We start from the raw sequence: 72089 nt of genomic DNA, 5'->3' as shown, positions 1-72089 counted from the left end.
CAGAACCCCTATCGCGTCTGATTGTCTCTCGCTCGCCGAGGGGCTGGGTTGGCGGACAACAGGCTCATTTTTCCTTGGGACCCCTTGGCTCTGCTGAGGGAAGTTCCACTGCCTCTCTCTTTCTGCAGAGTGCCCCCCGCAGAGCTTCTTGATAAAAGTGAAAGAAGAGCGTGAAAAAGCTGCTTTAAAACTCAACATTTAAAGAACGAAGATCATGGCATCCAGTCCCATCACTTCATGGCAAATAGATGGGGAAATAATGGAAACTGTGACAGACTTTATTTTCCTGAGCTCTAAAATCACTGCAGATGGTGACTGCAGACATGAAATTAAAAAATGCTTACTCCTTGGAAAAAAAGTTATGACTAACCTAGACAGCATATCAAAAAGCAGAGACATCACTTTGTGGACAAAGGTCCATATAGTCAAAACTGTGATTCTTTGAATCACATGTGTGAATCATTCATACATGATTCAGTAGTCATGTATGGATGTGAGAGCTGGACCATAAAGAAGGCTGAGCAATGAAGAATTGATGCTTTTGAATTGTGGTGATGGATAAGACTCTTGAGAGTCCTTTGTCAGCAAGGAGATCAAACCAGTCAATCCTAAAGGAAATCAACCCTGAATATCCATTGGAAGCACTGATGCTGAAGCTCTAGTACTTTGGCCATCTGAGGCAAAGAGCCAACTCATTGGAAAAGACCCTGATGCTGGGAAAGATTGAGGGTAGGAGGAGAAGGGGATGACAGAGAGATGGTTGGATGGCATCACTGACCCAATGGACATGAATCTGAGCAAACTCCAGGAGATAGTCAGGGACAGGGAAGCCTGGTGTCCTGTAGTCCATGGGGTCGCAAAGAGTTGGACATGACTTAGCAACTGAACAACAACAATATCAACAAACATTCAGTCTCTAGCAACTAGAGACCACCATGGCCCTCTAGTTAGCATTCAGCAGGAAGCAAAAGTAGAAAAGAGATGATGTATATAGTAGCATCATCTGAACAACTAGTGGTTTGGACCCACAGTCAGATCCCTAACAGAGAAATACGTTTTTGATCTTTTCTATGTCCAGGCCCTCACTCCTCACTATAACATTCTCACAGTGCATCCAGCTCGCTGGCTACTCACTGGAGAAAAGATAAAGGTTAAGTGATTTTACTATTAAATAAAAATGAAAAAAAAAAAAAGAGCAATTAACTAAAACAACTAAGATAAAAACTAATAAATCTAAAGACAGTAGAAGGAAAGAATGAAAGATAAAAGCAGACATAAGCAAATTGGAAAAAAGAAAAACAATAGGATTGGTAAGATAAATCAAAGAACTAACTCTTTTAAGAGACCAATAAAAGAGACAATCCTCTGGCAGGGTTACATAAGAAAAAAAAAAATCTAGTAAATAGTCCTAGAATTACAAAAAGAATGAGAAACAAAGACATGAAAGAAGATGAAAGTTAAAAGCATGTTTTATTTAAATTTATGCTAATAAAATACTAACCAGAATAAGACAATAAAATCCACTCAAGATGAGGTCAAAAAATTCAAGGAGGCAAAAAGCTGAATAAAGAAGAAGCTGATAAAGAACTCTCCACAACTTTGCTGAGATGTGAACTCAGATGATTTGGATGGGGTTGGGAGTGGCAGAATCCCCTGGGCAGAGAAGCCTGGTAGGCTATAGTCTGTGGGGGTCACAAAGAGTCGGACACAACTGAGCAACTAACATTTTCACTATTTCTAACACTTTTTAAAGGAAGAATTTCTATAGGATCGAGTTGTTTCCAGAACATAGAAAACTTTATTAAATGTCTTAAATAATTTTACAAACCAACCTAACCCTGGTAACCTAACCTGGTAATAGAAAGGGAGTATATAGAAATACTACATGCTAAAGTGTTTAAGAGCTGTAAGTTAAGCTAACTGTGCTTAAAAACTATTACACTTCTACTTTGATAGATATAATATTTTTGGCTGTGCTGGGTCTTTGTTCCAGGGTGCAGGCTTTCTCTAGTTGCGGCAAGCCGGCTTCTCTTGTTGTGGTGCATGGGCTTAGTGGCATGTGGAATCTTAGTGCCCTGACCAGGAACCAAACCCTAGAAGTAATACCTCTCCCTTCCTGGTAAGTAGTGGCAAATGATTTACCCAAGAAAACAAGTAGGGGACAGAGGTGGAGGTGGATAAAGGCAATAGGTGAGTTTTGCTGCAAAAACAAAACAGAACAAAACTCTTCCCTTCCTATCTTGTAACCTTTAAATAAGACAGAAAGTGGAATACCACTGTATAATAAAAGAATAATATGACTAAATGTAGCTTAGTTCCACAAATCACAAATGCAAGGGTGGCTCAATATTAGAAAACGTATGGATTCATCACATTCATCCATCAAAGAAGAAAAATGAATCAACTAACAGAATTCAAATTTCTTTCTTCCTACAATAATCCTGTTAAATTGGAGACAGATAGAGGCTTCATGTGAAAAATAATAAATTAGGAGTCTACAATGGTCAAATGATGAATACATTTTTACTAAAGTAGGATGACACAAGAATGCCTGGTGTTCCAACTCAATATATTCTTAAATTCTGGAAGTTCTAGCTGAAGTGTGTCATACTCTGAGCCTGGGTTGAACCTGACCATCAGATATTCTATATTTGACTTGGTTGTTGTTTAAAACATTTGATTTCATTTTCAACATTTAAAAGGCTTATAGATTTCACCTTTTTTAAAACACCTGATCTTTGGTATATCTTTAAAAACATCTGACCATCTGTCAATATGATGCCTATTTCTCAAATGGCAGAGAATGGCTGAAACTGAGTAAGAACTTCTCCCTTTAGACAAGACTTGGGCTCTGCCATTTGCCAGAGGCCTCACTGGGCCCAATTCGCTCATTTATGTTATTTCCCTGAGTCCCATGGACATATGAATTCCTGAATCCTTGCAGAAGGCAAAAAATAGAAAAAAGGGTATAAACACTGAAAAGGAGACAAACCTATCATTTTAGGGGAATGAAGTGATGAGCTACCTGCAATAGCCAAAAGGATCAATGAAAAACCCTGAAAATGAATGACAGTTCAATAAGATGGCCAGTTACCAAGTTAATAAAAATTTATATGGCAGGAACTTCCCTGATGGTCCAGTAGTTAAGACTGTGTGCCCAATTCAGGGGGTCCGGGTTTGACCCCTGTGGCGGAGCCTGGTGGGCTGCAGTCCTTGGGTCGCTAAGAACTGGACATGGCTGAGCGACTTCACTTTCACTTTTCACTTTGATGCACTGGAGAAAGAAATGGCAGCCCACTCCAGTACTCTTGCTTGGAGAATCCCAGGGATGGGGGTGCCTGGTTGGCTTCCATCTATGGGATCTCACAGAGTTGGACACAACTGAAGCGACGCAGCAGCAGCAGCAGCAGCAGCAGCAGGAAACTAGATCCCACATGCCACAACTAAGAGCCCACTTGCAGCAAAAAAAAAAAAGATTCTGTGTGCCACAACTAAAGATCCTGCACTCAGTAATAAAGATCCCACGTGCCACAACTAAGACCTGGAGCAGGAAAAAAGAAAACTCATCTAGGGGCTGGGGGTGGAAAGAGAGTTTAGTTACCATTTGCAATAACAACAAATACCTTTGAGCTCGCTTGGCAAGAGATGTGCAGCATTTATATGAATCAAACTATGAGATGCTACTGAAGAACATAAAAAATGACTTCAACACAAGAGAAGTAAAGCACAACATTTTCCTAAAATTGTTGTAAGGATGTCGAGTATTACCAAAAGAACATGAGTGTAATACAACTCCAATGAAAAATCTAAACATAACTCTTTCGGGGAAACTTGACCAAGAGAGTCTTAAATGTTCATCTGGAAGAATAAATGTTTGAGGATAGCCAGCTAGCCAATAAAAATGTCAAAGAGTCTAATAATAGGGAAGCATCTGTTCAACAAATAATTAAAATTTATTATAAAATGATTAAACTTATATGATTATAGGAACAATCAACAGAAAGAGAATTAAAAGCATAGAAACATACCCAAATGTACACATAAACACAGTATAAGTAAGTCCTACTTCACATCAGCAGGTAAAGAAAACATCTTTTGTAGAGCTGGCATATGACCCAGCACCGCCAATCCTGGGCATATACCCAGACAAAACTATAATTTGAAAAGATACATGCATCTTATGTTCATAGCAGCACTATTCACAACAGTCCAGATATGAAAACAATGTCGACAGATGAATGGATAAAGAAGATGAGGCACATATACACTCAACGGAATATTACTCAGCCATAAAAAGAATGAAATAACGCCATCTGCAGCCACATGGATGGGCCCAGAGATTATCATACTAAATGAAGGCAGAAAGAGAAAGACTAATACCATATGATACCACTTATATGTGAAATCTAAAATACGACACAAATGTGCTTATTTACAAAACAGAAACAGACTCACAGATTAGAGAACAAACTTATGGTTACTGGGTGGAAGGATGGGAGGAAGGGATAGTTCGGGAGTTTGGAATGGACGTGTACACACTGCTTTATTTAAAACGAATAATGTAATTCTTACAAGTATATAAGAGAAAGAAAATTGGGTCAGAAAAGGGGAGATGACACCAATAGGCAATTCATACAAAGTGCTGGGTGGAGTGGGGCGAGAGAGAGAAAAACAAATGGCCAAGAAAAACAGATGAAAAAATTTACTCTCAATAGTAATTGAAGAAATACAAATTAAAATAGTGACATGACATTGAACTTGGTATACTGTTAATAAAAGTCACAACAATGCTATTCTTAGAGAGCCTGTGGGAGGCTGGGTTCTCATATCCTGCTGATACGAATATAAATTGACAAAACCTTTTTGGAGAGCTGGATATGTCAAAAAGTAAAAACACGTTCTTACCCTTTGATTAGGAATTCCCATGTGTCAGAATTTATCCTGAGAACATTATCATGGATGTGCACAAAAGCTTAGTGTAAAAGAGAGGACAATTGGAAACGGAAGGGTCAACAATACAGAACTGGTTTGAAAAAGGCCAGGCCTGATATGAGTGTGTGAGAGCAACTCGGATTGGTCAGCATCTCTCATGCACATTTGATGACTATTTTAGATTCCACCCACACAAGGAAATACTCTGTAGCACTGAAATAATGTAGAAGAACATTCATCATATAGAAAAACTGTATACAATAGCATCTATGGGAAGATTCCACTTTAAATGAAATATATAGGTAAATAGAGACAGGAAACAACCTAGGATACAGGTCAAAATGCCAGAAAAGATATCTCTGGCTAGTAAAATTAGATATAGTTTTTTTTGCCTACTCTTATTATTATATTTTCTGGGCTTCCCTGGTGGCTCAGAGAGTAAAGAATCTGCCTGTAATGCCAGAGACCATCAAAGTACTGTTTACAATATCAAGAATCTTTGACCAACTCAAATGACTGGTAATGAGAGGGTGGCTGGATAAACTATGGGGTGCTCATATAATAAAATTATTATAGAGGAGCCAAAACAAATGAAAGAACAGCAACATGCAGCAATAAGTGAATCTTTTTTTTTTAATAAGTGAATCTTAACAGCATAGTTCCTAAAAAATTACATATAGCATAATTCTTTTCTATAAAATTAGGAACATATATACACATAAATAACACATACACTTTTCTGAATACATATAACATATGTATAAAACAGTGAGACTAGATGCAAAAGAAGGGCATACTGAACACACACATCAGGACGAGGGTCCACTTTGGCTTGGGAGAAGCAGGTAAACAAAGTAGGGGTAGATCTACGTGGTTAGATGCAGGTTATAATCTTATTGTCAAGGTTCTAGCTTTTTTGGTTAAAAAAAAAAAAGTTTTGTTTTGTTTTTAAAAACCCAGCTCTCCCACTGCAGGAGGCACAGTTTCGATCCTTGGTCCAGGAACTAAAATCCCACATGCCACATGGTGTGGCCAAAAAAATCAAATCAAATCAAATGATGGAGCATTTACGAAAGAAAGTAATTAAAGCAGGTCGTGCATGGATCGATAGTGATGCATTTTATGAACCGAGGATTATTAATAAATTATGCACTTCTGTGTATCAGGCATCCAATAAGAAAGAAAAACCTATGTTAAATGAAAGTTAGAATATGATAAAGGAAACACAATTATTAACTAGAGGAAACATAGGGAGCTGGAGTCTGGGCAACGGATTGAAGATTCAGTCTGAAGGCATACATCAAAAGTTTGAAGTGCCTACTACAAACGATATGCAAAGGTATCATCTAAAACTGCACTAAGAAGTAAGTTAAACAGACCTACCTGGGGCTTGTCTTTGTTTTTATAAAAGTTCTCTTCCATTTCAAAAGCATCCTCTGATACCACTCAGTGAAACCCGGGAATAGCCTGAAGACCCTCAGCAACTGAAGACATTGCTTCCTTGGCTTTTTTCAAGACAGCTAAGCTCTCATGTCAGCTGGAAAGACTCGTCTCATGCTATCTTATTCCTACAAGGCATTAAATGTGAAATAAGGCCTTGCTGGGCAGTTTGCCACAAAGTCTACTGTTACAGCCCTGGTAACCTAGGCTCATGGCATCTCAGAACTCTGCAATGCATGTCACAGTGCTTGGAAGGTTTGGCCATTTCCAGCAATGAGTATGTGTGTGTATATGTACGTGTGTGTTTAATCTAAGTAATACTCTACTGTCATTCCATTATTACAAATACAAAAGCTGGCTCTGCTTTTAAGATTCTTTTAAGATCTGAAAAAAAAAAAACACACACACACAAAAAATCTCCAACAACCTGTAACTCCAGCCTCTGGGCCATATTCTTCTTACTGTCTGTCACGTAGTAGGGGCTTCCTGAGTGTTTTATTGATTTCACTGGCACTGTTTTCCAAATAATGATGTTGAAGACCCTGGCTTTCAAGAGTAAACACTTGTTCAGTGAGTCATCCTTTCTACAGATCTGTTTATACAGGCACACCTTGTTTTACTGTGCTTCACAGATACTGCATTTTTTTTTTTTACATATTCAAAGTCTGTGGCAACCCTGTGTCAATCATGTCTATTGGCAAATTTCCAACAGCATCTGCTCACTTCATGCCTTGGTGTCACATTTTGGTAATTCTGGCAATATTTCTAGATCTTTCATTATAATATTTGTTATGGTGATCTGTGATCCACGATCTTTGATGTTACTGCCATGACTTACAGAAGGCTCAGGTGATGGTGAGCATATTTCAGCAATAAAGCATTCTTTAATTAAAGTACATATATCATTTTTTAGACATTATGCTATTGCACACTTAACAGACCACAGTACAGTATAAACATAACCTTTATATGTGCTAGGAAACCCCCAAATTCATGTGACTTGCTTTATTATGACACTTGCTTTATTGAGGTGGTCTGGAACCAAACCTATGGTATTTTGAAGGCATGTCTATATAGCAAGAAGCAATCTAAAAAGGATGAATATATTTATGGGGGAGGTATGTCAGAAGGATAGTTGAAATTTGGGACTGTCTTTGGATGTTAAGGACACATTGCTGTTGTATGTAAGATCAGCCACCCTGACAAGGACACACCTTCAGAGTATGTTCAGAAGCCAGGGAGTCAGAAAATAACACACACACACACACACACACACACAGTGACAGAGAGATGAAGAGATTAAGACAAAGCCCTCCTACATTAATGACCCTCTTGTACAGATGACAGTCAAATTTTCCAAATCATTTTGTTCTGTCCGTCGAATTTGGTTACCAAAAGACAGCAGCAGACAGATGGAACAATGAAAGAAATAATTAAAACCTTACCCGAAAGGTTATCAGCCAGAAGCAGGAATTATCGAGAGAATCTCTCTAGAAGGATGGAAAAGTCACTTTTCCTGTCCACCATGGGTGTGTTATCTGAAAGGAGAAAAATATCACATACTTTTTAGAAGAAGCTCATGGGCCAGCCCACGCAGAAACTCATATTCATATTTTCCCAATTGAGGTCCATCACATCCAAAAACATCTGGACCGCCCCTCCCTTCACTGTGGGCTCTTTCTTGATTAGCCCCACCTGCCAAGCCACTTGATTCTTTTTTGCCATCTAAGCACATATGTGTTCATTTTCCCCTAAATTAACTTGCTCGTGGGTTTGCTGGGGTCTAAGTGCTAAGTCATTTCACGTGTGCGGCACCGCCCATCAGTGTAGCACAACTGGGTGCAGTTATGCTGTTGGCTTGACCTGACTTGTATTTGCTGAAATGGAAAGGCACCCGGGGCATAAACAGATGTCTCTAGTCTCAAGGCTGCTAGGGAGCGGGCGGAGGCAGGCACAGGGAAGGGCCTTCTTTTTGTCTTTGCTCCCCAGCATCTACCCCTCTCCAAATTTGTTGCCAGTCTGTGCTTTACCTATTCCTGCAGTCATGTGTCAGTAAAAAAAAAAAAAAGAAAAGAAAGGAAAAAGCTCACCTACCAAACACACTCTAGGAGTGTGGGGTCAGCACCCCAGTGTTAGGTGTGAACACTTCATCTGAGTTTGCACCCAAATACAAAGCAACAGGGGCTTCCCTCGTGGCTCAGATGGCAAAGAATCTGCAGTGCTGGAGACCTGGGTTTGATCCCTGGGTGGGAAGATCCCCAGGAGAAGGGAATGGCAACCCACTCTAGTACTCTTGCCTGGAGACATTCATTCCATGGACAGAGGAGCCTGGTGAGCTATAGTCCATGGAGTCACAAAGAGTCGGACACGACTGAGCGACTAACACTTTCACTTTTCACAAAGCCACAGATGGGTATGGATGAGACAGTGAGGGCGGATACCAAGAACTTCAGGATAAATCACCATAAAAATGGGTTGGCCAGTTTTTTTTTTTTTTTTTTAAATTCCACCAAAGTGTTAACTGTGTTTATTTCTTAAAAAATATTTGTGGTATAATTTACATACAATAAACAGCACATACTTAAACTGTATTTCCTGAATGATAACTGGCAACGTGTATGTTGTGACATCATCACTGTAAGAGTTTGGATATTTCCATCAACTCCAAATGAGTTTCCATGTGTGTATGGCCAGTTTTTCAGTTGGGTAGCCTTTTTGGTTTTGAGGGAATTGGAGCTCACCTAGGAGTCCAGGGGTCACTGATGACGTTGAAGAAATCAACAGCAACCTCACCTCGTTCCCGACACCCCTACCCCCGCTCCCGCCTCCGCCCCAAATCCACTGCTTCCGCAGGAAAAACAATCCCTCTGACCAACAAAAGACTTGGGACTTCCAGAATGACTCACCCTCAGTCCTGGGGCGCATACTCGGTTTCTGATAAGAGGCAGTCAATCTGTCCTCCGTTTGTTTATAATGAGTCATGCTGGAAATCAGGCAGCTCCTTTTTTTTTTCCCCCTCCCATGTCAGGGTTGGGCAAGAATTAGAGGCAGATACACCACCATTCAACTGCAGTCATCCTTAAAGTGTCCGGTGACTCAATGGGGCCCCCTACCGGTGGAGACACGGAGGACCACGTCATGGAGCGAAGGTCTGCCTTTCTCACACTTGAAGGCCAGATCTTACCGACTTGCAGGTTGATAAGAGAAGTGGGAAAACGCAACCGAGTTTTCTGTGCATCCTGCCCACTACCCCTAACTATCAGTGGCAGAGTGGAGCGTGAGTCACAACTTGCAGCCGGTGTATACACTGGCGCGATTAGCCACATAATTGCTACAGTGATGAACCTTCCCCCAGCTGCAACCCGCCTCCCCCTCGGAGAACTCTGCCAACAGTCTCAGGGGCAGGAATACTGAAGGCCGAGGTTTACAAAGCGGGAGCTGTGATTCTTTTAGCTAGTGCCCTCTTGGCCCCGATTTAAAATTCCTGCACATGAATCTGAGGGGAGCAGGGGAGAGGTTTCAACTAGAATTGATGTCATGATCAAGCCAACGTAAAATAGATTGATCTGCTGCTTCAAGGTATTGAGGCAAAGCGTTCTGTTTGGAGAACAAATCACCATAGCAACTCAGCCGCCCCAGTTACAGTAGGCGCGCAGGACGACCAAAATAAAAATCCTTACCAAGTCTCAGGATTGGCTCATGAGAGCTGCTCAACAGACTTTCAGTTTCCAGACAGCATGAGCCAGCATGTATTTTGGTTTCCTAAATTGCTGAAAAGGACGCTTTAAATAATAATAGAGCTATCCAGCCAGGTTACAAATAGAGGGGTTCTGGGCTGTCCCCCCTTTCAGCTTAAAACACAAGCAGACCTCAGTGCCAAGCAGCAGCATTTGTCGTTGAAACAGACTTTGGAAAAGGGCTCATTGTTACTTACTGTGGCTTGCTAGTTTCGTTCCAAGTAGGGGGTACATGGTACTCTAAACGCTGATTTTTAAGAAGAGCCAAATCTGTATGAAAACAGGTTTTCTGTAGGTGTGAAAGGAAGAAAAGCAAAACCACTCTTTCTTTCCTCCACCCGCAGGATCCCAAGCACTGGGCTTGGATTCCATTATCTGCCCTCTCTCCAGCATCTGCCTGCTCTCACTTGGCTTTGTTCCTTCTGATCACCAACAGACAAAATTGCCTTGGCCATGGTACTTGCCCATTCTCCTCTTCATCCACACTGTCCAGGCTTCCTTTGGCCTCTCAGTCTGGTGTGCGTCCGGAGCTCCCTGCAACCACCATCCGGGATGCCCAGTGTTCTCTGCCTGCTGCACACCCAGGCAATAAGCATTCCTACTGCTCCACTCCTAATTCTGTAGGCCATTCCCTTGAAATTCTCTTCTACCTTTGATTCTGGTTGCTGCATGATTCAGAATCTTCTTTTTATAGTCTGTCTCCTCTATTGTCTCACCTCCTAAATTTAGGCACTTTTTAAGTCCTGTTTCATACTTGCTTTAACCATTTATCTGATGTCTTCAATTCTCATTTCTAAGCAGATATCTACTACATTTTCAGCTGAGACTGTTTGCCTATAGATTATATCAAAGCCAACCCTATCAAAACTGAATTTAATCTTCCCAACACAATCGGATCCTTCTCCAGGCTCTGTTAACAGCGTCATCAATTCCTAAGGCTTAAAGGTTAGGTGTTATTTAGACTCTTCCTAGGCAGATATTTTCTTTGCCACACTCCATTGGCTGTCCATTGGTGCTTCTTCCATTTGCGTCCTTCTTCCATTTCCAAAGCTATTGTCGGAGTTCTGGTCATCATCACCAGAACTGTTGCTGAAATTGCTACAACTTCTGAAATGGTGTTTTCACATCCAGCCCTTCTTCAAGACAGCAAATTATGGTAGAAAAAAAGTAGGCTTTGGAGTTGGACTTCCATCTCTGCCATTTACTTTCATAATCCCTGACCTTAAGTCTCTTTACCTGTAAAACAGGTATAAATCCATAATTTGAGGTGTGAGGATTTAATACGGGTAACATATGTGAAGGACAGAGAAGCCTGGTGTGCTGCAGCGCATGGAGTTACAAAGTCAGACACGACTCAGTGGCTGAACAACATATGTAAAATGTCTGGCGCACTTAAAACGCTCAATTGATGTTAGTTCCTTTCCATTTCAAACTTACTACCAGACCTAAGCCTTAAAGCAGGCTTCCTAGTCACGCCCTTCTCTTGCTCAAACATACGTTTTTCTACCAAAATAAGGACAAACTCCTTGAGCCCAGCACTTGAGAGACTTGCATATGGCCCCGTGTCTTGCTCCAACTCTGCTGTTCACGACTCTTTCTTTGAACACCGTCTGCTCCTTTGCTGGTGCCCTGGACTTGGACTGAAGTGCATTGTCTTCATCTCTGACAAAATTCTAGCTGTTCTTTATGACTCATCTCAAATTCTATCTTCTATCTGAGGCCATCCGTGCTCCCTACCATCGGATATGACATCTTTCTCTGGCCCCTGGAACAGTTATCCCTCTCTGGTGGCATTTTTATTATTCTGCTTGGCTCATGTTCTTTGTTTGAATTCTCTTTACTGCACGACTGAATGTCCTTGATGGCACAGACTGTTACTGCACCGAGCCCAGAGAGTCCTCTGCCTTATGCAATAAACGCCTTATGCCAAAAACAAACCTGCCTGGTCACGCTTCCCTTTGTCTACTGAGCTTTCTTCTTCCTGAAGTTTCTGTTGGGTGTCACCCTTCCCAGAAACAAAGTTGCACAGGGAAGCAAATCGCTAACTCAGTGAAAGGCATTCTCACGGACACCAAAGTTCTGGAGCTCATCACTACGGGAAAAGTGTCCCTGAATATCCTCTCAAATAATCCACGTCACCATTTCATCAGACTCAGTTTATTTACTGTTTTCATAAATCCCAGGGAATTCCCTTGTTTGAAATCACAACTTGGTTTTGTTTACTTGTCTCTCAGGCCCTCAGGGAGCACTGTTCTTTCGAAGTAGAAAAAAGTTCTTCATGCAAGTGGATCCTTGGGAATGTCTGAAATTTTTTTCCTCATTCATTAATCAGCCTTTTTAACAATGATAATACAACACAGAAAAGGAACTCAGATTAAAGGTTCAGTTGAGTGTTTGTAAACAATGAAAAACATAGGTCTACTGAGCTAGCATCTTTAAATGTATCTATGGTTCTTAAATATTTAATTGATTTGTAGTTTTAATATTAATGTTCTAGTTCTAAAGTTCAGTTCTTAAATATATGTACATATATTATGCATGTGTGTGCACGTGTTCGTGCTGCCGATTCAGTTGTGTCTCTTTGCAATTCCATGGACCTTAGGCCGCCAGGCTCCTTTGTCCATGGGATTTCTCAGGCAAGAATACTAGAGTGGCTTGCCATTTCCTCCTCCAGGGGATCTTCCCCATCCAGACAGAGCCTGTATCTCCTGCACTGAACATGGATTCTTTACTACTGAGCCACCAGGGAAGCCATATTGTATGTGTATGTGTATATATATATATCCTTTTTCCTCATTCATTAATCAGTCTCTTTAACACTGATAACACAACATAGAAAAGGAACTCAGATTAAAGATTCAGTCAAGCTTTCATAAAATGAGAAACAGAGGTTCACTAGAAGGTTTAATTTATACTTGTTTCATTTTAGGATGAATGAGGCTGGAAATATGGTTTCATCATTATATGCGAGCTCCTGTTGGCAACATCATTTGCAAAGTACAATTTTCAAAAGGTTAAATACATGGGCTCTCATACAAACAGAAAAATAACAGAAGTCAAAGTTTTTTTTTTAATTCAATCCCATTAATGAGGAAACCAGTTAGGTATTGACTGAGTTAAGAGAAAATTGAAGGACCTGGAGATTTGTAGCTGGTCAAAGGAACGTAGAAATAAATTTACTAACAAATGCAAAATTGGTTAATGTCCCACCAGACAATAACCTTTGTGATGTTACTGGACAAGACTTATCTGTAGAGCTATCAGCTTTCTGCAAGTTAACCTCTATTCTTTATAAGCACGCAAAATAGTTTTCCTAAGCAGTCAGCAAAAGGTTCACAACTCTAGAAAATCAGATAATCCCTGGGTAGCAGAGGTCACTAGACAATACCCAGATCTGCAGAGAAGAGGTGCTCAGTATTCTCGTTGACCTGTTTCCAAGTTTCACGTATTTGCTCTGCACTCTCTTCTCTGAGAGGCATGGAAACAAACCAATCTGCTTTCTCTATATTTGTTATTAGATTCAGGAAAGGAGACACAAAACATAGTTTCCCACTCTCCACTGGGCCCTCCTTTGCCCTCAAGTTTTTCATTATGAACTCTGGAGTCCAAGTGCTTGAGTTGAAATCATGGTCCCACCATTTATCGGATGACTTTGGGAAAAATTACCTAATCTCTCTGTGCCTCAGTTCCGCCACTGTAAAAGAAAAATTTAAGTATCTGTAACTTTACGGCTTTGCCATGAGTTAAAAGAGATAAAGCACAACTGCTAATAAATTTGAGCTAAATTACTACTGACTGGGTTGGGTTACAGTGCATGGGGTCGCAAAGATTGGACGTGACTGAGCAATTTAACACTTTCACTTTACCAGGGCTCATTATTCTACCAAAGTATTGATTGGGACATAAACATTTTGAGAAATAAATTGACACTAAAACATTAAAAGAGGGTTTAGGTTCTACATTTTAAAGCAGAAGCAAAATAACTGTTAGTCTCTCAGTTGTGTTCAACTCTTTGCAACCCTATGGACTGAAGCCCACCAGGCTCCTCTCTCCATGGAATCTTTCCAGGCAAGAATACTGGAGTGGGTGGCCATTCCCTTCTCTAGGGGATCTTTTCCCAGGGATCAAACCTGGGTCTCCTCCATTGGCAGGTGGATTATTTACCATCTGAGCCACCATGGAAGCTCAAAATAACTAAATCATCCAAATGAGCAAATTAGTAATGAATGAATCAATGAAGCTGCTCAGTCGTGTCCGACTCTTTGCAACCCCGTGGACTGTAGCCTATCAGGCTCCTCTGCCCATGGGATTTTCCAGCCAATAGTACTGGAATGGATTGCCATTTCCTTCTCCAACGGATCTTCCCAACCCAGGGATCAAACCTGGGTCTCTTGCATTGTAGACAGATGCTTTACCATCTACAATAAATTCCTGTTTCAAAATAATTTACTTCTTTCAATTTTGATGTTAAAGGGACAAAAATGTATGAGTCACGGGTGGCAAGAATTAACCTTTGTTGAGTTGAGGTGTCTCAGGCACTGTGCTTACAACACATTCACTGCATTGTCAACAAATGAGTATTTTCAGAAGGATCATTTTTTCCTCCTCCAAAGGACACATGCTACAAAATGAAAAGCAGCAAAGGAAAATAACCAGAAGAAAAATACACTGGAGCCTTAGAATGTGGGCTTACCAAGCAAGTCAAATGCCAAAGCAGTGGTTCAAAGCGCATTTCAGCTTTAATCACTTATTCTGTATGAAAAACTAATTACTCTCTATAATTTTAAATTAAATGTACCAACACTTTGGTAACTATCATGTACTGGGAATGTATTCCTTTCCACTCCACTTGGTTGTTTTTATTTTGCCCACAGAATGTTGAGGAAAATACTGAATAAATACACATTAAAACATACACAAACAACTCTGTCACAAATTGATATAAATGGTTAGGTATACCTCCCATCCCAATTTTGGCTTATATAACCTTGAATCAAAAAACAAAAAAAACCCCACACACTGGTGCAAGCCACCATAAACCTATGGATAAAGATGGCAGATTAAGTACTGAAGCTCAGAATCAGACAGGAAATAGCTATAAACCAAAATAGAAAGCAAAATAATGAAGAAAAGTGACAACTCATGTTGAAGTCTGGGTAAATTTTAATAGGCTCAAGCCTGAGAAAAGAATTTTCCTAAAATGTTGGTTCTTAAGGGGACATTCCTAGGTTCAGCTGAACACAAAAGAGAAGGGAATTTCCCTAAAGAAGTTTTCTGAGCCAGAAGAAAATCAAATTATGCTTGAAAAACAAAAGCAAAGACTAATAATGCCTGTCTTTCTCCCCCACCCACCTCTCTGGATTCACTTCAGTGTAGGTTTTCCTGCTGGAGGCCATTTATTAACTCCATACTCTGTTTTCTCAACACGACCAAATCTAGTCTTAACCTTCTGCGTCTCAGAGGGTTGATAAATGAGATAATTATTTTCAGTCCTCTCATGAGCTGGGAAACTACAATCTGGATGTACCCAAACATATGCAGACATAGATATACTAAGCCTCAGATTAAAGAAACAGTAACTGATTGCCAAAAGGATATTATTTATGGCCATTATTAAAAATGATTTCTTATATATAATTTTGAGAAAGTATCAAGAGGCACTGTGATTTAAACAAAACTGAAAACCATTTCTCACAATATTTCATGTACTGAAAGTTTTGTGCAAAAAACTTGTAAACTAGAATAATGCTGGTCTCGAGTTCTTTAAAAAAGGTTTTAAAAAAGCTAAGCATAAGTTCATAATTGGATATTTGTGATTTTGGGGGAAAAAAAGGGCAAAGCTAATAAAATGCTGGTAGAAAACAAAGTGATAAAGATTTTTTAACTGCATGCATTTCTATTTCTTTGCCAGATTCTTAGGCTACAAAAATTTGTCAAAGAAGTTGATGTAAAGTAAATACATGATGGTTATATTGAAGGGTTTTCAGAACTGGAGACACTAAGATATATTTATTTAGTTGGAAGTGGCAATAAGAGCCTTTCAATTATAATGACCATTTTAGAGTTCATGAGAAACTATCATTCATAATTTAAACACATCTGAGCCGGTGCCCCCTCTTAAGATGTCCAGTAGGTATATGCATTGTGCATGCTAAGTTGCTTCAGTTACATCCAACTCTGTGCAACCCTATGGACTGTAGCTTGCTAGGCTCCTCTGTCCACCGGATTCTCCAGTCAAGAATACTGGAGTGGGATGCCATATCCTCCTCCTAGTAGGTACAACAGCAAGTCAGTCTTTGGGAACCAGAGGACGTCGGCTCTCTAAACACAACTAACTAAATACAACCATCTTCTATGTTGTAGCAGGTAACAAGGACTATTTTAAAACGGTAGTTTTAAGAGAGCTTATTTTTGAAAACTTGGAGTGAAACTCTTCTCAAAAAATGTGCTGTTAGGGTTTTCCTTTTATGTAATGAAAGAACAATAAAAGCTAGGGGGAATTATACTTGGGGAAAAAAATAGAAATTACATTTCTCAAGCAGAAGTGCTAGGATGGAGTGAAGAAAAATGGTAATAACCATCCCTATCTGAGGTGGTATCTATTTTAATGTACTTAAAATACATGACTATGCCTGAGTGCTTAAAGAAATGCAGAGGAAAGTGCAAGTTAACATATGTGCCTGACATTTTGTTTTCTGTTCTCAAGGGTGTATTTTTAACCCTGGGACAGAGTATCCCAAATCTTTATTCTACCATAAACTAATCTCTGTTTCTTGTCCTCTTCTCTCTTCTCCAAGACACTCTACAGAGTCTGATGATAACAATTCGGTACCCCTTCATTCATTCTTGTGGTACCCTCGCAAAGAGATCAAAATCCACACACTTTAACTTATGTCAACATACCAAGAAACCAAGATGTCAAGACAACAGATTCGGTTGAGCGATGACACTTGAAAGACTGTGTTAAAGATGAAGACCGTTTCATGTCACACAGTCCCCTGTCTACTCAGAGTTCAGACACTGCAACAAATAAAAACACAGCTGATGCTGACAAAACATGACCCTGTGTGATGCGGCCAGTGGGACTTATGCTCTTGAACAGCAGCTCTTGAGGTAGACGATTGACTCATCACTAAATATGTGAATAATAACTAAGTTAATAATGGTTCAATATCAAAGTTTAAAAACTGCACAAAGATGCTGTGAAAGTCCTGTATGTATACTTCTGTAAGAAGCTAAGTCAAGTCAATCACAAGAAGGTTTGGAATGAGATCGTTTTCCTTATGGATTTTTAAAATATATATTTCTTTAAGATTTTTATATATTCTATGCATTGATCTTCCATTTCCTTGCAACACTTGTAGTTCAAATCAAGGAAGGAAAATTGAATCTTAAAAACTGTGGGTCCCTCCTTTGCTTGCATCCAGTCCTCACATAGAGACACAGGAGGCCAGTCTGGCCCAGGAAAGTGGGGGACAGGGGCCTGGGAGAGGACCTGTGCTGGGGGGGTCCCAGGCAGGTGAGGAGACACTGGGAAGGAGGGCGTCTAACAGACTCCTGGAGTAGCCATTTGGTCTGAGATCGCTGGACTCAGGAGGTTAAACATCTGTAGAAAAGAATTTTTAGGACTCTTTCTAGACAATCCAGTTCTGTAAATAGGTAATTCATTCTATGTTTAAAAAATACTGGTTTTGAACAAACCAGGTGTGGTTATGGTACATGCTATGTCTTCAGGTGGTCAGAACACCAACTGGCCTGTTCTAGAGGTGGCGGCCTTTCTTCGAATACAGTAGCAAGTCCCATGAGCTTATCCTCGAGGCGGGCAGCTAGGAGAAACACGCAGCTGAGGAGAGCGTGGAGAGCACTGGTGAGGAGGGGCGGAGATGCTCCCTTCTCAGAGTCCCAGAGGTCCCTTTCAGACAGAGGGTAAGAATGCAACTGTGCATTTTATTAGTCTCGGGAAGAAACTGAAGTTTCTGCTTGTTTCATAAACAGCCTTCTATAAACTCCTGCAGACACCTTCCCTGATCCTGACACCACCTCATGTAAAGTACTAGACCTGGTGCGGATGGTGCAGAGTGAAAATGATGCCTAAACACGAAGCTCAGAGCCCAGCCTTGGCCTCTGGTCCCCTGACCCAGGAAACAGCATGTCTGTTCAAAGACTGGAAGAGAATGAGCTTTGTTGTTTGGTCGCTGAGTCGTGTCTGACTCTTTTGTGACTCCATGGACTGTAGCCTGCCAGGCTCCTCTGTCGGTGGGATTTCCCAGGCAAGAATACAGGAGTGGGTTGCCATTTCCTTCTCCAGGGGATCTTCCCAACCTGGGGATGGAATCTGCGTCTCCTGCACTGACAGGCAGGTTCTTTACCACTGAGCCCCCTGGGAATCCCAAGAGAATGAGCTACTGGGCTAATAATAAAGATCTGTGAGGGCAGGCCAAGAGCAGCTCAGAAGCACAGTCAGGGGAGAAGCAAACAGGCAGCATTGCTCATTTTTTCATCTTCCCTCTGGACAGCACCTCTGCATAGGAGGTGTGAATGAAGTCGTAGAGCTGCCGCGCACCGGCCGCGTTCCCCAGCATGCTCGCCAGCTTGTCGAAGGACAGGCCTGCTAATTCCGCGATGTTCTTGACTTGGTTCATCAAGGAGCGGCAGTTTTTGGCGTTTATCCCTGGCATTTTTAACAAGAAGTCCTGGGGACCTGGGTTATACTTCTCTGCCTCGGGGAGAGTCTCAGAATCGGCGGTCACAGCCATGGCGGTGGTGGCGTCTGGCTGCGGTTTGTTCTTCTTCAGCTCCTCAAACAGCTCGGCGGTGGCGTGCGGGGAGGGGCTCCAGAGGATCCGGAGCCGGGGGAAGTGCAGCGTGAGGAGGGTGAGCTTGGAGCTGACATCGTTGCCGGAGATCTCCTGATAGAAGGCGCCGCGGGACATGAGAGAGAAAGGCTTGGTGGGGTCGAACTCGATCAGAAGCACCGGCCGCTTGTAGTAGCGGGACATGGAGATGCACTGGCTGTAGAGGCGGCCGTTGTTCAAAGAGCCGATCAGATCACTGACGCTCTTGCGCTCCACGCACATTTCCGGGGTCAGGATGTAGTCTCCGACCTCCAGCGTCACCGGCTCGATGTCGATGCCCCGGCGGTGGATCAGAGAGGGGAGCTCACTTCGAAACTCCCGCATGTCCACAACGATGCTCTGCTGGGTACTGTTCTGCTCCTGGCCGCCTGGGAGGAAAAAGAGGCATTTTAAGAAAGGTTGCTGAGGAGTAACGCTCAAAGATGGAAGATCACGATTAAAGTCAGATGTCTGTGTTTCTATTAATCTCCCACGCCTGGTTACACAATATTACGTTATTCCACATTTTCCCGTATTTTCAAAAAGGTTTATTTACGGTTGAAGGCAATTTCCCTTAAACTAAATAGAGCTACTAGGAAATTGGGGTCTCTTGGTAAATACTTCCTTACACAGAATTCACAGACACTAACACTCACCATCGGCTTCCCTCTGGGGCTCCTCTTGGGCCCTCACTGCCGCACTGACCACTCTTTACTGATCACCGTCACCCCAATTCCTAGCACAGAGCCTCGCACGCAGGAGATGCTTAGTAACGTCCTCTCAGCCATGTGAGCTGCTGTGAAAAATTTTGAAGCTTTTTGTGCTTGTATCAATGAGTCCAGAGACAGAAAAATGGAAGAAACTGGGAGATACAGGAGCACAGAGCTTCTCCCACTAATGTGGATATGGATGGCCTGGAATGGCGTGGCAACTCCTACTGCATTCTGTAGATGAGGAAGAGGGTCCAAGAGCCTGCATTTCTAACAAGCTCCCAGGTGATGCCAACACCGCTGGCTGAAGGACTGCATGACGGCTTCTGTAGGCAGAATAATGTCCCACCCCTGCCCCCCAGAAGATGTCTCTGTCCTAACCCCTGGAAGCTGCAAATATGTTACTTTACACAGCAAAGGGGACTCTGGAAATGTGATTAAATTAGAGGCCTCAAGACTGGGAGATTCTTCTGGATTATTGAGACAGGTCCAAGGGCCCTTATAAGCAAAGGAGGAAAGCAGGAAGCTCAGAGGCAGAGCTGCTGGTGTTGAAGGTGGAGGAAGGAGCAATAAGCGAGGGAGCAGGCAGCCCTGGATGACCTGGAAGAAGAAGGGATTCTCCCCCAGAGCCTCCAGAGGGAGTGCAGCCCTGCAGACACCTTCTTTTTAACTCAGTGAAACCCATTTGGACTTTGGATTGTATAATAACTGTTAGATAATGACTGCATGTTCTTTCAAGACCCTGAAGTTTGTGGCAATTTGTTACAGTAGCAAAGGGAAGCTAATAGGAGTGCTGAGAAGACTGAACTCAGAGGGCAGATTTCTGTGAATAGCTTTCCGTGTGGTACCCACAGGCTCTATCTTCCTTTATATTGCCAGGTATCTTGCTGTCCTGCATGAAATGTCCCCAGCCTTTTGAGTTAAGAATCTTCTTCAAAAGACACAGATGCTCTGAGGCTGTGCTTCCCAAACTATGGTCCAAGGACCACTTCCATCAGATGCTGACCCCATTTCAGATCTATCGAATCAGAATTTCTATGGAGTGGGGTCCAAGAATCTACAGTTTTAACAAGCATAAGAGGCTATTCTGAAGTACAGTGAATTCTGAGACACACTGCTTTAACTGCGTTGATCCCACCAAAGAAGAAAGCGACTCAGCCATACTGTTTTCCCACGCCACCTGGCTGAAGGCAGCTGCTGAAATGGGGATCTAGGTAGTGGGAGGGACATGGTCATCCTTGGACCACAGTGCAAGGGGCATCCAGCATGTCTCGGTGGAAGGCCACTGCCTGGATGCTGCAGGGCAGTGAGAGTACCACATACCCGGGGTCTAGAAAAGTGCCAAGAAGTAATCAACAAACCCTGGAAGGGGTGGGAATGCACCCTGAACAATGCACTGTCTCTTATCTATGAGGACACTGGCATCTTAGGATTAACGTAAGAACCTAATCACCATTCACAAAAGCTTCTTGGCAAAAGTACATTCTGAATCTCAACCAGGGCTGGAATGTAACTTATTTCCAATGCTAGTGCCTAGAACACAACCCCTCTTATCTTATGGGTGAGGAGCCCGAGACTCAGGAAAGACACGTGGTTAGTGAACAGCAGAGTTGAGACCGGGATATGAGAGCAGACACCCACGCTGAAGAGCTTGTTGAGAAAAACCAAGCTGCAGAGAGACCCTGGAGCCCCACAGCCTCCGGCACGGGCAGCAGGAGAGCTTGACAGAGGGTGGGACTCACCGGCTTTGCGTGTGTCGGTGGGAGCACTGGCAGACACGCAGCCTCTCACAAGGTCAAGGTTCGTTTCGTCTCTGCCTTCTCTTTCTTCAGGGATGACCATGCTAGCCTTTTCCCTGGGGGTGGGAGGAACACATCTTCAACCTTTCTGAATTAATTTCAAAATTCCTGATTTTAATCTTTGGTAAATTATAACAGAAAATGGTCTACAGAACTGTAGTGCTAAAAGAGAACCCAGGAAACATCAGAAGGAAATATGCAGAGAGACAAGCAATGGGGAATGGAAGCAGAAAGAGTTTCTTGGTTGGGTACTTCTGCTCATCTTCTGGAGTTAAAAAAGAAAAAAACTTACTTATTTTCTATTCTGTATGTCCTCCAAACACTTTGAGTCATGAAATAAGCATGTGGAGACTGCCACAAAGAGGTTACTGAGACTTTTTATACAAATGTGCTAAATGTGTTACTGAGCACTGAAAAGAATTCAAATAATTTATATTCCAATATTTTCAGAGAAATCATAAGATAATTAAAGACCAATGATTAAAGACATGAAAACATAAATGGCCAAACTAACTTTGATTTGAAAAACTCTAGATTGGAGGCCCATTAAACACTCTCTAGTTTTAAAGGAAAATCATGATTAATATAAGAAAGAAAATTTCCAACAGAGATTTAAACAAAAAAATCAACATCTCAGGTTATGCAGTACAGCAGGACTGATTCACTAACTTAGCTGTTCATTTAAAATATTTAGGGCAGGCTCCCACATACTATGCGAGGTACTTTAGATACAAATATGGTTACCCAATAATTTCTGTCTTCAAGAAAGCTTAGCACCTTAAGCTGGTAGACTGACAAGCCTATAGAGTCCTAACTCAGATTTGTAATCAGGAACCAGAATCATGACAGGACCCTCAGTAACCACAGAAGACTAAGCCAGGCTTGCCATCATCTGATTTTTCAAAACCAGTAAAAGGATGTTAGAATCAGTTCAGGAAACAGCGAGCTGTGTGTCCTTTTGTGCCAGATCGACAGAAAAGATGTATAAGATTGTGTCTCTGCCCTGGCTGGGCTTGCGACTGAGTTGAGGAAATACAGCAACATGAAACACAACTGTGGAACTGACTGCCTACAATAAAAGAGTCTGTGGAAGGGGAAACAAGAGTAATCATTAGCAACTAGTGATTCCAACAGGGCTCATACCGAGGGGTTTTCCAACCAAAGGAGATAAAATCAGATGGAGCAATTCCTCAGCCACTCTGGATACACAACGTCTTAGGGCACGGTACCATAAAGAGGTACCATGGGTGAACAGAAACTCAAGTTCATAAGTTCTATACTATTTGAAATAATATACAAATGCAAAGTTGTTATTTGTGTAACACTTTATGAACAAATTGCAACGGCCACCAGTTCTGTTCTTGCCCATTATTCTCAACACCAGTGTCAAGGGTGGTTACTGCAGAATTCTTTGCAGTGATCATAGCTCCAAAGTCACTCAGTACTGCCCTGTCACACCCACCAGACTCCAGCTGGGGACAAATGGCGAACTGTCCAGAGAACTCATTGCTCTTAAATTTCTTTTACATTTGGGATCAACATGGGGGATTTTCCCCCCTCTTTATCTCCACTTATCCTACTGGCTAAGCCATCACAGGCAGGGGCAGCCTCCTTTCCTAATCAATCTGTTACCTGTGTGTGGCTGCAGAACACACGGGGTTAGAACTCAGACTGCATCCACATGTTGTGGATTTGAAACCACTTACTGGCTGTGTTAACTTTAGGGGAGCTTTTTAAAGGCTCTGTCCCTCAATTCTGTGTGTAAAATGGGAAGAATACTAAAACCTAACCTCAACAGGTTAGGAGGAAGCACAAGCCGGAATCAAGATTGCCGGGAGAAATATCAATAACCTCAGATATGCAGATGACACCACTGTTATGGCAGAAAGTGAAGAAAAATAAAGAGCCTCTTGATGAAAGTGAAAGAGGAGAGTGAAAAAGTTGGCAAGCTCAACATTCAGAAAACTAAGATCATGGCATCTGGTCCCATTACTTCATGGCAAATAGATGGGGCAACAGTGGAAACAGTGGCTGACTTTATTTTTCTGGGCTCCAAAATCACTGCAGATGGTGACTGCTGCCATGAAATTAAAAGATGCTTACTCCTTGGAAGGAAAGTTATGACCAACCTAGATAGCATATTAAAAAGCAGAGACATTACTTTGTCAACAAAGGTCCGTCAAGTCAAGTCAAGCCTTGTCTAGTCAAGGCTATGGTTTTCCCAGTGGTCATGTATGGATGTGAGAGTTGAACTATAAAGAAAGCTAAGCATTGAAGAATCAATGCTTTTGAACTGTGGTGTTGGAGAAGACTCTTGAGAGTCCCTTGGATTGCAAGGAGATCCAACCAGTCCATCCTAAAGGAGATTGGTCCTGGGTGTTCACTGGAAGGACTGATGTTGAAGCTGAAACTCCAATACTTTGGCTACCTCATGCGAAGAGCTGACTCATTTGAAAAGACCCTGATGCTGGGAAAGATTGAGGGCAGGAGGAGAAGGGGACGACAGAGGATGAGATGGTTGGATGGCATCACTGACTCAATGGACACTGGGTTTGGGTGCACTCCGGGAGTTGGTGATGGACAGGGAGGCCTGGTGTAATGCAGTTCATGGGGTCACAAAAAGTTGGACACAACTGGGCGATTCACGACTGAAGTGAACTGAACCTCAACAGATTGTTATAAAGATCACATAATATATGTAAGGCACTCAAAGTAGTACCCGGAACATAACAAGCATCACATATTAGCTTTTATTAATATTATAACTCTGTGTGCTCAGTCACCCAGTCATGTCTGACTCTGTGGCCCTCATGGACTGTAGCCCGCCAAGCTTCTCTGCCCATGCAATTTTCCAGGCAAGAATACTGGAGTGGGTTGCCATTTCCTCCTCCAGGGGATCTTCCCGACCCAGGGATTGAATCTGCGTCTCTTGTGTCTCCTGCACTGGCAGGCTGATTCTTTACCACTGAGCCACTTGGGAAGCCCTATAATGTAGTAACCTCATCCCCTAATTATCCATGACTATGCTAAAAAAAACTGGCGAAGGAAATGGCAACCTACTCCAGTATTCTTGCCTGGAAAATTCCATTGACAGAGGAGCCTGGCAGGCCATGGTCCACAGGGTCGCAAATAGTCTGACACGACCAAACACTCACTTGCATGCTAAAAAACAGATTTCTTACAAATGATTCTGCAACTGCTTCAGTTAATACTGTTAAACAAAACAGCTAGTTTAGTACGAAATGTTATAACTGCAAATTAAATCTCCGAAAAAAACATACTCCTGAAATGAAACCAGGGTTGTGGAGAAAATATTAAGTCTTCCTGACCAGTAACTCAAATTAGTTTAACAGAAATTTGTCATACTTAAAAATATTCAGTCCTTTGTTCACGACATTTAGCATAATCAAATTACTGTATGTGACAGATACAAAATAATAATTGAACAATTCAGATTCCTACATCCACCTGAAATACTGTGGTTTCTTAATATTGCTCTAACATCTCTAGTGGTATCTGAATAGCTTGTACAATGTGATAACACAGGGAGGAGGTACTGGAGGAGTCTCTTCAAATGGGGCATTTATTTAAGTCCTCATTCTAACCCATTTTGTGATATTTTTTTAACTGTAAAATTTCAAATAATCTAACCCTTCCCTTTGAAAAGTGGTGAACTCTCCAAAACTATGTTTACTCATAATGTTATTACTAATTTTTTGACCCAGGGAACATTTTATTATCAATACTGAGACATGTAATCTTTTTTCTCTTTACTTGTCATCTGTAATCTACTGATCTCTAGTCCAGCCAAACAGTCCTTTCACTGCCAGCTTGCCTGATTCATTCCTCTCTGGTTATTTTAAACAGCAGCATTGCTTTTGTTCTTACAAAATCACTTGTGGAGGTCCTGGCAGAAGCGCATTTCCTCAGCCTCCCATTACATTTTTCTCTAAGTCCAGGCTCAGTGCAAATGCTCTTTCAGCCATGCACCTCACATATATTTTGCTTTTCAAAACAAACTCTTCTCAAATTCCCCAAGGTTTTTGGGAAAGTAAATATCTTAAGATTCTAAATAGTGTTACTATCTGTGTCATATGGAAAGACCTAACATAATACACAGACAGTCACCAGTGAGAGTCAGAAAATTAGGCCAGGCCATATAGATAAAATTACACCAAAATCTGGTATGGAAATTGCTCTAGAAATTGAAATGTAGGAGAAAGCCTACATCCTGGGTTCTGCTGAGGGACATTTCCAGTCAAGGCCAGGCTGATCTGAGCCTTGTCACTGAGCCCTTTGAGTGTAGAGTCCCTCGTATAAGCTGGGAAATGCATGCGAGTCCCCAACACCTGGCTACAGTCCACTAATGGCACTCTTTTCTAGGCTACGTTCTGATGAGCTGGAGAAGATGCAGCTGTGGGAAGGAGGCCTGGAGCATACAACTCACCTACTCAGATGCTACAAGCACCCTGGGCTACAGCTCTGGGCAGGAAAGGGTTCAGAGAGCAGGCCTGGGATGCTCAAACCCTGCACATTCCCAAGAAAGGCCTGTCTCCCCAGCTTGTCTTCCTGGAAACCCCCGGCCAGCTTCTGGGAGCTGAGCTCTGAGTTCTTGGACTACTCCGCCTGATAAGAGGATCACACAGCAGGCCCCAGTGTGATTTATGGTGAATATGTTTCATCTCCAGGGAGCTGGAGTCTGTCCCTTGAGTACTCCATCTGTATGACTGACTCCCAGTAAAAACGCTGGACCCCAAGTCTTGGGTAAGCTTCCCTGAGGATAATGCTGAGCGTGTGCTGTCACACACGGATGCCAGAATTAAGCGCTTCCCTGGGACCTCACTGGAAGAGGACACTCGGAAGCTCATGCTGGATTTCTCCTGGCTCCATGCGTTCTTTCTCTCTGCTGATTTTATTCTGTGTCCTTTCTCTGTAATTAGCCACAATGGGGAGGATCCCAGTTTATCTGACTCCTGTGGGTCCTTCTGGTGACTCACTGAGCCTGAGGGTGGTCTTTAGGGACCCTCAACGTAAACACCAAAACCTCATCTGAATATTTTAGTTCCATGTGCTCAATGTAATCTAGAGACAGTCACTTTAATCAGAGAAGCCTGAGGCAAAGGATATTTTAAAAAGAGCGAAGGAGCCAACCAGGAGGTTACTGGCCCACATCCAGTGGCACCAATTCTTTGACTCCATTTCCTCAATATCACTTAAATCTCTCCTCTTCTCTCCATCAACCTAATCTTAGCTGCCACTGGTTCTTATCGGACAACTGCAATAGCTTCCTGACTACTTCCCTACTCCATCCATTCCGAGTTTGCTGCCAGAGAGAGCCTCTGAAAACATACTACATCATTCTCCTACTTAGAACTCTGCAGTGCTGTCTTACGGCCTTCAGAGTCAAGCTCTGAATCTTTAACAGGCCTCCTGCATCTCTGAGCTTTCACACACACTCTTGAACAACACAACCCTTGGCCCACTTGTCTACTTAGCAACCACCACACATGCTCCCTAGGTCAGCTTAAAGGTCATCCCTTCAGAGATGCTGCCCCTGACGCAGCGCCCCCCGACCCCCCACCCCTCTGACAAACTATCACTCAATACCATTTTCTTTCACCTCGGCAGGCTACAGCCTGCAAGTGTTTATTAGACTGTGCATAACCATTCAATGCTTGTCTTTTACACTAGAGGATAAGCTCTAGAAGACAGAACTGAGCTTTTTTTCTGCACCACTGTAAGTCTAGCACTTCAATGTGAGCACAGGAGTTGGCTCATAATAGATGCTCAAGAAACATCTGTTGACTGAGTCTTGGGAGATGAAGGTCTAGGAGACACACAGAGAGAAGCTAAATGTTCTGAACAGGAAGAGCAAGTCTGTATAACAGACATGGTTATAACACTTTTTGGAATATTTTTTTTTCAAAAAGCATGTATACACACATATAAAATATCCTCCATGGATTATAGCTCACCAGGCTTTTCTGTCCATGGAATTCTCCAGGCAAGAATCCTGGAGTGGGTAGCCATTCCCTTCACCAGGGAATCTTTCAAACACAGAGATCAAATCCAGGTCTCCCTCACTACCGGCAGATTCTCTGCCGTCTATCTGAGCCACCAGGGAAGCCCACAAACTGTCCTCCAGAACACATTAATAGAAAATACATATCCACAAAACACCAGACAGGAAAAAGTCAGTTTTCATTTCAATTGCAAAGAAGGGCAATGCCAAAGAATGTTCAAACTACCATACAATTGTGCTCATTTCACACGCTAGCAAGGTAATGTTTAAAATCCTTCAAGCTAGGCTTCAACAGTATGTGAACTGAGAAATTCCAGATGTACAAGCTGGATTTAGAAAAGGCAGAGGAACCAGAGGTCAAATTGCCAACACTGATTGGATCACAGAAAAAGCAAGAGAATTCTAGAAAAACATCTGCTTCACTGACTATGTTAAAGCCTTTGACTGTGTGCATCATAACAAACTGTGGAAAATTCTTCAAGAGATGGGGATACAAGACTACCTGACCTACCTCTTGAGAAACCTGTATGCAGGTCAAGAAGCAACAGTTAGAACTGGACATGGAACAATGGACAGGTTCAAAATTGGAAAGGGAGTTGTTTATTTAACTTAAATGCTTATTTAACTTCTATGCAGAGTGCATCATGCAAAATGCTAGGCTGAATGAATCACAAGCTGGAATCAAGACTGCTGGGAGAAATATGAACCACCTCAGATATGCAGAAGATACCACCCTCATGGCAGAAAGTGAAGAGGAACTAAAGAGCCTCTTGATGAAGGTGAAAGAGAAGAGGAAAAAAACTTAAGACTCAATATTCAAAAAAAAGAAGATCTTGGCATCCAGTCCCATTACCTCATGGCCAACAGAAGGGCAACAGTAGGCATGTACAGACGTTGAGAGTGGACCATAAAACAAGTTAAGCACCAAAGAATTGATGCTTTTCAACTGTGATGCTAGAGAAGACTCTTGAGTCCTCTGGACCACAAGGAGATCCAACCGGTCAATCCAAAAGGAAATCAACCCTGCATATTCACTGGAAGGACTGATGCTGAAGCTCCAATACTTTGGCCACCCGATGCAAAGAGCCAACTCATTGGAAAAGACCCTGATGCTGGGAAAAATTGAGGGCAGGAGAAGGGGGAAACCGAGTTTGAGATGGTTGGATGACATCAGCGACTCAATGGACGTTGAGTCTGAGCAAACTCTGGGAGATGGTGAAGGACAGGGAAGCCTGGCGTGCTGCAGTCCATGGTGTTGCAAAGAGTCAGACACAACTGAAAAACTGAACAACAATGAAACAGATTCACAGACATAGAGAAAAGACTTCCCAAGGTGGAGAGGGGCTGGGAGAGGGAAGGAATGGGAGTTATATGTGTGTAACTGAATCACTTTGGTGTACAGTGGAAATTAACACAAATTACAAATCAACCATACTTCAATAAAAACTATAAAAAGAAAATACATTTTCACAGGCTGCCCCATAACTGTGGACCGATAGCTATAAGACTCCTTACCTAAGGCATGCCACAGTCACAGAGGAGAGGAAGAGGAGGGAAGGAGAGCACAGGGTGCTGCCCCCATACTGTGCTGAGTGTCTTTACAGGGACTCAGTGGCACTGATTCACGAAGTGCTCCTGTGTCTGGAAACCATTCCTGGATGCACTGGGCTATCTACATATTTTAGGCATATACTGAAAGCCCACAGCCAGTGCTGGAGAATGGCTGTCCATTTTGAAACTCTGTCGAGGTCCTGGGTGGATAACTGCCACTAAAAGTGACTTCTGTCCCCTCATTGTCACTGCTATGTTGCCAGCATCTGAGGCTTTTAAGACTGGTCTGGCTCGGTCCCAGCCAGCCTAGGCCATGGTCTCCTCTCATCTAGCCTCTTCTCTATCTCAGCTCAAGGATTCCCTGTCCAGCCCCTGCCTTGGCTCCTGGGGCCCCTGAGAGACCACCTGATCCATCTTCTCTCACCAAGCTGCCATCTCCTTGACAACATTCCTTGGGGGATGTTATCAGCTTTTTCAGATGCCTACAGGTAAGAGGCAGCCATGCAGTTTGCCAATATCTCACTTAGGAACATTTTCCTTCTATTAAACTAAAAGTCTTTTCTATCTGGATCTGGAACATTAAAGGATACTCATTCTCAAAAAACATACATCTGTTCAGACAAGTGTCACACTTTTATAAAAATGTTTTCTCAGAGTGATTCTATTGATATGAACTGACCAGGTCATAAAAGTATTTTCGGGTAAAGAGTAAAGCAGTCACCCACCCAAGACAATGGAGATTTCACAAGGGGGGAAAAAAAATCATGATTCCAAGGTAAGGGAGAAATCTTGGACATGGGGGAGGGGGAGAGTTCTACTGCTGGTGCTTTAGGTTTTATTTCTTTACAAACAGAAAAGCAGTTTTCTTCACATTTCTAATAGTCCATCAAACCCCTGAAAAGCAAATGGGGATGGTGGAGAGGCAGGGAAGAAAGAAATGGGTGCTGAACCATGTAAACCTTGGGGGTTATCGGACCACGGGCGTATCTTGACGTGTCTCTCCCTAGCACCTAAGGGGTAGTAGATATTCCCCGACCTAGATCCAGAGGAGCCTCTGGATCTTCAAAGGCCTTTGATTCCTTCATACTGGTCTCCTGTGTATTTACCTTATGAGCTTTTCAAAAGCTTCCTTTTCTTTCCGCAAAGCAGTGAGATAGCGTTGTTCCTCCGTTGAACCTCCGTATATAAGAAAGTAAACCCTGCAAGTTAAGACAGATCTCTTTTAGGCTGCAAACACGTAATTTTTAATCCCTGGAAGGAAAAGCGTGAAATCAGCAACTCAGAGTGTTCAAATAATAAATATTTGATGGAGAAGAAAAGGTTCCATTAATCACACACTTGCTAAAATCAAGCAGCCTAAACCCCACCTGTTAAAGGTCTCTTTACCACATGGGCTTTTTTTTCCCTTTCTTCTTTCACCAAAAGGAGGAATGGAGTTTAGGTAAACACTGAAATATAACAAAGAGGGATAGAATAATTCTTTCCTCATAACTATAAACAAATCAGAAAACACAATCTTAGCGGCTTCTCTTTCTTCAATTTTTTCTTTGCACCCCTGCCAAACAACCGTTTAAAAAGTTGGAGAGCAGTTGTAAAAGCCAGCTTATGAAAGTTCATGTTAGTGAAAAGTAAACAAATGAAATCTATATGACCTTTATCTTCACAAGTAATTTCTCAGTTCCTTTTTATTCATGTCTTAACAGAACCAAGCCATCACACATTTTATATAAACACAGAGGACATATGGATTTTATCAAGTGCCTCAAAAAATAATTTGACATATTCTTTTCTCTTAGAAAAGGCCAGCTTTCTCTTGTTTGTTGCTAAGAAGCTGAATGAAGCACCTTTTCTTCACCTTCCATCAGAAATTCTTCCTTTTTAACCCTCCATTTTTCTTTTGACCTTCATCTTCCTAGATTGCATTTTTTTAAAGGGTGAACATGGAAAAGGCCACTGGCCAATGAGTCCAGAGAACCCCAGCTCTGCCACGAATATATCAAGTGGCCACGGGCAAGTCATTCACCGCCTCTGAGCCTCAGTTTCTCACTGTTGGACTGAGTGGTTGAGCTCCGAAGCCCCTTCCATTTCTGACATTTTGTTTCTAAGCATCACGCAGTATTCTATTATCAGGCAGCAGAGAACTTGGGTGCACACAAGCTATTTACAGTATTGATCAATGGCAAAGTATGAAACATTTATCAGCCTATAATTATTTTACCAGCTTCATCTAATCTCTTCATCCTGTGTTATTTCTGACCCACCTCCTCCATTCATCTCTACTTGGAAGGGTTGCCTTCGTTAAACTGGCTAGAAAGGTTTCTTTTGGCTCTGCTTTTGGTTCAGGCTGAGTTCAGGATATTAATTTTGCTGTTTATTTCCCTCGGATAATTGGAGAGCCAGAACACTATATTCTTGGGGAGGCACCATTTTCTCATCTGATATTTCTGTAGATTTCTCATCTGATAGCTCTTGAAACTCAAGAAAACTTGGTACAATAATTCCCCAAATACTTCAGTTTTATGTGGCTGTAACTTAAGAGTCACTTCTTCAGATTTAAATGAAAGACATTTTTGAATTATGAAATGATTTCGCTGAGTCATAATTACATTAACATGTGGGAGAAGTTAGGATATTGTAAATCTCCTAGGCTTACTCAGAGACGGCACCCTATAGGCTACAACCGATGCATTAAGAATATGGCACTGAACAGCAGAAGAGAAGGTTAACAAGAAGGGAGGCATTCCCCCAGATTCCTGGTTTCACTGTAGCACTCGACCTCCTTCTCAGGTGTACTTCCCAGACTGGTCTGAACTGTCAAACGTTTCATAAACTCAGCCAACATCCCAACAAGGCAGCGTTAAAGATCAGAAAGCCCGTGTGCAACTGGTCTATCTGTGCTAAATCCTACAGAACTGTGAAGCTGAAGCCTGTAAGGTGAGAGTTCACCTTCCCTACAACTTGCCTGAGAGGCCTCCCGGGCCGGGTCGCCCTGTAAATTTCAAGCTGACGCACGAAGGTCAGCTCTGCGTCATACAAGACCACGTATCTCGGCTCCACCTCGTGGAGCACGCGTGTCAGAGCGTAGGGATCACTGCAGCCCAGGAGTGGGTGGATGATGGTGAGGGGGTCTTTCAGGATTCCGTAGGCGGCATCGGAGGACACATTCACATCAAACTCCTCGTGCTTAATGTCTTCTGTGCAGCTCTCCGGGCTACTGGTCAGCTCTCTTGGGCTGCCCTCCTCAACACCCGCCTCCCCCTCTAGTTCTTCAGTTCTTCCCATCATCTGAGTTAAAGTCAACCTTGGTTTCTTCTTTCTCAGGGCCTTCTCTTTGGCAGGGGGCCTGTCTTTGTCTCGGAGGTCTTTGGGCCTCTTGTTGGATCTCATGATTCTCTCTGAGTCATCTTCCTTCCTTAACCTCATCCATACATCTTCGGCTTTGCTGTCCTTCTCAAAGGTTTTTCTGTAGAGTCTCAACAAGAAGACCTCTGCTCCGACAGTGAGGTACTCTCGCAGCTGGGAACACGTCCTGTCATCACTTGCGCAAATGAGAACTTGTCCTAAAATTAAAAACAGTGTTATGGAGCTATTAGCTCACTTGCTCCCCTCCTCCCTGTGTGCCCCCTCCTCCTGTCCCCCACAAAGAAGACCCATCTCACCTCCTTGGTGCTAAAGATAGTTTACAATTTGTTTAACAAGGGTCTCAGATGCTCATCAAAGACTTTCACCTCTCTGCCAGGATCACTTAAATCTTTTGGGTAAAGTTGAAGCCAGAAATATTTAGAGACTTATGAAAATATAGCTGAGGTATAACGGAGGCTTTAAAGGAGCTCTTTTTAATTAACAATTTTCCAGAGGATCTGGAAATACTAAAATAAATTCCAAATGGATTATAAAGTCAAATGTTAAATAATAAATCATAAAAAAAAGATGACTCTTCTCCATCTCTCCATATGAGGATGATTTTCCGGGCTTAAAAGCAATGGAAGAAAGCTCAGAGAAGATTGATATCCGTAAACTAAGACTGACTCCATACATAGGAGAATTAACTGTGCATTATAAAGGTGAAGACAGGCTGCTCTCAAGCCTTTTGAGAAGGACTGCATTCTGTCTACAGAATGTTCTCTCTCTAAATAAATCCATTTCTTTAAAAAAGAGCTAAAGACAAAATATAACTTTATACAACCATGATAAATGTTAGTATCTTCAAAGTATAAAAAGCTGATACAAACTAAGGACACACCTTAAACCAGCAAAGGAAACTAACACAATTCACAAAGGAAGAAATGCATCTGAGAAAATACTGAGTTCCCTAAACATCAAAATATCTAACTAGATAAATATTTTTCTCCAATCAAATTAATAAAACTGTTATACATATGTGATACATGCAGATACACACAAATATATACAGCATCTTCAGTCAATGCTAGCTAGGTGAAAAAGAGACAAGGTCTTATACTTCCAAAAGAAATGACAATTGATAAAAAAAAAGAAAAAACTTTCTATATATCAATGTGGTAATATGTTTTGAGAACTTTGAAAATGTCAGTATCATTTGACTCATTAATTCTACATCCAGAATTAATCTACACTATAACTTTGTAGTGTTATATCTATACTATAACTTTAACAATCTGAAACAGAAAATATGCAGAAGACAACTAGGAAGGAAATACGTCAGGGTTAACAGTGGCTGCAAGACATAATTTCCCCCTTTTTCTTTTTTTCTTTAAACTTTTCACTTTGTCTAAGTGGGTATGTATGACTTAGGGTCATAAATCTCAGCACCATATGTTCTATGATAATATCACAGAATAATACTCATATAAGGACTCTGTGCTTGCCTTTATTGATTTATAGGAGTCAAAGTCCCAATAGATAGTCTTTAAAATTTAGCTTTATTTTTTATCTATTTTAAAAACAGCGCAGGTTCAGTCTATGGTGCTAATGTTTGAAGAGAGTAGCCCTAAAACTTGGAATTTCTTTAGAGCTAGGCCAATGTTACTCCATAGACCAATTAAGGCTTCTTTGAAAAGACTTGCTGACAACTTAAAACATAAGCCCATTAGCTTTCTCCTTGGGGATTCCAGACTTTAAGCTTTAAAACCTGGTGAACATATATGTGGAGATTAGCTGCATCTTTTATTTTTTTAAATTGGAGTCTAGTTGATTTATAATGTGTTAATTTCTGCTGTACAGCAAAGTGACTCAGGTATATACATATATACATTCTTTTTAATAGTCTTTTCCATTACAGTTTATCACAGGATATTGATTTGAGTTCCCTGTGCTATATAGTAGGACCTTGTTGTTTATCCATTCTATATGTAATAATTGATTAGCTATATCTGTAAATAGAAGTTTTCCCAAGAACTCAACCAGTAAAACAACCTGCTTTCATGAAAATACAATGACTGAACTTGGAGAAAACCATCCAATGAACAGAAAGGAAGTTGTCACTAAGATTTTGGTGATGTGGCACTTATTCTTCTTATTCTATAGACAAAATAATAGTGTTAAGTTATTTTTAAAGAGCTAATCAAAAGGACTCATTTGCCAGATTTTGAAGGCCAATGTCATCATCTCCTTTTTTCCTACCTGGACCACCAAGGACTTCACTCTCCTTATTCTCTGCCTCAATTTCCTTCAAAACTTCTGTGAGTGCTGCCCACTTTGGGTTGCTTTCTAGGACCAGTTCTTTTTTTGTTTCTGTATAGAAATAAACAATAATCTCATTCTATGTGATAATGTTTATCCATAAAGTATTCCAAAGGCTTTGAAAACAACAAATAACACAGGCATCATTCTATAAGCCCATTCTTTTGCGCTTCCTTCGTAATGCTCTACAGACAGAATCCAGATTCTTGAGAAGGTCTCCTTATGGTCTAAATGAAGACACTTCAAACCGAGATTAACACAGGCTCCATAACGCCTTGACAGAAAGTCACATGCATGGTCACTAATAAGAGATGATTACGTGTCAGTGGTCAACTGTGATGTTATATATAAACTGCTACACAAAATAAAGGAATCAGTACAGAATAACAGTTTTTATTATTTCTAAAATCTCCATGATTTTCCTAATGCTGAACACGAGGTTAACGAGACAATAACACTTTTATTTCTGTAAGTACTCAAATGTATTACTAGTGTATTTAATTAACTTTTGAAATAGATCTTTGCACTAGGCAGGACATAAACATGGTAGCTCAGCTGGTAAAGAATCCACCTGCAATGCAGGAGACCATGGTTCTATTCCTGGGTTGGGAAAATCTGCTGCAGAGGGATAGGCTACCCACTCTAGTATTCTTGGGCTTCCCTGGTGGCTCAGCTGGTAAAGAATCTGCCTGCAATGAGGGAGACCTGGGTTCGATTCCTGGGTTGGGAAGAAGATACCCTGGAGAAGGGAAAGGCTACCCACTCCAGCATTCTGGCCTGGAGAATTCCATGGACTGTACAGTCCATGGGGTGGCAAAGAGTTGGACATGATTGAGTGACTTTCACTTTCATGTCTTAAAAAGCCAACAATATTCACTATATATTTATTATAATAGTTATAGGTAAGTGTGAAATAGAATCCATTATTTGCCTCATTCTAGTACCTTTGTTTCCTGAAAGCTAAAAAGAAAATTCTGAAAGAGATGGGAATACCAGACCACCTGACCTGCCTCTTGAGAAATCTGTATGCAGGTCAGGAAGCAACAGTTAGAACTGGACATGGAACAATGGACTGGTTCCAAACAGGGAAAGGAGTACATCAAGGCTGTGTATATTGTCACCCTGCTTATTTAACTTCTATGCAGAGTACATCATGAGAAATGCTGGGATGGATGAAGCACAACTGGAATCAAGATTGCTGGGAAAAATATCAATAACCTCAGATATGCAGATGACACCACCCTTATGGCAGAAAGTGAAGAACTAAAAGGCCTCTTGATGAAAGTGAAAGAGGAGAGTGAAAAAGTTAGCTTAAAGCTCAACATTCAGAAAACGAAGATCACGGCATGTGGTCCCATCACTTCATGGCAAAAAGATGGGGAAACAGTGGAAACAGTAACAGACTTTATTTTCTTGGGTTTCAAAATCACTGCAGATGGTGACTGCAGCCACAAAATTAAAAGACACTTGCTCCTTGGAAGAAAAGTTATGACATAAAGCTGTTCTGTGTTTTAGACAATTTTTTAGGATCTTAAAAAGTATTCAGATTTAGTTGGTTGTTAACAAATATTTTCTCATCCTTGAATCATACTTAAAAAAAAATAATGAACACATCTTTTACAGCAGCAAACTGTGGTCTGCTGATACTAATTTGATACATGTAGTTTCCCTGGTTTATGTCTTCTCCTAGATAGCATATTAAAAAGCAGAGACATTACTTTGCCAACAAAGGTCCGTCTAGTCAAAGCTATGGTTTTTCCAGTGGTCATGTATGGATGTGAGGGGTGGACTATAAAGAAAGCTGAGTGCCAAAGAATTGATGCTTTTTTTTTTTTTTAATTTAATTTAATTTAATTTTTTTAGAATTGATGCTTTTGAACTGTGATGCTGGAGAAGATTTTTGAGAGTCCCTTGGACTGCAAGGAGATCCAACCAATCCATCCTAAAGGAAATCAGTCCTGAATATTCATTGGAAGGACTGATGCTGAAGCTGAAGCTCTAATACTTTCGCCACCTGATGTGAAGAACTGACTCATCTGAAAAGACCTTGATGCTGGGAAAGATTGAAGGTGGGAGGAGGGGATGACAGAGGATGAGATGGTTAGATGGCATCACTGACTCAATGGACATGAGTCTGAGTAAACTCTGGGAGTTGGTGATGGACAGGGAGGCCTGCTGTGCTGTAGTACATGGGGTCGCATGAGTCAGACACGACTAAAGGACTGAACTGAATTGAAACGGGATGTCAAAACAGTCCACTAAGACCTTATGTGCCGAAATAGTAATTATTCTGAAGTTAAAAAAAAAAAAAATCAACCATCCTTATGTAGTAGTAAGAATACTTTTGATTGATACTTGGTGTTTGTTATTTGGAATCCCCTGCCAATGAATCCATTCCAAATACTTTATAACACAGATCATGTACGTTACATGTAACAAGTAATTAAATGCAGTCACATATTTTTCACACAGTTGAATGAGATTTAAAGTTATACTGTATCTTGATAAGCATTTCCATACCAAATATAAAGACATGTTTGAAGACTTAATCATACAAGATACCTTGTTCTTCTTTAATGTCCAGTTTTTCAGGCAGTTTGCTTTTTTTACTCATTTTTGCATCTGGAACATGATAAACCCTTGCTCGAGCATTTACAAACATTGAGGTGCTGGAGTCAAGAAAGAGCCAACCTAAAAAGTTAAGCGGAAAACAAAAAAGCCTTCAATTTATGGTGAACTTCAGAGACTCTCTGAAGGTCACATGACCTGTGTATCAACCAGTCGCCAGCTTGTTCCTCTCCCAACCACACCTCCCTTGTTATGGTCTCTGTCACTGGCTAGACTGGTGGTTTCCAAAGTGCGGCCTACAGATCCCTGGGGGTCCCCAAGATGTTTTCAGGGGGATGGTCTGTGACCTCAAAACTACTCTCATACTAGTACTATTACTGAATTTCCCCCACTGTGTTGACGTTTCTAATGATGGTGCAAAAGCATCGGTGGGTTATGCTGCTGGTGCCCAAGCACAGATGAAGGCAGTGGACCCAAAGCTCACTAGCAATCAATGTATTCTTCAATACTGTGCATTTGTAGCTTATGACTCAAGAAAGTCCCTGGTGAAGCAATAAGAAATATTGACTTTATTAAATCTTGGCCCCAGGGGCCCCTAGGCCACACTTTAAAAATCACTGGTCTTGGCAGACAGTGAGAAAGGTCACAGCAGTGAGGCAAGAATGTGACTGGCAGAAAGTCCAGTCGGTGGACAGTGGCGTATGTACGCTTCCCTACAAACGCCTTCTCATTCTGTGGCTAATGGAACTCCATCTTCCCTCGCCGTTTCTTTGGGGAAATGAATTTTAAGTTCATAACAACTAAACTTTCAGAATACAACCCATTTCTAAGCTGGGGACTGCCTGTGATATGTGGTCTTTTCTAGAAATAAAACTGCCTGGAATGGATATGAATATTTATTAATATACAGGACAGAAGTTAAGTAGGTAGAAACATCAGCTATCAATAAAATCTATATCCTTGTGCTATGAACATAAAACATAATTTGACATCTCAGTATATCATGTAGTTGAATATAGCACTCCGCACACCTGACTCCCCAACAAAATCTACTACTTCACTCAATCAGTTCCTAGAATAATATTAGTATTTTTATCTCCCACCTGAATTCTGACCGAATGCCTTCTCTGTTGCTCTGAGAGATTCCAGCAGATTAAGAAATGTGATACAATCATACTGAGAGAGATACTGCAGCAGGGTTCGCAGTATCTTCAAATCCTGAACCAAGGATTTAGTCTTGGCTCCAAGCTGGTGCCACAAAGGATCTAAGTAATGGCGAATTGTCTAGAACAAGAATAAAATACTGCTAAGAGATATTTAATATAGCTATTATTAATACAAATGATACTTGCAACAAACATTATCCCTTGTATACCTAAAAATGGTTAAAATTGTAAATTTTGTTATGTAAGCTTTACCACAATGGTTTTAAAAAATAAAAACAAAAAACAGTATCTCCCAAGGAAGTGGACAGAAAATTTAAGTTCATAAGACTCAGAACGTTCTAATTAGAATGTTTAATTTTTCAAATGTAAAGCAGAGTGTCATCACTACAGTCTTTATGATCAGATACAGTCAATTCATAATTACCCACATTTACATTATTAGGAGACAAAGGTCCTGATAAACTTTAGATACTCAATTATTCACTTTTATGCAGAATCAAAGCAAGTAATTCAGATACATTTAACTTCTGCCTAGTCCTGTATGGATAGAGATGTGAGAGCCAGTTGGATGATGAAGGAGAAGACATAAACCAGGGAAACTACATGTATCAAATTAGTATCAGCAGACCACAGTTTGCTGCTGTAAAAGATGTGTTCATTATTTTTTTTAAGTATGATTCAAGGATGAGAAAATATTTGTTAACAACCAACTAAATCTGAATACTTTTTAAGATCCTAAAAAATTGTCTAAAACACAGAACAGCTTTATGTATATACTATGTAGGTATCTATATATCCACAGCTATATATATGCATGTCTCCTTCACAAGCTGATTCTGTAACTAAAGGGATAATGCAGCATGCTTCAGAAGCAGTTTCACTACGTGGTATCTTATCTAACACATTTAATACTGAACGGAAGTAATATTTAGAAGACCAAATAATCTACTATCCAAACTGGAACTCTTGTGAAAATGAAATGACACTATTAATAATTACTCCAGGACAACAGAAAGACACTGTGACTGTCCTAGATAAACTGGGACATATAAGTCTTTTGTATATCATCTTTGTAAAAATCTTTTCTAAAACCATTAACAAAACTTAAATTTTCTAACAAATGCAAATTATGCCTATATTTTGTTTTGGTTATGAGATGAATATGTAAAACAATACTTTGACTTTCACTGGCCAGGGGATGATTTACAGAAATTTAGTGCAAAGCATATCTGGCTATATTTTGTTTTTCTAGGGACATATACGGGGGCTTCCCTGGTAGCTCACTGATAAAGAATGTGGCTGCAGCGCAGGAGACCTGGATTGGAAGATTCCCTGTAGAGGAAATGGGAACCCACACCAGTATTCTTGCCTAAGAAATGCTATGGACAGAGAAGCCTGGCGGACTACACTCCATGGGGTAACAAGAGTCGGACACAACTTAGTGACTAAATCACCACCACACAGATATATGTACCATTAGAAGAATGTGAGAGGTGTTTTTGGTATACTAGGCACTAAATTAAAATAAAATTTAAAAACAGAGGCACAAAACACATGGAATGGCTTTTATGCATCATTATTTCACAGTAAAAAGACTTTTTGGAAGAATCAGAAAAATAAGGATTAAATTTTTCCCTTTTAAAAATCACTATGCATTATTTTTAGTGACAAAGAGATTGATTCAGAGTTTGAAAGATAAGAACTTGTTCTACAAAAATATGAAAAAAAAGCTGCCTGGAATTTTTTTAGTTTTTTCTAGACACACAATCTGATCTTAGACATTTATGTACCTGTATTAATATTACATTAATTAATATTAATCTATGATGAAAAAATTAGTTGAAATAAACATTCTTAGACTACAGTCTTATCATTTTGTCACTTCAGAATGTAATTTTAAGACAGAGCAAGTTTCACATTCCTCAGTAATCAAAACTCATCCAAATTATTTTTATTCCAAATAAGAGATCATAATAAATTATGAAGCCTTATGTACACTCTTCTATCTGTAGATATTCAAATGTTGTCATTTCAGAGCAAAAGGTTATTCATTGTTCTCTTGGAGTGAAAGTTTAGTCGCTCAGCTGTGTCCGACTCTCTGCCACCCCATGGATTGTAGGCTACCAGGCTCCTCTGTCCACGGGATTTTCCAGGAGAGAGTACTGGAGTGGGTTGCCATTTCCTTCTCCAGAGGATCTTCCCAACCCAGGGATCGAACCTGGGTCTCTTACATTGCAGGCAGACACTTTATCGTCTTAGCCACCAGTAAAGTTCTCTTACACATGTTCTCTTACATATACTTAAAAAAAAAAAGAGACAGTCACTGTATAACTGCAAAAATCAGAATTATGCTTAGATGCCAATCAATGTATTCGACTACAAATTATTTTCCAGTAAACCAAAGAAGATATACTTTAAATCACCTCCAACCTAATTTTAAAATGACAACAAATTCCTACTGAGAACATTATAAATATTAAAATAACTTGCATACTTAAAAATTACAACATCACAAACAGTGCTTAAAAAGGAAGAGAAATAGAGTACCTTGTCAAAAGGTTTTCCAATAGCATTTTCTAAAGATAAATCTTCAACTTCAAGCGACGGGTTATGGCATTTTAATTCCTTTAAACAGGCATTTAAAATGTCCAGAATAGCAGTCTGTATAGCAAGCATGGCAGGTGTCATAGAAACATGAATTTCTACGACTTCAGGTTTATGCAGTTCTAAAAATGAGTTTACTGCTACATGGAACCTAAAAAGACAAAACACTTAAAAAATATTTTCTAGAGCTGTAAGAGCCCTGTGTTCCCGGTCTCAGTTTAATAATCTAACAGCTTTTTGTAAATGGACTGTAAGAAGATCAAACCAGTCAATTCTAAAGGAAATCAGTCCTGAATATTCATTGGAAGAACTAATGCCGAAGCTGAAAATCCAATACTTTGGACACCTGATGTGAAGAACTAACTCATTTGAAAAGACCCTAATGCTTGGAAAGATTAAGGGCAGAAGGGGAAGGAGCAGCAGAGAATGATGGCATCATCGACTCAACAGACATGGATTTGGGCAAACTCTGGGAGATAGTGAAGGACAGGGAAGCCTGGTGTGCTGCAAACCACTGGCTCACAAAGAGTCAGACATCACTGAGTGACCAAACACCAACAAATGTAATTAAGAAGCAAAACGGAAAGCCAGGTGACAATGTTTTCAGGATTACTTTTAACCATATGAAAGTGGATTCGCTCAGTCATGTCTGACTCTTTGCAATCCCGTGGACTGTAGCCTACCAGGCTCCTCTGTCCATGGGATTCTCCAGGCAAGAATACTGGTTGGGTTGCCATTTCCTTCTCCAGGGGATCTTCCCGACCCAGGGGTCGAACCCGGGTCTCTCGCATTGCGGGCAGATGCTTTAACCTCTGAGCCAGAAGTATTACTCAGATAAGGCAAGGGTCAGGGACTGAACCCAGGTCTTCTGCACTGCAGGGAGATTCTTTACCATCTGAGCCCCCAGGGAAGCCTTAACATATACATATGCCCACCCTTTTCTAGATTCTTTTCCCACAGGGGTCATTAAAGAGCACTGAGTAGAGTTCCCTGTGCTATACAGTAGGTCCTTACTAGTTTTCTCTTTTATATACAGTAATGTATGTCAATCCCATCTGCCAATTTATCCCACCCTCTTCCCCGCTGCTGATGGGTAGTTTTCAAAGTGGAAGTTAGAATCTTAGCCAGTAAATTTGTAGTTCACCTAATTCTGTTGTACACATGAGGCTCCAGATCCCTAGGATTTCACTAAACGAACAAGAAAGTGGTGGCCTTGGACTACCGGAAACCTAACTATCAAATCTCTCTTTCTTATTAAAAGGATAACAAATGTGGTGACCATTTATCTATACTTGGGTGCATTGTTATAAACCTGACTAGCATGTGTCAAGTACAGTGACAATAAGTACTAAAGTGTGAAATTAAAAGTACAGCAGTTTCTCTTGCAGAAATTGGGTCACATAATGCTATTTACCTTGGCCACAGATACAGCTTCCTTACAAAAAGATTTCTCATCACTCTTTCCACGTGACAAAAGCCGGTGTCAAAGGCAACAGCGTTGTCTGTGAAGGCTTTAATAAAACCACGTTTGTTTTTCTGTCGAAAGAGGCGCAAGATGAATGCTTCTTGACAAGACTCGATTATTCTGTGAGCTCTATATACCAAGATGCCTGAGGGGGGAAAAAATCATGATTTAGAGTGCACAAAAGACATGTCATTTTTATGCTTGCTTTCACTTATTCATCACAGTTTTCCTGAATGCCTTATTTGAGCATAGGCAAGCTATTCTAGGCTGAGGATACAGCCACAAACAAAACACGAAAAGCTGTCCTGTGGCATTTACAATAAGTCATATAAGTAAGTAAGACATTTAGTTGTTATAAGGGATAAGTGCTGAGGGAAAAAAGTGAATCAGAGGAAGACAAGGAGTATGTGTAAGAGATGGTGGTTTGCAATTTTCTTATTTAATCTTTAAAAAAAAATTGTACTTGATATACAATATTATAGTTACAGGTATATAATACAGTGCTTCACAATTTTGAAAGGTTATACTCCATTTATAGCTATCATAGAATATTGGCTATATTGCCCATGTTGTACAATATATCCTTGTGGCTTATTTTATATATAATAGTTGTATTTACTAATCCTTTACCCCAATATTGCCCCCTCCTTCCCACTCCCCTTATGTTCTTTTTTTTTCACTGCACTTTGAGCCATGTGGAACTTCTTTGACCAGGGGTGGAACCCATGACCCCTGCAGTGGAAGCGTGGAGTCTTAACCACTGGACAGTGCACAAATTTGTTCTTTGTATCTGCAAGTCTGCTTCTTTTTTGGCCATATTCACTAGTTTGTTGTATTTTTTAGGATTTGCAATTTCAGACAGGGTACGCCTCACTGAGGTCTTAAGTGAGTAAAGGCTGGATGGAGATGAGAGGGTGAGCCTTGTGACCATGTGGGCCAAAAGAGTTCCAGCCGAAGGAAGGGTAAGAGCAAAGGCCCTGAGGTGGGGTGTGTCTGACCTGGTGGAGCAAGAATTTCTAAGTCAAGTGGGCCATTTGTTCTTTTATATGTGAATCAGATGTGAACTTTGCAAAACAGCTGCCTTTCAGAAGTCTGGAGAACATCTGCTTCACTTATTATAAGAATTCAACTTTCAGAATCAGAGTATATTCTACTGAAAGATAAATTAGTCTATTTGAAATAAAAATCTGAAAAAAAAAAAAGCTTAAACATCTGTTTTGTGGGATGGATGTGACAATGACACCTCTGAATTGCAAAAACAAGGATATACGTGTTTCTTTAATTAGAAAAAGAGAGTTCTGGACCAGATGATTTCTCATGTGCATATATCACATACACACGCCTCTGTGGTGCAGTAGGGTTAGCGGGAAATTAGAGACATGAACTGACACGAGTGCACAGATGTCAATTATTCTATGACAATTCTCGCCTTTTAGACCTAAACCAAGCCAGGTACCATATATATTTGCTGTAAACTCACTGGCATGTTTTTGCTCCCACTCTCATCACTTCTGAGATCTGGAAAATGACAACAGTAACCCATGACTCCTAGTAGTTCAATAGACTCAATTCAGATTCTACTATTTTAGTATTTAAATTTAGATTGAGGTAGATGGAGCTGAAATTTATTCTAGCCAAGCAAACTGCTTTACAAAGACAGTAAAAATAAATAGCTAAGTAGGAATTTGTAGACAAAGGATTTTCAATAACACCAGTAAATGTTGTTGTTGTTTAGTTGTCCAGTGGTGTCTCTTTTGCAATCCCACGGATTGGGATTTTCCAGATAAGAATACTGGAGTGGGTTGCCACTTCCTTTTTCCAGGGGAAGCCAACACCAGTATATGTGCACAGCTAATCTACTACTCAGAAAATACACAGTACCTAGCAGGTGGGTTTTTCCAAGTATGCTTCTGGGCCACAGTTGTGGGCCTGGATGAAACAGGACACGAAAGTTAGAAATAATAAAAATAGACTTCTAAAGAAGAGGTGAATCTCAAGTTAAGAAAACAGTGTGCTCCAAAAGGTTGTCATTCTTTTGGAAGCCAGAAGAAGGAGGGAGAAGAGAAGTATATTCTATCCCAGCCCTAAGCCCTGGGCTTAGGTATTTTTACAGATTTTTATTTAATTTAATCCTCACAATAACTCTATGGGGTAGGTATTACTATAGAGACCAGGAAAGGGAAGCAACTTGACCATGGTCACCCTACAAGTAAATGGAGGCCAAAGGTTCCAAATCATGAGTGTCTGATAACAGCTATATTCTTCCTACTTGGTGACATCATCTGAGGACCATGCACCCCTCCCCCTTAAAAAAAGTATAAGTAAGTTAGGTTTCCGGGTGCAATTCTAGTGCCACATTTTTGCATCTCATTTTGCTGCACTGTAATTATTTCTTTACACCTATCTCCTCCTGCTTGGGCACAAGATCATTATAAGAAGTAATCAGACAGTGCTTACTATGTGCCATGCATAATGCAAAGAATTTCACATACCTGATGTCAGTTCACCCTCACAATAATCCCAAGAGAAAGGAGAGAAAACTGAGCCATACAGAAATGGAGAAACTTGCCCAAGGTCACACAGCTGGCACCTGGTGACAGTGAGCTCAAACCCAGAGGCTGCCTGACTCAGGAGAGCACCCTCCCATCTTGTCATCTTTGTCTTCAGCACCGATCTCATTCCTTCCAAATAAGGGACCACTGGCAGGTGCTCTTTACTGATATTTAATGTTAAAAATGACATAGTCTGAATGACGATAAAGCGGAATTACAGCATTGGGTATGCAAATCTATCATGTAACTTTTTTTTTCCTTTAAGTTTACCAAGGAAAGTGTGTTCTGAGGTCTATTTAGAGATGTCAGGATATGCTTTAACAATGAAAGGATCCTCTTTCCCTGTATGTTTGAAAGTATAATCTGGGGAGATATTTTCACAGTTCTCCCACTACTGAGAAGTCATGTTGGCAGGGATGCCTAGGGTGGGTGCAGTGATGCTAAGAGCTAGTGACAGGAACAAGTTAGGGCTGGTGCATTCAGGACTTCCCAGGGGGTTACACGCTCCTAGGACACTGGTCTGTAACAGCTGTGTTGAAAGCTTCCACAGGGGCTGGGAGAATGTGGGGGATAGATGATGATCCCAGGGGTTGCAGCATTTGAAAGGATTCATTTCTTTGGATCATTTGCACTCTATTCAGCCAAGGAGCAGTAACAGCTCCAGCTTCATTATTGGCTGGGAATCAATCAGAAATGAGAATGGCATTTTAATTAGGAACCACCTATAAACTACACTTTGCAAAGCCCTTCGATTCAGATTGCTTTCTGCCTAATCAGGTTGAACTGTTACTGGGAGTCACAGAGTAATACTGACATCTAGTGGTCATTTCAATACTTTTTTCCATTTTATCAATTTAAGTAAAGCTAAATTTATAAGAAACCAACAAGCAGTAACGGAGAAGGCAATGTCACCCCACTCCAGTACTCTTGCCTGGAAAATCCATGGACAGAGGAGCCTGGTAGGCTGCAGTCCATGGGGTCACTAAGAGTTGGACACAACTGAGCAACTTCACTTTCACTTTTCACTTTCATGCACTGGAGAAGGAAATGGAAACCCACTCCAGTGCTCTTGCCTGGAGAATCTCAGGGATGGGGAAGCCTAGTGGGCTGCCATCTATGGGGCTGCACAGAGTCGGGCACGACTGAAGTGACTTAGCAGCAGCAGCAGCAGCAGCAACGAGCAGTAAAATATTTTATTACAATGTATCAAGATTTTGGGCTATACAAAGCCTTTTTTTTTTTTTTTGCTATTATCTATTATTTATTATGTACCATGTACTGTACTAAGCAAGTATATTTATTTTACCTCATTTAGTCCTTATGATAGCTTCACAAGGCACTATTTTCTCAGTGTAAGCAATGAGACAACTGAGACTTGTGAAAATTAAGTAACCTGCTTGTAAGCAGTGGCGTTACCCTTCAAAGTCAAGTGAGTCTGACCCTAACTGTACAGCCCTGTCATGACTTATAACTGATAAATATAAAAGTACAGCAAAACTTTCCATCAGTCAGTTCACTATGAATCATATAAAACATTGGTTCAAGGCTTCCCTGGTGATTCAGCGGTAAAGAACTTGCCTGCCAATGAAAGAGACAATTTCAGTCCCTGACCTGGGAAGACCCCACACGTCATGGAGTAACTAAGCCAAGGCACCACAGCTAGTGAGCTTGTGCTCTGGAGCCTGGGAGCCACAGCTACTGAAGGCTGTGAGCCTCAGGGCCCACACTCCCCAGGAGAGGACACCACAGTGAGAGTCAGCCCCTACACTGCAACCGCAGCGTGGCCCCTGCTCAGAGCAACGGGAGAGAAGGCCACTCAGCAGTGAAAACCCAGCACAGGCAAACACAAACACACAGAATCATAAAGCGTTACAAATGACATTTCCATGAAATAACATTCATTCATACATTTATGCATTAAATATTTCCTGAGGGTCTTCGAGGCTCAGGGCAATGTGTTAGATATGGTAGGAAGGACAATTATGAATTCCAGCTCCTCTCTGCCCTTGAGAAGTTCATTAAAGACCACAGTATATACATACATCACTCACCTAACATCTACGTGTTTGGTATCTACTATGTACCAGTTACTAAGCCTGGGATGAAGTTGTTCCTTACTCTTAGGAGGCCTGCCATCTCATGAGTGATACAGACAAACAGGCAAATACAGTGTGGTGTTCTGAAGTTCTCTGACTGGGGAGGGCAGGGGTAGGAACCCTAAATTATCTCTGGGGAAATCAGAAAAGGGTTCCCCAAGGACAAACAACAGTGAAAAATGATTCCATCTCTACATTAATTCTGGCTACCATTAAACCATTCTTCTCAAAATAATTAAGCAACTGCTTAGTTTAATTTCAATCATGGGAGAGAGTTGGGATCAAGATGGTGGAGTCTGAAGACCCTGAGCTCACCACCATCCCACCCACCATGAACACATCAAAACTACAATGACATACAGAGCAACTCTCTCTCAGAATGACCTGCAGACCAGTAGAACGGCTCTGCTACAACCAGGGCTATGGAGAAAGAACCCCAGGGAGTCTGACAGGAGGGGAGGACAAGAGATCTCGTTGGGACCCACAGCCCCAGTGGGTGGCCCAGAAGAGGAGGGAGATCTTGCAGGCTCAGGGATCCTCTCTGAAGAGTGAGGGGTTTGAATTCCACATTGGTTACCAGCGGTCCAGCATTGGGAAGACGAGCCCCCTTGGCTGGTTTGGAAACCACTGGGGCTTACCAGTGGGCTGCAGAAACCCGAGACTTGAAGAGAGCAAGTATGCAGAGACGTCTCAGCAGAGGCAGCAGACTGAAAGCTGCCTGGTGCTCCAGCTGCCCTGCAGGACCCCGCCGCCCCTCCCACTCTGCCAGCCTGTACCGGGCTCCTGCTCCGGCCCCTCCTGCCCCAGCCCTATCCCCCAACAAGGCAGCCCCACCAGCGCACCCTCAGGGAAGATGCAGTCTTTGCTCTCTTCAGACCCAGCTCTCCCACCAAAAGCACCCATGGGGCACATAGACTGCAAAGGACATGCCCACTCAGGGACATGGATTCAAGACTGGGACAGGTAACTGTGTTGCCTAACTTCATAGGGACAATCAGAGAAAGTCAAGTAAAATGAGAATACAGAAGAATATGTTCCAAACAAAAGAGCAAGATAAAATTCTGAGGATAAAACCCTAATGAACAGAGATAAGTAATTTACCTGATAAAGAGTTTAAAATAAGAGTCATAAAAATGCTCACTGAACTTGGGAAACTCAGCAGTGTCCACAGGACTGGAAAAGGTCAGTTTTCATTCCAATCCCAAAGAAAGGCAATGCCAAAGAATGCTCAAACTACCACACAACTGCACTCATCTCACATGCTAGTAAAGTAATGCTCAAAAATTCCCCAAGTCAGGCTTCAGCAATACGTGAACCATGAACTTTCAGATATTCAAGCTGGTTTAGAAAAGGCAGAGGAACCAGAGATCAAATTGCCAACATTCACTTGATCATCAAAAAAGCAAGAGTGTTCCAGAAAAACATCTATTTCTGCTTTATTGACTATGCCAAAGCTTTTGACTGTGTGGATCACAATAAACTGTGGAAAATTCTGAAAGAGATGGGAATACCAGACCACCTGACCTGCCTCTTGAGGAACCTGTATGCAGGTCAAGAAGCAACAGTTAGAACTAGACATGGAACAACAGACTGGTTCCAAATAGGAAAAGGAGTATGTCAAGGCTGTATATTGTCACCCTGTTTATTTAACTCAGATGCAGAGTACATCATGAGAAACGCTGGGCTGGAAGAAGCACAAGCTGGAATCAAGATTACTGGGAGAAATATCAATAACCTCAGATATGCAGATGACACCACTCTTATGGCAGAAAGTGAAGAAGAACTAAAGAGCCTCTTAATGAAAGTGAAAGAAGAGAGTGAAAAAGCAGGCTTAAAGCTCAACATTCAGAAAACGAAGATCATGGCATCCGGTCCCATCACTTCATGGGAAATAGATGGGGAAACAGTGGAAACAGTGGATGACTTTATTTTTCTGGGCTCCAAAATCACTGCAGATGGTGACTGCAGCCATGAAATTTAAAGACGCTTACTCCTTGGAAAGAAAGTTATGACCAACCTAGACAACATATTCAAAAGCAGAGACATTACTTTGTCAACAAAGGTTTGTCTAGTCAAGGCTATGGTTTTTCCAGTGGTCAGGTATGGATGTGAGAGTTGGACTATAAAGAAAGCTGAGTGCTGAAGAATTGATGTTTATGAACTGTGGTGTTGGAGAAGACTCTTGAGAGTCCTTTAGACTGCAAGGAGATCCAACCAGTCCATCCTAAAAGAGATCAGTCCTGGGTGTTCATTGGAAAGACTGATGTTGAAGCTGAAACTCCAATACTTTGGCCACCTGATGTGAAGAGCAGACTCGTTTGAAAAGACCCTGATGCTGGGAAAGATTGAGGGCAGGAAGAGAAGGGGATGACAGAGGATGAGATGGTTGGATGGCATCACTGACTCAATGGACATGGGTTTGGGTGGACTCCAGGAGTTGGTGATGGACAGGGAGGCCAGGAGTGCTGCAGTTCATGGGGTCACAAAGAGTCAGACACGACTGAGTGATTGAACTTACTGACTGACTGAACTTGGGAAAAGAACAGAGGAACATAGTGAGAACTTCAACAAAGAACAAAAAAGAGCCAATCAGAACCAAAACAATACAATAAAGTGAAAAATGCTAGAAAGACTAGCATACGAGTCCTAGAAAGACTTAAGTCCTTAAGTAAATTTAAGAACAGTGGAATTATATCAAGGATCTTCTCCAACCATAACAGTAACAAAACTAGAAATCAATACAGGAAGAAAATGGAAAAATACAAACACATGTAGTTAAACAACATGCTACTAAAAAACCAATAGGCCAACAAAGATATCAAATAGGAAGTTAAAAAATTCCTTGATATGAATGAAAACAGAAACTTAACTTTCCAACATCTATGGGATACACTTAAAGCAGTTCTAAGAGGGAAGTTTAAAGTGATATAGGCCTACCTCAAGAAACAAGAAATTTCTCAAGTAAACATCCTAATTTTCCATTTAAAGGAATTAGAAAAAACCAAACATAGCCCAAAGTCAGCAGAAAGAAGAAAATAAAAACCTGAGTGGAAATAGAGACCAAGAAAACCAAACAAACAATAGAAAAGATCATTAAAACTAAGAGTTTTTTTTTTTTTTGAAAAGACAAAATTGATCCTTTAGCAAGACTCCTCAAGACAAAAAAAGGGGAAGGGCCAAAATAAAATTATAAATGAAAGAAGCAAAGTTACAATTTATATCACAAAAATATGAACAGTCATAAGAGAATATACTAAGAGTTATACGCTAGCAAATTGGACAACCTAGAAGAAATGGATAAACTCCTAGAAACATACAATCTTCAAAGACTGAATCAGAAAAAAATAAAATATCTAACTAGTAATAAAACTGAATCACTAATAAAAAAAATCCCAACAAAGAAAAATCTAGGTCTAGGAATTCCACTCAACATTACAGGAAAAGTAAATACCTATGGTTCTCAAACTATCAAAAAAATCAGAGGATGGAACACCTCAAAACTCATTCTACCAGGTCAGCATTACTCTGATACCAAAACCAGACAAAGACACTACAAAAAAGAGAAAATATCCCTGACGAACACAGATGCAAAAATCCTCAACAAAATATTAGCAAACTGAATTCAACAATATATAAAAAGGATCACACTTCATGACCAAGTGTGATTTATTCCAGGAATGCAGGGATGGTTCAATATTGAAACTTGACTTGTGAATACTGAACCATTAACAAAACAAAGGATAAAAATAACAATCTTCTCAATAGATACAGAAAATGCATTTGACAAAATTCAACATCCATTCATGATAAAAACTCTCAACAAAGTTGGATAGAGAGAACATAACTCGACATAATAAAAGCCATTTATAACAAACCCATAGCTAATGTTATACTCAGTGGTGAAAAGCTGAGTTTTTCCTCTAAAATCAGGGACATGACAAGGAGGTCCACTTTCCCCACTTCTATTTACATAGTATTAAAAGGCCTGCCCTCAGCAAGCAGACAAGAAAAAGAAATAAAAGGCATCCAAATTGGAAACGAAGAAGTAAAACTATTTCCAGATATATACATACTATATATAGAAAATGCTAAAAACTCCATCAAAAAACTTTGAGGATACATAAACTAAGTTGTAGGCTACAAGATTAATATACAGAAATCTGTTGTTTCTTTACACCAAGTATTAGGTATTGAAAAGAGAAATCAATACAACAATCCATTTTACAACTTAATCAAAAAGAATAAAATACCTAACAATAAATTTAACCAAGGAGGTCAAAGATCTGATTTCTGAAAACTATGACACTGATGAAAGAAACTGAAGACAAATGGAAATATATTTTGTTCATGAACTGGAAGAATTAATATTGTTAAAATGACTATACTACCTGAAGCTATCTATAGATTTAATGCAATCCAAATCAAAATATCTATGACATTTTTTAAAGAATTAGAACAAATAATTTGATTGGAACCATAAGACTTCAAAAAGCAAAACCAATCTTGAGAGAAAAGAACAACACTGGAGCTATCACCTTCCTTGAGACTATACTACAAAGCTATAGCAATCAAAACAGTATGGTTCTGGCCCCAAACCAGACACAAATATCAATGGAACAAAAAAGAAAGCCCAGAAATAAACTCAAGCACATGGTCAATTAATTAATATCACTTCATGGCAAATAGAAACAGAAAAAGTTGAAGTAGTGACAGATTTTCTTTTCTTGGGCTCCAAAATCACTGCTGACAGTGGTTGCAGTCATGAAATTAAAAGACACTTGCTCCTTGGAAGAAAAGCTATGACAAAACTAGATGGTGTATTAAAAAGAAAAACATCATTTTGTTCACAAAGGTCCATATAGTCAGATCCATGGTTTTTCCAGTAGTCATGTATGGATGTGAGAGTTGGCCCTTAAAGAAAGCTGAGTACTGAAGAACTGAGGCTTTTGAATTGTGGTACTACAGAAGACTCTTGAGAGTCCTTTGGACTGCAAGGAGATCAAACCAGTCAATCCTAAAGGAAATCAATCCTGAATATTTATTGGAAGGACTGATGCTGAAACTGAAGCTCCAATACTTTGGCCACCTGATGCAAAGAGCCGATTCACTGGAAAATACCCTTATGATGGGAAAACTGAAGGTGAAAGGAGAAGAGGGTGGCAGAGGACAAGATGGTTGGATGGCATCACCAATTCAAAAGACACGAACTTGAACAAACTCTGGGAGATAATGAAGAACAGGGAAACTTGGCATGTTGCAGTTCAGGGTGTTGCAGAGTCGGACATGACTTAGTGACTATACAACCTCAACAAAATGGGGAAAAGACTCTCTTCAGTAAGTGGTGCTGGGCAATCTAGACAGTTACATGTAAAAGAATGAAATCAGAACATTTTTCTCACACTGTATTAAAAACTCAAAATGGACTAGAAACCAAAATTTAACCATAAAACTCCTAGGAGAAGACATAGGCAGTAGGCTTTCTGACATCTGTCTTAGCAATTACTTTTTGAATCTGTCTCTTTAGGCAAGGGAAACAAAAACAAAAATAATCAAATGAGCCTACACCAAATTAAAAAGCTTTTGCACAGTGAAAAGCCAACCAACAAAATGAAAAAGCAACCTACTGAATGGGAGATGATATTTGCAAACACTATTTCCAATAAAAGATTAATATCCAAAATGTATAAAAAATTCATACAACTCAGTATCAAAAAAAGAAAAAAACCTGATTAAAACATGGGCAGAGGACCTGAATAGGCATTTTTCCAACATTGGCCAACAGAGACAAACAATGAGATACCACTTCACACCTCTCAGAATGTCTATTGTGAAAAAGACAAGAAGTTGTAAGTGTTTTTGAGGTTGTGGGAAAAAAGGAACCCTTGTGCACTCTTGGTGGGAATGTAAATTGGTACAGCCACAGTGGAAAATGTATGGACGTTCCTCAAAGAATTAAAAAGAAAAGTATCATATGATCCAGCAACTCCACTCCTGGGTATTTGGAGAAAATAAAAACATTAATTGAAAAAGATACATGCACTGCAATGTTCATAGCAGCATTATCTATAAGATTCAACTGAAGTATCCACAGGTAGAGGAATGGATAAAGAAGATGTGCTATATATATATATCCAATGGAACATTGCTCAGTCATAATAAAAAATGAAATTTTGCCATTTTCCACAACATAGATGGACATGGAGGGTATTATGCTAAGGGAAGTAAGTCAGACAGAAAAAGACAAATACTGTGTTTTTACTTTTATGTGGGATCTAAAAAATAAAACAAATGAACAAATGTAAAAAAACAGGAACAGACAACAAACTAGTGTGGTACCAGTGAGGAGAGGGGTCGAGGAGAAGCAAAATACAAAAAGCAGATCAAGAGGCACAAACTACTAAGTATAAAAGAAACAAGTTAAAGATGTAATGTACCGTTCAGGGAATACAGTCAATCTTTATAATAAATTTGTATGGAGCATAATCTATAAAATATTGAATTAACTGTGTTATACGCCCGAAACCAATGTAACACTGTAAGTGAACGACACTGAAAAAATTTTTTTTGAAAATTTCAAAATCATGGTTAAAAAAAAAAAAAACTCTTTAAAGAGGAAAATCCAAACTACTTTAGGGGATATACAAAGAATATTTATAAACATTCAAATCTGATTAGCTTCTAAAAGCAACCGCCAGTCAATTACTAAGCACTGACTGAATATGAGCTTATAAAACACAGAAATGTCAATCTTACATTTAGTTTCTCATTCAGGCCATAAATATTTACTGAGCATCCAAAATGTGTCAGGTATTGTGTTAACACCTGGAAGCAAAATGTTGAGCAAAAAAACATCCAATGCTGTTTACAACAAGGTTCTAGTCTGGAGTTTAGCAGAGAGAACAGACATGCATGGGAAAAAAAGAAACTTATATGCAAATAACAATAAGGCTTCAAATTCTCACCGGTAATTAAATCTGAAGGTATTCTATCAGTCAGGAAATCAACTACAAGTATTCTGCTTGTTGCAAATATCACACCGCCTTGTGTGTATACTTCATAGCGATTGCTACTTGTGATTTCATTTGTTACTCGGCGAGGGAGATGTTCAACTCCTTCTATCTTCAGCTGATTGATAAAATACTCCTAAATCAAATTAAACTGCATTAGCAGACTATTTAATACAGGGTAGTTTTTAATAGGTTGCAAGTGTTTGTATTTAAAGAGCTTCCCTGAAGGCTCAGAAGTAAAGAATCTGCTGGTAATTCAGGAGACCTGGGTTCCATCCCTGGGTGGGGAATATCCCCTGGAGAAGGAAATGGCAACCCATTTCAGTATTCTTGCCTGTAGAATCCCAGGGGCAGAGGAGCCTGGCAGGCTACAGTCCACGGGGTTACAAAGAGTAGGACATGACTGAACACGGCATAGCACAGTAGCAGCATTTGTACTTAAAATGACATGCTGCCTTTTTCAGAGATTATGAACTTTATAATGAACATACAAATTACTACTTAACACTAATCAATCCATCGACATTTACTTAGGGTTTTGTTTTTGTTTTGCGGTTTGCACTAAAGACTCATTGCACTTGAGATGTTATTAGCAGTTTAGCAACAAAAAGACTTTAAAATCCTGGGCTAAAAGACTGCTATCTAGAAAATACTGCCTGCCAGAGGTGGCTTTGCAGTCCATGTGTACCATGTGAGAAGATAACAAGGGTACCCTTTTTCCAGGTGGTGTTTTAGACTATTAGTTCTGTCAGGGTCCCCCCTAGAGGGGATTTCATCACGTCAGTGGGACCCTTGGTCCTTCACATCTTCCGTTCCGTGCCACTTTTCCTGGGGGGCGCCTGTTGTGCCAAGTCCCAGTCAAGCACGAGGGATACCCAGATGAATCAGGCTGGTCCCCAGCTCTGAGGAGTTTATGCTCACTCTTCTCAGCTGGCATTTTCCTTGAGGCCACCTGCTCTAGATAGCTAAGGGCTCATCAGACTTGTCAAAAGCAGGCTGTGACAGCTGTCACTATCCCACAACACAGGTGTGTCCTATTTTCCTCAGGGTCCTCTCCTCTCCCTAACCCAGGGACCCTTTCCCAATACCCCCAGCTTCCAGCTCTCTTCCCTTCTGACCTTATGGCCCTCGTCCCAAAGCCTGGGTGAACCCCCAGGACGTCCTCTTCCCTGCTTGCTGCTGCTGCTAAGTCGCTTAGTCTTCCCCAGACTCAGCTTCTCATTCCCCTCAGCGACTCCTCCATCCCCATCACTGTTCCCTTTTACAGACCTCACTGCTCTGCCTCCAGCAAGTCCCTTAATATCCAACTTCAGGACTGCCTTGTTATTCCCACCCATATCCTCCTCCAAGTATCTCCCCACCCTCTCCAGAGACCTCCGATCCTTCTCCCCACCTCCATTCTCCTCAAATGAACTCCCCTAACTGCTCGCAGAGACGCTCCAACACTCAGGGTCCTCGCACCTGCGTCACGGTCCCGCATCTTCCCTCAGGACCCCGCCGCCCTCTCAGGGTCCTGGCACCTCCATCAGCGTCCTGCAACCACCTCGGGACCTCTCCCACCGTCTCAGCGTTCCCACACCCGCGCCAGGGGCCTGCATCCACCTCAGGGACCCTTACTCCACGCCCTCCCGCCCGCGTCAGGGGCCCGCATCGCCCTCAGAGGCCCGGCCTCCGCGCGAGGCCTGCGTCCGCTCAGGAGGCTCCCCAGCCCTCTCGGGGTCCCCTCGGCCCCCGCGCCGGCGGCCGGCCGCACCTCCTCGGCCGGCTGCGTGTTGAGCACCAGCACTAGGCACGCCGGGTGGCAGTGCAGCCGGAGGAAGTGATAGAGGAGCCGGTCCGCGCCGAGCCCGCGGGCGCACACTACCAGTCCGTCGGCGTCCAACAGTTCCAGCACCAGCTGCCGCTCATATTCCAAGAGCGGCGCCATAGCAGTCGTTCGAGCCGGCGAGCCCGGCTCCATGGGTGCCCTTCCGGGGCGGCGGCCGAACGTAGCCGAAGGAAGCCGACTCTGAGACGAGAGTGGGCCGGACCAGGCCGAAGAGAGCCGAGTGTAGCCGAAGAGAGCCGAGTCCGAGACGAAAGCCGCCGAAAGTAGCCGAAGAGAGCCGAGCCCGACAGGACGGGAGCCGGCCGAACGCAGCCGAAGAGGAACCTAGAGGAATCGAAGATTCGTGGAGTCCGCGGGGAGGTGCTATCGCTCTCAACAGGTGTCTGCTGCGGGCTTCAGGTTTCACCTCGTCTGTAGTCAGGCGGCCTAGACCCACTAGACCACAAGCTACCACAAAGCGAGAGAGGAGATGTAAACCCAAGGAACTGAGCTCCATGACATTGTCCATTGAAAAAGTTAATTGTCAGTCTAAGGATTGGGTTTAGGATTGGTAGCACCTGCTACCCAGAGTGAGGTTTGCTCCTTTCTTTTGCAATGGGCCCCTCTTTTGAAAAATTTTTGAATAAGCAGAATAGTTTGTTAATCTCAGGCTCTTGTTTCTCTCGAAAGGTCTTGACTATAATTGCTGCTGCTGCTAAGTCGCTTCAGTCTTGTCCGACTCTGTGCGACCCTATGGACTATAGCTTGCCAGGCTCCTCTGTCCATGGGATTCTCCAGGTAAGAATACTGGAGTGGGTTGCTATGCCTTCCTCCAGGGGATCCTCCCCACCTGAGGACTGAACCCGCCTCTGTTATGTTTCCTGTATTGGCAGGTGGGTTCTTAAGTGAAGTCGTTCAGTCGTGTCCGACTCTTTGCGACCCCGTGGGCTGTAGCCCACCAAGTTCCTCCGTCCATGGGATTCTCCAGGCAAGAATACTGGAGTGAGTTGCCATTTCCTTCTCCAGGGTGGGTTCTTGGCTCTGTAAAAAGTCGCAACCAGGTAGACCCAGTGTGGCCTTGTCTAGTCTTCCACTAGGGGGACACCTAGATATTTGTTCTGTAGGTAGAAATGCCTGTAATCTAGTTAGAGGAATTCTTTTGTGTGTACGTCCCCTTTTCCCCAACCTCCATTATTAGAAAATAAAAAATACTGTATAAGTAAGCAAAAATAAAAATCATTTGTTATTCTATTACCGGAAATTACTACTGTAACATCATCTACGCTTTTAGTTTTTGTCTTTTTTTTTTTGGTATATAAATTCTCACCACACATAATTATTTTACTGATATGAGTAACCCTGATTTAAATCGAGAGTTTGTTGCTCTCATTTGATAAATCTGTGAACGTTGTATTTAATATTCTTCTACAAAATTCTTTTTTTTGAGTTTTATTGAGGATAGTTGTACAGTCACATTCAGTTGTAAGAAATGCTGTTGCTGTTTAGGTGCTAAGTTGTGTCCGACTTTTTTGCAACCCCATAGACTATAGCCTGCCAGGCTCCTCTGTTCGTGGGATTTCCCAGGCAAGAATACTGAAGTAGGTTGCTATTCCCTCCTCCAGGGGATCTTCCCAGCCCAGGGATTGAACCTGTGTCTCCTGCGTTGGCAGCTGGATTCTTCACCACTGAGCAACCAGGGAAGCCCCCAAATTTTCTTATATATATGGCCGATGAGATTTCTGCAATGCAAATGTACCATCCTCATTTACCTAATTCCTTATTAGTGGACATTGAGTCTGTTTCCACTTCCCCCTGTCATAGTGTAAATAATATTTTATTGAGCATCTTCAGACATAAATTCAACCATGCCCCTAAGATGCACCTTAGAAGTAGGTACTTACTAGGATAAAGAGAACAAACATATATAAGGTTTTTCATTACATCCATGGTGCCACATCACCTTCTAGAAAGCCTGTACCGGTTTATATTAACGTCAGCAGTTTACAGGGCTTCCCTGATAGCTCAGTGGTAAACAATCTGCCTGCCACTGCAGGGGATGCGGTTTAATCCCTGGGTCTAGAAGATCCCCCGGAGGAGGGCATGGCAACCCACGTCAGTATTCTTGCCTGGAGAATCCTGTGGACAGAGGAGCCTGGTGAGCTACAGTCCATGGGGTGGCAAAAGAGTTGGGTGCAACTGATCTGTTTCTCTACCTCTTACTGCTTAGTCTAGTACTTTACTTACATTTTGTCAAGATTTAAACAGTATATGGTATTTCCTAAATGTTGATTAAATGGAAAAGAATGTCTGCAGAAATTCTCCATATAGCCGTTCCTATGAGACTCATGTGAATCCCTCCACTTTTGCAAGTGAGAAAATGGAGTCTCAAGGAGCTTTTGTAATTTGGCCATGACCAGTCAACTAGTTAGGGCATTTAGTTCAGTACATGATTAGTAGGGACTCAACATGTATGAAGGATATGCGTGTTGAAGTAACAACTCTGATATTCAAACTTGATTCCCAGCTGTGATATGCAAAGTAATGGCTCCACAAAGATGTTCATGTTTTAATCCCTTGGTACCTGTGAATATGTTACCTTACGTGGCAAACGAGACTTTGCAGACATTATTCATTTAGAGACTTCAAGATGGGGAGTGTATTTTGGATTGTCATGGTGGGCCCACTGTAATTATGAGCATCCATATAAAGGAAGGAGAGAGACCAGAGGGTGAGAGTCTGAGAAGGAGATGTGACAATGGAAACAGAGGTTGGAATGATGTGGAAGGAGCCATGAGCCAAAGAATGCCACCTTTGTAGGTGAAAAAGGCAAGGGGATGAATTCTCCTCTGAGGCCTTCAGAAGGAACACATTGTTGCCAACCGATTTTGCACTTCTGGCCCCCAGAACTGGAATATAATAAACTTGGGTTGTTCTAAGCCCCTACATTTGTGGTTATTTGTTACAGCAACTGGAAACAAATACACAAGTATTCACTATTTCCAATAAACAGCTCTACAGATGAAGTCCCATAAGAGTATATAATGAAGCAGTAATTTTGGAGGATTGGTCAATATATAGAGAAATTTAAAATATCTGTATAGATCCATATATATGTGAAAATATATTTACCCCACAAATATTTATTGGGCACCCATGACTTGTCAGTGAACAAAACAGATTAAAAACTTGGCTACTGTAGAACTTATATTCTGTGGGGAACTTATGTATGAAGATGTTTATTCATCATATAATTTTGTGAACTGTCATTATTTTGCAGACATTTCTCCTGAATTTCTTATGCTAGGAGACTTGTCAAAACTTCTTCCTGCATCCCTAATAAGTGGAATATCATACAATACTTACAAGCTTTTCAGTTTAGTTAAGTCGCTCAGTCATGTCCAGCTCTGCGACCCCATGAACTGCAGCACGCCAGGCCTCCTCTCTGTCCATCACCAACTCCCGGAGTCCACCCAAACTCATGTCCATTGAGTCGATGATGCCATCCAACCATCTCATTCTCTGTCGTCCCCTTCTCCTCCCACCCTGAATCTTTCCCAGAATCAGGGTCTTTTCAAATGAGTCAGCTCTTTGCATCAGGTGGCCAAAATATTGGAGTTTCAGCTTCAACATCAGTCTTTCCAATGAACACCCAGGACTGATCTCCTTTAGGATGGACTGGTTGGATCTCCTTGCAGTCCAAGGGACTCTCAAGAACCTTCTCCAACACCACAGTTCAAAAGCATCAATTCTCCAGTGCTCAGCTTTCTTTATAGTCCAACTCTCACATCCATTCATGACTACTGGAAAAACCATAACCTTGACTAGATGGACCTTTGTTGACAAAGTAAGGTCTCTGCTTTTTAATATGCTGTCTGGGTTGGTCATAACTTTCCTTCCAAGGAGTAAGCGTCTTTTAATTTCATGGCTGCAATCACCATCTGCAGTGATATTGGAGCCCCCCAAAATAAAGTCAGCCACTGTTTCCACATCTATTTGCCAAGCTGTATGTGACAAGATACCAAATCCATGCTATTATATAATACAAAAAGTAACTTCAAAACAGTAACGTATAGAATGGTCCCATTTGTTTAAAGAACCAGTAAACAGACATTATTTCCTTATGACTACATAGAAAAGCCCTTAACAAAAGTAATAGCTTCTGGGAAGTTGAAATGGGTGGTTGGAATAGGGTGAGACCTTTACATTTCAGTTTATTCTGTTCTGCTCTGTTTGACTTTCTTACCGTTAACTTATATTGCTTTTATAATGAAAGCAAAAGAAAACACTTCCCAGGTACTAAATAAATACTTCATCAGTACTGCACAGTATTACATCGTGAATTCTATATTTAATGTGTGTTCTGGGCAACAGTGTCAAAAGTTGGTGTCTAGGGAAGCAGACTTTTGTATTAATAAATTCTACCAGATGTGTTGGAGAAGGCAGTGGCAACCCACTCCAGCACTCTTGCCTGGAAAATCCCATGGATGGAGGAGCCTGGTAGGCTGCAGTCCATGGGGTCGAAAAGTCGCACACGACTGAGCGACTTCACTTTCACTTTTCACTTCCATGCATTGAAGAAGGAAATGGCAACCCACTCCAGTGTTCTTGCCTGGAGAGTCCCAGGGACGGGGGAGCCTGGTGGGCTGCCGTCTATGGGGTTGCTCAGAGTCGGACGTGACAGAAGCGACTTAGCAGCAGCAGCAGCAGCAGCAGCAGATGTGTCTAGACATTGTAGTTTTGCCCCTCAGTCAGTTCAGTTGCTCAGTCGTGTCTGACTCTTTGCGACCCCATGGACTGCAGCACACCAGGCTTCTCTGTCCATCACCAACTCCTGGAGCTTACTTAAAGTCATGTTCATGGAGTCAGTGATGCCATCCAACCATCTCATCCTCTGTCATCCCCTTCTTCTTCTGCCTTTAATCTTTCCCAGCATCAGGGTCTTTTCTAGTGAGTCAGTTCTTTCCATCGGTGGCCAAAGTATTGGAGTTTCAGCTTCAGCATCAGTCCTTCCAGTGAATATTCAGGACTGATCTCCTTTAGGATGGACTGGTTGGATCTCCTTGCAGTCCAAGGGACTCTCAAGAGTCTTCTCCAACACCACAGTTCAAAAGCATCAATTCTTGGGTGCTCAGCTTTCTTTATAGTCCAACTCTCACATCCCTGGGCAAAAGGTTTCCACTTAAAAGATTCTTCCTCCCACCATGTCACTGTCACAATAATTCTCCAAACCTTTCCTTATTTTTAAATTGGTCTGATCATCAGAGCTATCTCCACTCTAGATCACTTTGCAGATTTCAGTTTTGCCCATCAAGACACAGGTCAGGCAGCAGCCCTGTGGTTTTTGGTGCTGGGCTCCAGTGAGATTAAGCATCATTTTCCTCCTGACTTGAGGTAGAACTCAGCATATCTTAGATAACCCTGATTGCCATAGGTAGGCCATCATAATTTCTCTCAGCACCCTCAGTTTTTCACATCCATATGGAGACTGCCTTAAATCTAGAGGCTGGAGAAAAGATAGAGAATGCTTTCTGACTTTAACTCCTTTCCTAGGACCAGATCACCTTTGGGCCCCTTAGAGTTTGCTTGTAAGGTTTTAAGGGTTCTGGATGTAACTTATAAAGACTTGGGTTTGAAACCCAGCTCAGCTATGTGACCTATGCAGGTTATTTAACCTCTCTACACCTAAGTGGCCTAATCTTTAAAATGGAGCTGACATAAAAAAGAATGAAATAATGCCATTTGCAGCAACATGGATGGACCTAGAGATTATCATACTAAGTGAGCCAGAGAAAGACAAATACCATATGATATCATTTATTTGTAGAATCTAAAATATGATACAGATGACTTATTTACAAAACAGAAACAGATTCGCAGACAGAAAGCAAATTTATGGTTACCAAAGGGGAAAGGGGGTGAGGGAGGAATAAATTAGGAGTTTGGGATTAGCAGATACACACTGTTATTCGTAAAACAGATAATCAGCAGGACCTGCTATATAGCACAGGGAACTATTTCCAGGATCCTGTAATAATCCATAGGGGTTTCCCAGGTGGCTCAGTGGTACAGAACCTGCCTGCTGACGCAGGAGACGTAGTTTCAATCCCTGGGTCGGGAAGATCTCCTGGAGGAGGAAAAGGCAAAATCTAATGGACAGAGGAGCCTGGCAGGCTATGGTCCAGAGGGTTGCAGAGAGTCTGGGGTGATGTCTGGTGAGATAACAAAGTAGAAACTGTTATTCTTATTTTCCAAGTGAGAAGAGACGAGATTAAGATGGCAGAGTAGAAGGACACGCACTCATCTTCTCCTACCAGATTACAACTCGCTGTTGAACAACCATCGACAGGAAGACACTGGAACCCACCAAAAAAAAGATGCCCCACATCCAAGGACAAAGGAGAAGCCACAACGAAATGGTAGGAGGGGAACAGTTACAATAAAATCATATCCTATACCTGCTGGGTGGGTGACTTAACAATCTGGAGAACAATAATACCAAAGAAGTTCTTGCACTGTTTTGAAGGTTCTAGGACCCACATCAGGCTTCCCAGCCTGGGGATCCGGCCAGAGGACTGGGAATCCCCAGGGAATCTGACTTTGAAGGCCAGTGAGATTAGATTGCAGAGCTTCCACAGGACTGGGGGAAACAGAGGCTCTTAGAGGGCACAAACAAAACAAAATCTTGTGTGCATCAGGACCCAAGGGAAAGGAACAGTCACCCCCAGGAGACTGAGACAGACCTACCTGTGAGTGTTTGAGAGTCTCCTGCACAGGTGTGGGTAGGGAGTGGCCTGCCATGGGGACAGAAGCACTGACAGCATCAGTCCTGGGAGATGTGGCTCGTGTACGCCCTCTTTGGAGAAGACTCTTGAGAGTCCCTTGGTCAGCAAGGAGATTAAACCAGTTAGTCCTAAAGGAAATCAACCCTGAATATTCATTGGAAGGATTGATGCTGAACCGCCAATATTTTGGCCACCTGATGCGAAGAGAGTCAACTTATTGGAAAAGACCCTGTTGCCGTAGGCAGGAGGAAAAGGGGGTGACAGAGAATGAGATGGTTAGATAGCATTATTGACTCAATGGACAGGAGTTTGAGCAAACTCCAGGAGATGGTGAAGGACAGGTAAGCCTGGCGTGTTGCAGTCCATGGGGTCACAGAGTCGACCAACTCAGCAGCTGAAAACAGCAGTAGAAGCCTATAGACTCCAGGACTGGGTCACCATAGGCCAAACAACTAAAGGAGGGGAGCACAGCCCCACCCATCAGCTGACAATTGAATTAAAGTTTTACTGAGTAAGGCCCTACAGGTGAGGAGATATAACTAACTTGTCCACAGCTACCCAGGTAAGAGTGGAACATGGAGCACAGTCCATCTGCTTCTAAACCTGAATTCTTCTCTTATTGCTGCCTTAAATTAAACTATTGCCTCCTTAAATGCCTGATGCTGAAGGCCTTGAACGCCATCCTGAGTCATTCAGATTTGAACATGTGGCTCAGATGGTCCCCTTCCTTTCCACTCTCAAATATCCTTTTAACAAATTCAAAATACTCTTGGACCCATCCTTCATAAAGGCAGTAGGAGTTTTTGTGTTTGTTTCTTGGGACAATACATTTAAAAAGCTGCTGTGAATTTAGCGAACCTTCCCAGATGGTGTTAGTGGTAAAGAATCTGCCTGCCAGTGGAGTAGACATAGGAGACTTGGGTTTGATCCCTGGGTTGGGAAGATCCCCTGGTGTGGGAAGTGGCAACCCATTCCAGTATTCTTTCCTGGAAAATTCCATGGACAGAGGAGCCTGGTGCGCTAAAGTCCATGGGGCCGCAAAGAGTCAGATATGAGTGAGTGCGCACGCGCGCGCGCGCGCGCGCACACACACACACACACACACACACACGTGATTTCAGCAATGCTTTCATATCAATGTTAACTTATTAATTCCAGCAGCATCTATTAATAGAAACATTTGAAAAACTTTAGTATATGACCTTGAGCAGTCTATTACTGATTCTGTCTGTGGGCAATAGTTGGTACATACAGGACTGGGGAAACAGTTGCAATACCTGTAGAGTTCTGCCCATGACCTGAGGTCCATAGGAGATTCATTGGTGTGTATCACGTATATTTGTTGTTGTTGTTTAGTTGCTAAGTCATGTCTGACTCTTTTGCAACCCCAAGAACTGTAGCCCATCAGGCTCCTCTGTCCATGGGATTTCCCAGGCAAGAATACTGGAGTGGGTTGCCATTCCCTTCTCTAGGGGATCTTTCTGACCCAGGGCTCGAACCCAGGTCTCCTGTGTCTCCTCCGTTGGCAGGCAGATTCTTTACCAGTTGAGCCACCTGGGAAGCCCAGTATTAATTGTCTGAAAATGAAGTCACCTGAATGCTAATACTCTATAGTTAAGTCCACTAAAAGAAGACTTAGCATTTGGTTAACTAATTATTACTCACAGAAGCAGAGGGAATTTAATTATTAAACTAATCTTTTCTCTTGGAAATAAGGACTTTGGATGGCTTGTAATTAAAATAAATATATTCTTGCTGTTTTGACAAGCCATTCATCTTTAACAAAAAAGAAACAAAGCAAGAATGAAGCTGAACACAAAAACCAATTACCTGCCCCTCTTTGCAACAACAAGTAGCCTTTTGTGAAAATGATAGTGGTTCCTATGGATTAGCAATTAACCTTTTGCAAGGATTTATGGGGAACCCCATGGAGGCTCTCCCCTGGGGAAAATAATACTTAAATCCAGTAAGCTTTGTGGAATGTGTTTTTCCTTATTTTTGGAGACATTCTTTTCCCCTTACTGCACCTTCTCTCTTATAATGCATTCTGAGAGGAGGCAGTAGGCAGTGCAAAATAAAAATTCAGGGCATTTTGTAAAAGACGGAGAATTTCAAGGTGGTGACAGCAGGGCACTTAACCAGGCATGGGGCCTTCCTGAGCCTGTGTGACTGCATGCCTTGGAGCTGACGCTGGCAAAGAGCTTTGACCTCGCAAATGACAATGTTCTAAGTTACCTGTCTTTGTTAGTAGGCACTGATGACCTTGCAGCCGTAATCTGTTTTGCCTGATTTGGAGTTAGTCTTGTGGAGAAGGGAATTCTGGGGTAGTGATGCCTGGGGACCTTATTCATAAAGGTCTTAAATGTAGAATTTAAAAAAAAAACGTTTTTATTTTGTGTTGGGGTATAGCTGATTAACAATGTTGTGATAGTTTCAGATGAGAAGGGACCCAGTCATTTAAATGTAGACTTTCGATGTTTTCTCCAAATGTGGTTCTACCTGCAGTCTTGTAGAAGAGGGCAGAAGTGATAGAAGACAACATTAAATTTGGGTCTGATTTTTGGACCACATTGCTTGTAGTGACCTTTGGCTTAATATTAAATGGAAATAAGCCATGTAATTTTATAGGAGAACCTTGTCATTAGGGTGGAACATGCAGACAGACTTAATTCTGTAATTTATAAGTAATACATAGGTATCATTTTAGCATATCTGCAACAATCCTATGATTATTCAAAAAATCCCCAATAATATTTTACTGTAAAAATCCCCCCCAAACCCTAGGGTTCTTATTAATCAGAAATTATTGATTTTGTTGAGTGAAAAAAGTAAGGTGCAGAACAATGTATAAAATATGCTACCTTTTGTGTAAGATCACTTTTGTGAATGTAGATTTATGCTCAAATATACATAAAGAAAATCTGGTAGGATATAAGAAACTAAGAAACTGTTAAAGGAAATTGAACAGATGGAATTCAGGATGAGAAAGGGATTTTTTTTTTTCCAATGTTTATCTTTTAATTCTTTTTGGTGTTTTAAGTCATACAGTTTAAATGTATTAAAAATTAAATAATATTAACAAGCAAATGTAATTAAGTAGAAGATAAATCAATTATTCATGGCACTAGATTTTGGCGTTTAAAGCATTCATTTATTAAATAAATGAATGTAAATAAGTGATAGCCATTTGAAATATCCCATTTTGTCATTTCTTCATGATCTGGTCCTTTCTTGACCTCTTAGATGCTTGCTTTGGAGTTTGCTTCTTATGTTTTTCTGAGAAATGCCATTGGGTCAGGGTATCTTCTCAATAAAAAATAGGTTTAGGAAATTCAGAGCTGGCTCGTTTCAAAAGTAGAATTGATTGTTATTTAACATAGATCTAATCATGCCTAGTTTTGCCTCCACAGGGAGTCATGATATACAGCATTGACATTTAGAGTGAGAATGATGTTTAGAAGTCAAGACAAGTTGCTTGAAATAAGAGAAAGGAGGAAATAGTATGATAGCTTTTGTATCATTCTGGTGGGAAAAATGAGATTGTGAATAGCTTATTCATGGAGAGTCCTCTTTAAGACTAATAAATTAAAAGGTTAGTTCTTTACCCATTCTTGAAAAATGAGTAAATGGCCTTCTTTCTTTTTTCTCTCCTGTGCCACTTCCAGATAAATCCTTGATTTTTTTAACTTTATCAAATTTCATCAAACTCTATGAGGGACAGTCAGTGTAGTGGATGCTGTGGTGTGCCACACTCTATTTGAAACAAATATTCATTTCCTCATCTGTTGGAAATGCTGGAGGCCAACAGTTCGCATCTGAGTCTTTAAGACTTGCTCTCAGCTGAAGAGGGCTGCCTCACCCCAGGTCACTTCCCTGTTCCAGGGATAGCCAAGTATGATTGGAATGGACATACTAGGTGTTTGGGAGAACTCCACATCCCTAGCTTGTCGAGTAAAAACTGTCATAATGGGAGCAGGCCAACAGGAAGTGTCTAAAATGGCCCTTCTCTCTCACATCAGCCAGAATAGTATATAAAAAACAATATTACAGGGGTAGCCATCCCCCTCATGTGTGCATGCTAAGTTTTAAGTCCTGTGCATCTCTTTGTGACCCGATGGACCTCACCAGATTCCTCTGTCCGTGAGATTCTCCAGGCAAGAATACTGGAGTGGGTTGCCACGCTGTCTTCCAAGGGGATCTTCCCAACCCAGAAATCAAGCCTGGGTCTCTTATGTCTCTTGCGTTGGCAGGCAGATTCTTTACCACTGAGCCACCAAGGAAGACCCTGTGCCTGTATTAATGATTAAAATGTGGCAGAAACGATGCTGGTGTGTGACTTCCGAAGTTAGTATAGTGAAGGCCATGTTGGTTTTTTTGGGGCACTCTCTCTGGGAGCCTTCAGTTGCCATGTAACCAGTCTGACTATCCCGAGTCCACCATGTTGAGAGACTATTAAAGAGATGGGTGAGGGAGAGGGAAGGAAATAGAGATAAAGAGTGAGTGGGAGGGCACTTCCTGGATGGTCCAGTGGCTAAGATTCTATGCTCCCAATGCAGGGGACTTGGGTTTAATCCCTGATCAGAGAACAGGATCCCACATGCTGCAGCTGAGTTTGCATGCCTCAAGTAAAGGTCCTGCATGCCGCAATGATGATCCCATATGTAGCAACTAAGACTTGGCCTAGCCAAATAAATAAATAAATATTAAAAATTTAGAAAGAGAGAGAGATTGAGATTGAGATTTGCCTGAGCAACCCTTGATGTTTCAGCCCCTAGCTACCTGAGTCATCCCAGCCCAGAGAGCACATATCTGAGTGAGAAAGCTTTTGTGATGACCCTGACCCCAGGCACCAATTGACTGTAGCCACATGACAGACCCTGATTGAGAATTACCTAGCTGAGCCCAGCTGACCTCCAGAATTAGAACAAACTCAGTCCTGAATATTCATTGGAAAGACTGATGCTAAAGCTGAAGCTCCAATATTTTGGCCACCTGATGTGAAGAACTGACTCATTTGAAAAGATCCTGATGCTGGGAAGGATTGAAGGTGGGAGGAGAAGGGGATGACAGAGGATGTGATGGTTGGATGGCATCTCTGACTCCATGGACATGAGTTTATCTCTGACTCCATGGACATGAGTTTGGGTGAACTCCGGGAGTTGGTGATAGACAGGGAGGCCTGGCATGCTACAGCCCATGGGGTTGCGAAGAGTCGGACACGACTGAGCAACTGAACCGAACTGAAATGCTTGTTACTGGTTTACAGCACTATGTGGTTTGTTACAAGTAGCTAACTGATATCTTTTGCTGGAGGAGATCAATATGTCCTTAGGTACATGGCATGTGAACATGGATCCAAGAAATGTGCTGATTTCCACCCTGATCAGAAAGACTTTGTATTTACTTATGATGGACAGCAGTATACATTTATTGTTTTGCCCCAGTCCTGTCTTAACTTTCCTTCCTTTTGTCTAAATATGGTCCCAAAGGTCCTGGGTCATCGGGACATCCCATGCAACATACTACTGGCTCTCTATACTGATGATATCATTGACATACCAAATGGGCAAGAAATGGAAAGTACTTTGGAGACATTGGTCCATTTGGGCTGCTGTAAAAAGATAACACATGAAACTTCCCTGATGGTCCAGTGGTTAAGAATCCGCCTACCAGTGCAGGGGTCATGGTTCAACCCCTGGTCAGGGAAGATCCCACGTGCTATGAGGCAACTAAGCCCGTGCACCATAGCTACTTAGTCCTGGTGCCCTAGAGCCTGTACTCCACAAGAGAAGCCACCGCAATGAGAAGCCCACTCACTGTAACAGGAGAAAGCCAGCATGCAGCAATGAAGACCCAGCACAGCACTGAAAAAAAAATAAAAAGCTACCTCAGATTGGATGGCTTGTAAACAACAGACATTTATTTCTCACCAAAGAAATCCTTGGCTGTCTTTTGAGAGTCATTGGCCCAATTTTGATGGTAATTTTGATTGGCCTGAGAAACACTGGTGACCAGGTGCTCAGATTCCACAGAGAAGAGGGTCTAGATTGCTGCACCAGATAAGCCACCTTGACGTTCAGAGGTGCTAGCCATAGGCGAGGGGATTCTAGAATGGCTAGTTGTAGGAGTGGGTATAAAGAGAAGGAGTTTTGGAACTAGGACCTGCTTTAGTGATGGGGGCCATGGTTAATCACATTCATTATTATTTGGAAATTTACCCCAGGAAGCGTCCCAATAGAATCTTGGAAGAGCTGTTCACAGATTAAATTATGTGCAACATATGAATCTGACAAGGGGTAGACTGTAGCGGATACTGTAATGTGCTGACCAGATCACTGCCTTCCAGGACTGAAAATTCATTCTGTCATCTGCTGGGGATATTGGCAGCTGCAGTTTCTTGGCTGAGTTCCTAAGACTTGCCTTCAGCTATAACAAGGTGCTTTGCTCAAGATTACTCCACAACTCTTTACAGTGGTGGTTTCATCTAAGGACTGGTTGATGTAGGGATTTGGTTGAAGTTCTCTTGCCCCAGGCCAACCCAGCTCCATAACTTCTTATAGGATTAGCTGAGGACTTTCCTGGTGGCTCAGATGGTAAAGTGTCTGCCTACAATGCGGGACACCCAGGTTCAATCCCTGGGTCGGGAAGATCTCCTGGAGAAGGAAATGGCAACCCACTCCAGTATTCTTGCCTAGAAAATCCCATGGACAGAGATCCTGGTAGACTACAATCCATGGGGTCGCAAAGAGTCGGACACGACTGAACGACTTCACCCTTCACTTATTGTGACTACATCACAATTCAACTTTTCTTTTTGACTAGTCCCGCTTTTTTTTTACTTTCTTATAGGTGTTGAGAATTCCCCAATGAATTTCCTGCATAGAGATCTCTTTTTCAAAGCCTGCTTCCTGGAGAATCTGACTTGTGACAGACAGAAAATGCATTTATCAATTATGAAGCACATTTTAACATTATTATATATGTTTCAGTTCAGTTCAGTTGCTCAGTTGTGTCCGACTCTTTGCGACCCCATGAACCACAGCACACCAGGCCTCCCTTTCCATCACCAACTCCCGGAGTCCACCCAAACCCATGTCCATTGAGTCGGTGATGCCATCCAACTATCTCATCCTCTCTCGTCCCCTTCTCCTCCTGCCATCAGTCTTTCCCAGAATCAGGGTCTTTTCCAATGAGTCAGCTCTTCACATCAGGTGGCTAAGTATTGGAGTTCCAGCTTCAACATCCGTCCTTCCAATGAACACCCAGGACTGATCTCTTTTAGGATGGACTGGTTGGATCTCCTTGCAGTCCAAGGGACTCTCAAGAGTCTTTTCCAACACCACAGTTCAAAAGCATCAATTCTTCGGCACTCAGCTTTCTTCACAGTCCAACTCACACATCCCCACATGACTACTGGAAAAACCATAGCCTTGACTAGACAGACCTTAGTCGGCAAAGTAATGTCTCTGCTTTTGAATATGCTATCTAGGTTGGTCATAACTTTTCTTCCAAGGAGTAAGCGTCTTTTAATTTCATGGCTGCAGTCACCATCTGCAGTGATTTTGGAGCCCCCCAAAATAAAGTCTGACACTGTTTCCCCATCAATTTCCCATGAAGTGATGGGGCCAGATGCCATGATCTTCGTTTTCTGAATGTTGAGCTTTAAGCCAACTTTTTCACTCTCTTCTTTCACTTTCATCAAGAGGCTTTTTAGTTCCTCTTCACTTTCTGCCATAAGGGTGGTATCATCTGCATATCTGAGGTTATTGATATTTCTCCCAGCAATCTTGATTCCAGCTTGTGCTTCCTCCAGTCCAGCGTTTCTCCTGATGTACTCTGCATATAAGTTAAATAAGCAGGGTGACAATATACAGCTTTGACGTACTCCTTTCCCTATTTGGAACCAGTCTGTTTTTCCATGTCTAGTTCTAACTGTTTTGTGAGTATATTTTGCTTTTATTTAAGGTGACTCAGATGGTAAAGAATATGCCTGCAATGCAGGAGACCCAGGTTTGATCCCTGGGTTGGGAAGATCCCATGGAGATGGGAATGATTACCCACTCCAGTATTCTTGCCAGGAGAATTCCAGGGACAGAGGAGCCTAGGAGGCTACAGTCCATGAGGTTGCAAAGAGTTGGACATGACTGAATGACTAACACTTTCATTTTCAAATAATTTTGTTCTTACCATATTGCTTTTCAGCTAATAATATAATTTGGAAATCAGTACAAGACAGGTGCTTGAGGGTGAGCAACTGAAGTTGATTTTGGCTTATTAAAGAGGAAAGGAATTTACTGAAAGCTATTCTGTAGTTCACAGAATTGCCAGAAAGTCTAGAGAATCCCAGGTGGCACTAGTGGTGAAGAACACACCTGCCAATGCAGGAGAAGTAAGTGATGTGGGTTCGATCTTGGGTTGGGAAGATCCCCTGGAGGAGGGCATGGCAACCCACTCCAGTATTCTTGCCTGGAGAATCCCATGGACAGAGGAGCCTGGTGGACTACGCTCCATAGGATCAAGAAGTTGTACGTGACTGAACCAGCTCTAGAGAACCAGGTTACAAAGAAGACAAACTAAGGAAATTAAGGACCAAGCCCATAGGTATGGCTGCTCTGCGGGAAGTGTATGAGCCACTGTGGCTGCCACTGGATGGTAGACATATTCTCCTCTGTGTCTTCTTCTTTGAATCTCTTGTGTGAAATTCAAAGCCCCAGAGGAAGATGCCTGTCCATATTCCAGCTGCTGGAGTGTGGTAAAAGTGTGTGAATGGTCTTTTCATGGTCTGGAAAGACATACAATAGCCATTCTCTGTTTCTGAGAAGTTCCTTTTCCTGCCTCCATCCTGTCTGTTAGAGGTTGTCTTCATATACATATCCTTGGCGACCCCTGGCTTGCTGTTAACAAAGAGTGAAGCACCAAAGGACTGACTGGAAACTGCGTATGTGAGTGGGGCTGGTGGACTAATTGATTTCATTCAGGGATTTCCATACTTCAACTTCTCTAGGTCTTTTCTCCTGGAAAAAAAATGTTGTTTGTTTGGGAGAAGAATCCACCAGGTTTCTGCTTGGGGACACATGAGTCTGGTTTCCAGAGCTCTGGGACCTGGCTGGGAGGTTTCTGCAGAAAAAAGTTGAATAATGGTCCTGCCTTGCATCTGGCTTTAGTGGGACTGTTTGTTTCCATTTTAAGATATTTCTTCTGGGGACTTCCCTGGTTGGTCCTGTGGCTAAGACTCTATGCTCCCAGTGCAAGGGGCCTGGGTTTGATCCTTGATCAGGAAACTAGATCCCACATGCCACAACTAAAGATCCTGGTGCAGCCAAATTAAAAAAAAAAAAAAGATGTTTCTTCTGGTC

At 41.7% G+C, this 72089-nt stretch overlaps 1 protein-coding gene across 1 annotated transcript; it reads right to left on the bottom strand.

Annotated features, from left to right (window-relative positions):
• Positions 1-14826: 14826 nt before the first annotated feature.
• ERCC4 (ERCC excision repair 4, endonuclease catalytic subunit) lies at positions 14827-56122 on the bottom strand. The gene is made up of 11 exons (XM_040256550.1): positions 55898-56122; positions 54100-54280; positions 42439-42634; positions 40968-41175; positions 38358-38538; positions 37249-37377; positions 34627-34737; positions 31988-32585; positions 30132-30224; positions 21396-21508; positions 14827-19332 (listed from the first exon to the last, which is right to left on the bottom strand). Exons 1-11 carry the CDS (start codon positions 56102-56104, stop codon positions 18599-18601), a joined length of 2751 nt encoding a protein of 916 aa, XP_040112484.1. The 5' UTR covers positions 56105-56122; the 3' UTR covers positions 14827-18598.
• Positions 56123-72089: the final 15967 nt, after the last annotated feature.

This window comes from Oryx dammah, unplaced genomic scaffold, assembly GCF_014754425.2.
Source record: "Oryx dammah isolate SB20612 unplaced genomic scaffold, SCBI_Odam_1.1 HiC_scaffold_2, whole genome shotgun sequence".
Classification (NCBI taxonomy): Eukaryota; Metazoa; Chordata; class Mammalia; order Artiodactyla; family Bovidae; genus Oryx; species Oryx dammah.
Note: the sequence above shows the minus strand (reverse complement) of the source record. Positions and strands in the feature narration are given on the sequence as shown.

Coding starts and splice junctions, on each gene's coding strand:
- ERCC4 (XM_040256550.1), bottom strand. CDS start 56,104: ATGGAGCCGGGCTCGCCGGCTCGAACGACTGCTATGGCGCCGCTCTTG. Junction 38,539..40,967: donor TTGGAAAACCTTTTGACAAG/GTACTCTATTTC, acceptor TTCTTGTTCTAG/ACAATTCGCCATTACTTAGA. Junction 34,738..37,248: donor GGACATTAAAGAAGAACAAG/GTATCTTGTATG, acceptor ATTTCTATACAG/AAACAAAAAAAGAACTGGTC.